The sequence below is a fragment of the Somniosus microcephalus genome, unplaced genomic scaffold (genome assembly GCF_052327205.1).
Source record: "Somniosus microcephalus isolate GS21.2 unplaced genomic scaffold, FLI_Smic_1.0 unresolved_chr6, whole genome shotgun sequence".
In the NCBI taxonomy this organism is placed as follows: Eukaryota; Metazoa; Chordata; class Chondrichthyes; order Squaliformes; family Somniosidae; genus Somniosus; species Somniosus microcephalus.
The window spans coordinates 4,041,771-4,113,859 of NW_028225184.1; the positions used below are offsets into that span (position 1 = coordinate 4,041,771).

The 72,089-nt window shown below is 45.6% G+C and overlaps 1 pseudogene; it reads left to right on the forward strand.

Moving 5' to 3' along the window:
* Window positions 1-21,819: 21,819 nt before the first annotated feature.
* On the forward strand, window positions 21,820-57,586 carry LOC147086922 (Fc receptor-like protein 5; annotated as a pseudogene).
* The last annotated feature ends 14,503 nt before the right edge of the window (window positions 57,587-72,089 follow it).

The window sequence follows — 72,089 nt, forward strand, 5'->3', positions numbered from 1 at the left end:
GGCCTTGATTCTGAATTGGGAAATACAATTATAGAAAAATGATCCAATTCATAAACTAAACCATTCAAATGCATTGTTGCATTTAATATATGCCTTTTGTGCCAAGTGGGAAGCAAGTGATGTCTGGGCTGTGCAGGTGTGTTTATGCACGGTTACACAGCAAGGCCTAGAAATTCAGTTGTTTGAGCCAGCCGCTAGCGCCTTAGGAGGAGGAGATGTGGGACGCTAGGCGGCTAGCGGCCGGGCGCAGCGTGATCTGCACCTCTCCCCAACTTCAGTAAAGATTTAGCGGTGGCGCAAACACTTTGCGCGTGCTCACCTGCGCGCGCAGATCCTGACGTCATTTCATCATGTAACGCCCTTTGTGCGCCCCGAACCGGAAATTCAGTGGCGCCACCCTTCTTTGCGCCTGGCGCCCCCAGCGACTGGTAGAGGGGAACGGTTCCCAGTCGCTGCGGGGCACGGGGGGCGCTATTTAAAGGGGACTCCTCCTGCAGTATAAGTGGCAGCCATTTTGTGCCAATCCCTCTGTGTGAGAGACGGATATTTGGAGAGAGACAAAGGCAGAGAGCTTTCTGCTTTGACTCAGCGCTTGCACAGGTACTTGTGGTGCCAGGGTCAAGGATGTCACTGAGCGGCTGCAGGGCATTCTGGAGGGGGAGGGAGAACAGCCAGTTGTCGTGGTCCACATTGGTACCAACGACATAGGTAAAAAGAGGGATGAGGTCCTGCAGCAAGAATTTAGGGAGCTAGGTGAAGGATTAAGGAGCAGGACCTCAAAGGTTGTAATCTCTGGATTACTCCCGGTGCCACGTGCTAGTAAGTATGGGAATAGGAAGATAGAACAGATGAATGCGTGGCTAAAGGGATGGTGCAAGGGGGAGGGCTTTAGTTTCCTGGATCACTGGGTCTGCTTCTGGGAAAGGTGGGACTTGTACAAGTCGGACGGTTTACACCTGAACTAGGGGGGAACCAATATCCTTGTGGGGAGGTTTGCTAGCACTGCTGGGGAGGGTTTAAACTAACTTGGCAGGGGGTTGGGGTACAGAGTGGAGCTATAGTAGGGGGTGATTTACGGCCAAATACAGAGGGAAAAACAAGTCAGCTGGGAAGGCAGAGCAAATATGTGAAGGCAAAAGAGAATATGGCAGGGCTGGAAGGCATTTATTTTAATGCAAGGAGTCTTGCAAATAAGGTGGATGAATTGAAGTTGTTGTTGAACACATGGGAGTACGATATTGTTGCTATCACGGAGACATGGTTGAGGGAGGGTCAGGACTGGCAGCTCAATATTCCGGGGTATAGAATCTTCAGGCGAGACAGAGGGGGGTGTAAAAGGGGAGGGGGTGTTGCAATATTAATTAAGGAGTCAATTACTGCTGTAAGGAGGGATGATATATTAGCGGGTTCCTCTAATGAGGCCATATGGGTAGAACTTAAAAACAAAAAGGGGGCAAGCACTTTGCTGGGAGTGTACTATAGGCCCCCAAACAGTCAGGGGGAGATAGAGGAACAGATATGTAGGCAAATCTCCGAGAAGTGCGAAAATAATAGGGTAATAATAGTGGGGGATTTCAACTTCCCCAATATAAATTAGGACAGTCAGAGTGTGAAAGGCTTAGAGGGTGCAGAATTCTTAAAGTGCATCCAGGAGAGCTTTTTGAGCCAACATGTAGAAAGTCCTACAAGAGAGGGGGCGGTACTGGACCTAATTCTGGGGAATGTAGCCGGGCAAGTGGTGGAAGTGTCAGTAGGAGAGCATTTTGGCGACAGTGACCATAATTCGGTGAGATTTAAGGTGGTCATGGAAAAAGACAAAGACGGCCCGGAAATAAGGGTTCTAAATTGGGGGAAGGCCGATTTTAATATGATAAGGCAGGATCTGGCCAAAGTGGACTGGGAGCAGCTGCTTATAGGAAAATCCACATCAAAACAGTGGGAGACTTTCAGAAGGGAAATAGAGAGAGTACAACGCCAACATGTTCCTGTAAAGGTCAAGGGTGGGACCAACAAGCAAAGGGAACCTTGGATGACAAGGGATATACAGAAATGCATTAGAAATAAGAGGGGGGCTTTTGGCAGTTACAAAAGACTAAAGACAGAAGAAGCCCTAGAGGAGTATAAAAAGTGCAGGGGCATACTTAAAAAAGAAGTTAGGAGGGCGAGGAGGGGCCATGAAATAACACTGGCGAGCAAAATAAAGGAAAATCCTAAGATGTTTTATAAGTATATTAAGGGCAAGAGGATAACCAGGGAAAGGGTAGGGCCCATTAGGGACCAAAGTGGCAATCTGTGTGTAGAGCCAGAGGATGTAGGCGGGGTTTTAAATGAATTTTTTGCATCTGTGTTCACTATGGAGAAAGACGATGCAGACATAGAAATCGGGCAAGGGGACTGTGACATACTCGAACATATTAGCATCGAGAGGGAGGAGGTGCTAGCGGTTTTAGCGGGCCAAAAAGTGGATCAATCCCCAGGCCCGGACGAGATGTATCCCAGGCTGCTGTGGGAGGCAAGGGAGGAGATTGCAGGGGCTCTGACACTAATTTTCAGAACCTCTCTGGCCACAGGGGATGTACCAGAGGACTGGAGAACAGCTAACGTAGTACCATTATTCAAGAAGGGTAGCAGGGATAAACCAGGGAATTACAGGCCAGTGAGTCTAACATCTGTGGTGGGGAAATTATTGGAAAAAATTCTGAGGGACAAAATTAATCTCCACTTGGAGAGGCAAGGATTAATCGGGGATAGTCAGCATGGCTTTGTCAAGGGTAAATCATGTCTAACAAATCTGATCGAATTTTTCGAGGGGGTGACTAGTGGGGTGGATGAGGGAAATGCTGTGGATGTGGTGTACATGGACTTCAGTAAAGCTTTTGACAAAGTCCCGCATAGGAGACTGGTCAAGAAGGTAAGAGCCCATGGGATCCAGGGTGCCTTGGCGCGTTGGATCCTAAACTGGCTGAGTGGCAGGAGGCAGAGGGTGATGGTCGAAGGTTGCTTTTGTGACTGGAAGCCTGTGTCCAGTGGGGTACCTCAGGGATCGGTGCTGGGTCCCTTATTGTTTGTGATCTACATAAATGATTTGGATGAAAATGTAAAAGGTATGATCAGTAAGTTCGCAGATGACACGAAAATTGGTGGGGTGGTAAATTGCGAGGAGGAAAGCCTCCGGCTACAGGATGATATAAACGGGTTGGTCAGATGGGCGGAAAAGTGGCAAATGGAATTTAACCCTGAAAAGTGCGAGGTGATGCATTTTGGACGGACAAATAAGGCAAGGGAATACACAATGAATGGTAGGACCCTAGGAAGTACAGAGGGTCAGAGGGACCTTGGTGTACATGTACATAGATCCCTGAAGGCAGCGGAGCAGGTAGATAAGGTGGTTAAAAAGGCATATGGGATACATGCCTTCATTAGCCGAGGCATAGAATATAAGAGCAGGGAGGTTATGATGGAGCTGTACAAAACGCTGGTGAGGCCACAGCTGGAGTACTGTGTGCAGTTCTGGATGTGATTGCTTTGGAGAGGGTGCAGAGAAGATTCACCAGGATGTTACCTGGGATGGAGCGCCTCAGCTATGAAGAGAGGCTGGACAGGCTGGAGTTGTTTTCCTTGGAGCAGAGAAGGCTGAGGGGGGACCTGATTGAGGTGTACAAAATAATGAGGGGCATAGATAGGGTAGATAAAGAGGAACTTTTCCCCTTAGTGGGGGGGTCAATAACAAGGGGGCATAGATTCAGGGTAAGGGGCAGGAGATTTAGAGGGGATTTGAGGAGGAACTTTTTCACCCAGAGGGTGGTTGGAATGTGAAACTCAATGCCTGAAAGGGTGGTGGAGGCAGGAACCCTCACAACATTCAAGAAGCATTTGGATGAGCACTTGAAATGCCATTGCATACAAGGCTATGGACCAAATGCTGGAAAATGGGATTAGACTGGACAGGGATGGATGGGCGGCGCAGACACGATGGGCCGAAGGGCCTCTTTCTGTGCTGTAAAAACTCTATGACTCTTTGCACTTGGATTTCACTTTCAGTGCCATAGCCTTGAGTCGCCACATATAATGGGGGCTGCAATGGGTGGAAACGTTTGCTTTCTGCATTGCATTCAAAGGGATCAGAGATGCCGTGAGAGAGTGCCAGTCATGGCCAGATGGAGATTGGCCAACAGGCGTCGGCACAGGAGGCCTTACCCAACCAGGGTATACCGCCAGCAGTTCTCATATCTGAGCATGTCTGAGGAGCAGTGTGTTCGGAGGATGCGATTCAGAAGGGAGGTGGTCACTGAGATCTGCCACCTGCTTCGCAGAGATCTGCAGCCACAGCTGAGGAGCAGGACGTCTCTGTCAGTGGCAGTGAAGGTGACGGTAGCTCTCAACTTCGATGCCACTGGCTCCTTCCAATCCGCTACTGGGGACATTGCCAACATCTCCCAGTTCGCGGTACATTGCTGCATCCGCCAGGTGAACAATGCCCTTTTCAGAAGGAGACGTCAGTACATCTCCATCCCCATGACCCTGGACAAGCAGCAAGAGCGTGCAATCGGCTTTGGAAGAATAGCGGGCTTCCCCATGGTTGAGGGCGTAGAACTGATGAACCAGCAATGGTCAGGCCTTGCTTCAGGGCTGCAGTGTGCTGGGCATGGGAGCCAAACAAGTCGACCCTTCCCCTTTAAGAGCTGACTGGCGCCAGCGTGTCTGCCTTCATTGAGCAACTCGCCGCTCCTGCGCTGCGCCCGTCCTCGGTGTTAGCGCCCCGGATCGGCGGCTTAGCGCCTAATGATAGTCGTGCATCGCCTGCTTTAGCGCAGCAGCAATCTCTTGGGGCAATGCAACTGAATATCGGCGAAGGTGGCGCGAAGTTGCGCCGGGCACAAACTTTAGCGGCCGCCCGGCTGTAGCGCCCCAAACGTGGCTATACTGAATTTCTAGGCCCATGTTCCTGCCTCTCCGCTCCAAATGCGCTTCTTTCAGCTCACGGTCTCATTCAGACATCCAACTGCCTGGCTTAACCTCCCCCTTCTAAACCCCATTACAGAAATAGCAGTATTTGGTGCTGAGTTGTGCTAAACCTTTATAAAGCACTGGTTAAGCCTCAACTGGAGAATTGTGTCCAATTCCGGGCGCCACACTTTAGGAACGATATCCAGGCCTTGGAGATTGTGAAGGGGAGATTTACTAGAATGGTTCCACGGGTGTGGGTCTTTGGTTGTGTTGAGAGACCAGAGACGCTGGGCTTGTTCTGCTTTGAGCAGAGAATGTTAAGAGGAGATTTAATAGATGAGTAAATAAGCATGAACTGTTTCCACTGGCAGAAGGTCCTGTAACCTGAGGATTGTTGGCAATAAAACCAGGAGAGAGATTAAACAATAAATGCGGAGCAGAAGGGATAGCTGCAGAACTGCTTTTTGAAGGGCAATAGTCTCCACAGTGCAGCTCTATATTTCACTGAGATGGTGAAAACTATTATGCTGAAGGAGGAAGTTAAGTCTAATATTTACAACCCAATGGTATTTCAATTCATTTTAAATCGAACCTTTTACAGTCAGTATAGTCACTTCCACAAATTCCACAACGTGGGAGCCCTCGACATGGAATGATGAGGAAAAGTGAATGTCAATAATTACAGAATTTTAATATATTTCTGGCAGCTCTACTTCACTTTCTTCCTTTAAGACGCTCCTTAAAAGCTACTTCTTCGGCCAACCTTTAGTTCATCTGCCCTAACATCTCCTTATATGGCTGGGTGCAAACATTGTTTTTTATAAACACTCCTGTGACGTGCCTTGGGACATTTTTTACATTAAAGGCGCTATATAAATATAAGTTGTTGTTGTTCTTGCTGACAGTGACTGAAAATGTTTATAAAGGAAACCCGTGGTTTCAGCTCAGCAACACTTCACCTCAGATAAACAGGATGTTAACAATAAGAAAAGTGTGTCAGAAAAAGAATATCTTCAAAAATATTGAATGAACATACATTGTTGCAGTCTTTCTGAAACATTGAAACCGCATAATTAATTAAATTTTCAAATACCACCACAATTAGAATAATAAAATGATAGATTCTGTCAGTACACAAGGAGGGTATTCGGCCCATCGTGCCTGTACCGGCTCTTATAAGTTGCTATCCAATTAGTCTCTCCCATCTGCTGTTTCTCCATAGCCTGCTTTTTATACTTTTCAAATATTTGTCCAGTTTCCTTTTGAAAGTCACAATTGGAGATGCAGCAACAGACTAATTCTCAGGCGTTTACTTATTAACACAATTGAAATTCAAGACGCTTAAAATATATGGAGAGGAAAAGGAATTGTCATTTCAGTAAAGAATGTGAAGAGAAGATCTGATGGAGGAGATCAAAATTATGATGGGTTTAGTTCAGGAAAAACGCAAAATATTGTTTCTACTGGTGGATGATGTGCAAAACTGGAGGACTGAAATACTACCCAACAGAAAAAAGGCAGCAGTTGTGATATTGTGTAATGCAGAGATGTATCAGCAGCTTGCTTCCCTTCAGAGAATCCATGATTTTCGGAAAAGAGAGACAAGCTATAGAAATAAAAGTGGGTAGATATTTGTGGAAATAAATATACCCGGTAGGGAAGAGGATGGGCTAAAATTTGATATTTAATGCAGCGAAGTGTGAAGTGATGCATTTTGGAAGGAATATGGAGGAATGGTAATATAACATAAATTCTCAAATTACACAGGCAAAGCACGAACAGAGCCTTGGTGGTTCACGTACACAATTCTCTGAAGGTTTACTTGGAGATTGAGGTGTAAATATGGAGCACAACGAGCATCTGGATAATTGTCTTTATTGAAGGACATAATTCTCCACCCACTCTGCAGATCTATATGCCAGTTATATGGACAACTCGAGCACACTGAAGGAGGAAATGGAATCTAAATTCTTGGAACCAAATGGTGTTTGAATTCAATGGATAGTGGTGCTTTTACAACGAATATATCTAACTCCTTCTTGAATATATTTCATGAATTGGCCTCAAATGCCTTGTGTGGTGGAGAATTCCACAGTTTCACCACTCTCTGGGTGAAGAAATTCCACCTCATATCAGTCCTAAATGGGTTACCCCGAATCCTTAGAATCTGACCCCTGGTTCTGGATTCCCCCGCCATCGGTAACATCCTTCCTGAATCTAGTCTGTCTCGTCCTTTTAGAATGTTATGTTTCAATGAGATCCCCTTTCATTATTCTAAACTATAGTGAATATAAGCCTAATCGACCCAATCTCTCCTCATACGTCATTCCTGCCATCCTAGGTATCAGTCTGGTGAATCTTCGCTGCACACTCTCCATGGAAAGAACATCCTTCCTCAGATACGGTGACTAATACTGCACACAAAACTCAAGGGCCTAGAAATTCATTAAGGCGCTGCCAGCTTTGCGGCCAGTTACCGCCTAAAGAGGGCTTCTGCGCCAAAAATGAGTTTGCGCTGATGTTCAGCGCAGCGGTATTGGCGGTGGTAGCCGTTAGCGCTGCGCCGGCACCGATGACGTCATCGGTGTGCGCAGTGCCCCGGTTCCGCCCCGAAACCGGCCTGATCCCCATATTTAGTAGCGGCCGCAAACAGCGACCAAAAAACGGGGCCGTGCTGTAGCCTTAGTGGGGCGCTTTAAAGGGGAAGGTGCGGCCGGCCGCTTTTTCGGCGGCCGCCTGCCCGCACCTCCTTCCCCAGCCTCCTCCACCCCACCCGCGGAATTGCCGGCTGCTTTCCGCGAACCCGGCACTTCTCCGTGGTGCCGGGCTTATTTGCGGGCACTCTCCAGCGGCGATCTCCCCATTGCAGGCAGCTCCCCCTTAAGAGAAGGAGGAGGCCTGCAGTACCGCAGCCTGCCATTCCGCAGCGGCTGGCGCAGCAGCGCCAAGAGCGCTGAAATTCAGTTTCAGCACCCCAAGCGGAGGCGGGCACACCCTGGTATAGCGCCCGGTTCTGATTTGGGGCGCTAACACTGAATATCTGATGATCGCTAATGGCTCCCCGCGCAGCGCTAATTTTTGGGCGCGAGCGAGCTGGCCGCCCCAAAGTGAATTTCTCGGCTAAGGTGTGGTCTCACCAAGGCCCTGTACAACTGCAGCAAGACATCTTGCTCTGTACTCGTATCCTCTCATTATGAAGGCCAACAAACCATTTGCCTTCTTAACCGCCTGCTGCACCTGCAGGCTTTCCTTCAGCGACTGGTGCACAAGGACACCCAGGTCTCGTTGCACGTCCCCCTTTTCCCAATCTATTGCCGTTCAGATAATAATCTGTCTTCCAGTTTTTGCCACTGAAGTGGATAACCTCATTATACTGCATTTGCCATGCATCCACCCAATTACCCAACCTGTCCAAATTATACTGGAGTTTCTCTGCATCCTCTTCACAGCACACATGGCCAGCCAGCTTTGGGTCATCTGCAAACTTGGAGATATTAAATCTAGTTCCCTCCTCTAGATCACTTATATACATAGATACATAGAAGATAGGAGCAGGAGTAGGCCATTCGGCCCTTCGTGCCTGCTCCGCCATTCAATGAGATCATGGCTGATCCTTTAATTCAGTATCCCGTCCCCGCCTTCTCTCCGTAACCCTTAACCCCTTTTGCCCGTAGAAATATATCTAATTCCCTCTTAAATATATTTAATGAGCTGGCGTACACTGCCCTCTGTGGCAATGAGTTCCACAGGTTCACCACTCTCTGAGTGAAGAAATTCCCCCTCATCTCTGTCCTAAATGGTTTAGCCCTTATCCTTAAATTATGTCCTCTAGTTCTGTTCTCACCCGCCAAGGGAAACATTCCTTCTGCATCCAGTCTGTCTAGACCTGTCAGAATTTTATACACTTCTATGAGGTCCCCTCTCAATCTTCTAAACTCCAGTGTGTACATCCCTAAACTACATAGTCTCTCCTCATAGGTCATTCCCGCCATTCCTGGTATCAGCCTGGTGAATCGCCGCTGCACCCCCTCCATGGCAAGAACATCCTTCCTCAGATGAGGCGACCAAAACTGTACACAGTACTCGAGGTGTGGTCTCACCAGTGCCCTGTACAGCTGCAGCAAGGTATCCCTGTTCCTGTATTCTAACCCTTTTGCTATGAAGGCCAGCATACCGTTTGCCTTCTTGACCGCCTGTTGCACCTGCATGCTCGCCTTCAGTGACTGGTGTACAAGAACACCCAGGTCTCTCTGTACTTCCCCCTCTCCCAATCTATTGCCATTTAAATAATAATTTGCCCTCCCGTTCCTGCACCCAAGGTGGATAACTTCGCACTTGTCCACATTATAGTGCATCTGCCATTTATCCGCCCAATCGCCCAGTCTGTCCAAATCGCTCTGGAGCTTCCTGGTCTCTTCCTCTGAGCCCACCCCCCCTCCTAGTTTAGTGTCGTCTGCAAATTTGGAAATGCTGCATCCGACTCCCTGATCCAGGTCATTAATGTAAATTGTGAACAGCTGGGGTCCTAGCAACGATCCCTGCATTATCCCACTGGTCATTTCCTGCCATTCGAAAAAGACCCGTTTATTACAAATATTTGCTTCCTGTCTGCCTACCATTTCTCTATCCAAGTCAGGACCTTGCCCCCAATCCCATGTGCCTTAACTGTACACGCTAATCTCTTATGCGGGACCATGGGCAGGGCAGCCTTCAGGAAGAGTTCATAGAGTGCATTAGGGACGGGTTCCTTGAACAGTGTATTACTGAACCAACAAGGGGGCAGGCAATCTTAGATCTGGTCCTGTGTAATTAGACAGGATTCATAAAAAATGTCCTAGTAAAGGACCCCTTGGAATGAGTGACCATAACATAGTTGAATTCCAAATTTAGTTGGAGGGTGAGAGAGTTGGATCTCAAACCAGTGTACTAAGCTTAAATAAAGGAGACTATGAAGGTATGAGAGCAGAGTTGACTAAAGTTGACTGGGAAAATAGATTAAGGTGTAAGCCGGTACATGAGCAGCGGTGTACATTCAAGGAGATATTTTACAAGTTTCAAGAAAAATATATTCCACTGAGGAAAAAGGGGCATAAAAGAAAAGATAGCCATCCGTGGCTAAGTAAAGTAATAAAGGATAGTATCCGACTGAAAACAAGGGCATATAAAGTAGCCAAATCTAGTGGGAGGATAGAAGATTGGGAAGCATTTAAAAGCCAGCAAAGAATAACTGAAAAATTAATTAAGAAAGGGAAGATAGTATATGAAAGTAAACTAGCAATAAATGTAAAAACAGATAGCAAGAGTTTCTACAGTTATTTAAAAAGGAAAAGGGAGGCTAAAGTGAATGTTGGTCCCTTAGAGGACGAGACCAGGAAATTCACAGTGGGGAACATGGAGATGGCAGAAACGCTGAACAAATATTTTGCATCAGTCTTTACAGTAGAGGACACTAAAAATATCCCAACACTGGGCAAACCGGGGGCTATGGGGGGGAGGAGCTAACCACAATTAAAATCACTAAGGAGATGGTACTCGGTAAGATAACGGGACTTAAGGAGAATAAATCCCCTGGACCTGATGGCTTACATCCTAGGGTCTTGAGAGAAGTAGCGGTAGGGATTGCGGATGCATTGGTCATAATTTTCCAAAACTCCCTGGATTCAGGAAAGGTCCCAGCAGATTGGAAAACTGCTAATGTAACGCCCTTATTTAAAAATGGAGGTAGACTAAAGGCTGGGAACTATAGACCAGTTAGCCTAACATCTGTGGTTGGTAAAATGTTGGAGTCCATTAATAAGGAAGCAGTAACAGGACATTTGGATAAGCATAATTTAATCGGACAGAGTCAGCATGGTTTTATGCAGGGGAAGTCATGTTTGACAAAGTTGCTCGAATTCTTTGAGGATGTAACAAGCAGGGTCGATAAAGGGGAACCAGTGGATGTGTTGTATTTTGGCTTCCAAAAGGCATTTGACAAGGAGCCACACAAAAGATTACTGCACAAGATAAAAAGTCACGGGATTGGGGGTAATATACTGGCATGGGTGGAAGATTGGCTATCTAATAGAAAACAGAGAGTTGGGATAAATGGTTCATTCTCGGGTTGGTAATCAGTAACTAGTGGTGTTCCGCAGGGGTCGGTGCTGGGTCCCCAACTCTTTACAATCTATATTAACAATTTGGAGGAGGGGACCAAGTGCAACATATCCAAGTTTGCCGACGATACAAAGATGGGAGCAAAAGCAGTGAGCGAGGAGGACATTAAAAACCTGCAAAAAGACATAGACAGGCTAAGTGACTGGGCAGAAATTTGGCAGATGGAATATAATGTTGGAAAGTTTGAGGTTATGCACTTTGGCAGAAAAAATCAAAGAGCAAGTTATTATGTAAATGGCGAGAAACTGCAAAGTGCTGCAGTACAAAGGGATCTGGGGGTCCTGGAGCATGAAACTCAGAAGGTTAGTATGCAGGTACAGCAGGTGATCAGGAAGGCCAACAGAATCTTGGCTTTTATTGCAAGGGGGTTGGAGTATAAAAGCAGGGAAGTCTTGCTTCAGATCTATAGGGTACTGGTGAGGCCACACCTGGAATATTGCGTGCAGTTTTGGTTTCCATATTTAAGAACAGATATACTTGCTCTCGAGGCAGTTCAGAGAAGGTTCACTCGGTTGATCCCGGAGATGAGGGGGTTGAATTATGAGGAAAGGTTGAGTAGGTTGGGCCTCTACTCATTGGAATTCAGAAGAATGAGAGGCGATCTTATCGAAACATATAAGATTGTGAGGGGGCTTGATTGGGTGGATGCGGGGAGGATGTTTCCACTGATGGGTGAGACTAGAACTGAGGGGCATAATCTTAGAATAAGGGGCTGCCCTTTCAAAACTGAGATGAGGAGAAACTTCTTCACTCAGAGCGTAGTAAATCTATGGGATTTGCTACCTCAGAGAGCGGTGGAAGCTGCAACATTAAATAAATTTAAAACGGAGATAGACAGTATCCTAGCTGATAAGAGAATTAGGGGTTATGGGGAGCGGGCAGGGAAGTGGACGTGAGTCTAGGTTCAGATCAGCCATGATCCTATTGAATGGCGAAGCAGGCCCGAGGGGCCGTATGGCCTACTCCTGCTCCTACTTATGTTATTATGTTCTTATCGAAAGCCTTCTGAAAGACCAAATACACCACATCCACTGGTTCTCCCTTATCTATTCTACCAATTACATCCACAAAAAATTCCAGTAGATTAGTCAAACATATTTACTTTTTGTAAATCCATGTTCAATTTGTCCGATTCCGTCATTGTTTTCAAAGTGCTCTGTATTACATCTTTAATAATGGACTTTAGCATTTTCCCCACTACCGATGTCACACTTACCGGTCTCTAATTCCCCGTTTTCACTCGACCAGTTTGTTTAAATAGTTGGGTTACATTAGCTATCCTCTAATCCATGGGAACTGCACAGAGTCTATCGAATTTTAGAAGATGACAAGCAATGCATCTAATATTTCTAGCGCCTCTTCCAAAAGTACCGTAGGATGTAGATTATCAGCCCCTGGGAATTTATCGGCCTTCAATCCCGTCAATTTCCCTCAAACCATTTCCCTACAAATACTGATTTCGTTCAATTCCTCCCTCTCATTAGACCCAATGTTCCCTGGCATCTCTGAGAGTTTATTTGTGTCCTCCGTTGTGAAGACAGAACCAATGTATGTATTTACTTGTTCTGACATTTCTTTGTTCCCCATTATAAATTACTCTGATTCTGACTGCAAAGGACCTACGCTTGACTTCACCAAACTTTTTCTCTTCAGATATCTATAGAAGCTTTTACAGTCAGTTTTTATGTTCCCTGCCAGCTTACCATCAGAATCTATTACCCCTTCTTAATTAATCCCTTTATCCTCCTTTGCTGAATCCTAAACTGCTCCCAAACCTCAGGTTTGCTGCTTTTTCTGGCCAAATTATATGTCATCTCCTTGGATCTTATGCTATTCCTAATTTCCCTTGTTAACCACGGTTGAGTCACATGCGATCTTTAACAATTTGCCATTGCGTATCCACCGTTAGCCCTTTAAGTAATGTTCCCCAATGCATCCTAGCCAACTCGTGCCTGATACCATCGTACTTTCCTTTGTTTAAATTCAGGACCCTAGTCTCTGAGTCAACCACTTCACTCCATTTTAATGAAGAATTCTATCATATTATGATCGTTCCTCCCCAAGGGGCCCTGCAAAACAAGATTGCTAATGAATCCTTTCTCATTACATAATAGCCAGTCTAAGATGGCCTGATCTCTAGTTGGTTCCTCGACATATTGTTCCAGGAAACCATCCCGTATACACTCTAGTTATTCCTTATCCTCAGTATTGCTACTAATTTGGTTAGCCCAATCTATATGTAGATTAAAGGCACCCATGATAACAGCTGTGCCCTTATTGCATGCGTCTCTATTTCCCGTTTTATGCCATCCCTAACCTCAGCATTACTGTTTGGGGGTCTGTGTGCAACTCACACAAACATAGAAACATAGGAACATAGAAGATAGGAGCAGGAATAGGCCATTTGGCCCCTCGAGCCTGCTCTTCCATTCAATGAGATCATGGCTGATCATCCAAATTCAGTACCCTGTCGCTACTTTCTCCCCAAAAACAGGATATATCATTACAGAAGAGAGAATTTCTTTGCACAGAAAGGAACACCTTTATACAACAGGTTTATCATTAGACAACAGGAAATTGATTACACAGGAGGAACCTCCTTTACACAGCGGGAAGCATCTTTATTCAAAAGGGAACAGCTTTACACAACCGGGAACATCTTTACACGACATAGAAAACGTTTACACAATAGGGAACACACTTCCACAACTGGGAACATCTTTGCATGGCAGAGAAAACCATTACACTGCACTGTACTGACAACAGGATATATCTTTACACAGCAGATAACATCTTCAAACAGGGAACATCTTTACACAACAGTGAACAGCTTTACTCGACAGAGGCCACCTTTACAAAACAGGGAACAACTTTACAAAACAGGATATTGATTACACATGAGGGATCTCCGTTACACAAAAGGAAGAATCTTTACTCAACAGCGAACAGTTTTACACAACAGAAAACATATTTACACAACAGAATATATATTAACATAGCAGAGAATATCTTTAAACAAGAGGGAACGTCTTTACACAGCAGAGAAAACCTTTACATAACAGAGAACATATCTACATAACAGAAAACACCTTTACACAAAAAGTCATAGCCATAGTCATAAAGTTACGCAGCACACAAAGAGGCCCTTCAGCACATCGTGTTCATGCCGGCCATCAATGCCTGTCTATTCTAACCCCATTTCCCAGCCCTTGGTCCATGGCCTTGTAAGCTATGGCGTTTCAAGCGTTCACCTGAATGTGTCTTGAATGTTGTGAGGGTTCCTGCCTCTACCATCCTATCCGGCAGTGAGTTCCAGTTTCCAACCACCCTCTGTGTAAAAAAGTACTTCCTCAAATACCCTCTAAATCTCCTGCCCCTTACTTTGAACCAATGCCCCCTGGTTATTGACCCCTCTAGTAAGGGGAAAATTTCATTCATAGCTACGTGATCTATGCCCTCATAATTTTGTACACCTCAATCGGGTCCCCCCTCAGCCTTCTCTGCTGTAAGGAGCACAACCCCAGCCTGCCCCACCTCTCTTCATAGCTGAAGCGCTCCAGCTCAATAAACATCCTGGCGAATCTCCTCTGCACTCTCTCCAGTGCAATTACGTCGCTCCTATAGTGTGGTGACCAGAATTGCACACAGTATTCCAGCTGTGACCGAACTAGCGTTTTGTACAGCTCCATCATAACCTCCCTGCTCTTATATTCTATGCCTCGGCTAATGAAGGCAAGTATCCCACATGCATTTTGAACCACCTTATATTCCTGTCCTGCTGCCTTCAGGGATCTATGTACATGCACACCAAGATCCCTCTGATACTCTGTCCTTCCTAGGACCCTACCATTCATTGTGTATTCCCTTGACTTGTTTGTCCTCCCCAAATGAATCACCTCACACTTTTCAGCTTTAAATTCCATTTGCCACTGTTCTGCCCATCAAACCATCCCGTCTATGTCCTGTAGCCTGAGGCTTCCCTCTTCGCTATTTACCACTCCACCAATTTTTGTGTCATCTACGAACTTACTGACCATATATCCTACATTCATATCAAAATCATTAATGTAAACTACAAACAGCAACGGACCCAGCACCGATACTTGTGGTACACCACTGGACACAGGCATCCAGTCACAAAAACAACCTTCGACCATCACCCTGTGCCTTCTGCCAGTAAGCCAATTTTGCATTCAATGTGCCAAATTGCGCTGGATCCCATGGGCTCTTACCTTCTGGACCATTCTCCCATGTGGGGCTTTGACAAAAGCCTTACTGAAGTCCATGTAGACTACATCAACTGCACTTCCCTCATCCACATACCTAGTCACCCCCTTGAAAAATTCGCACAATTTGGTCAGACATGATCTCCCCCTGATAAATCCATGCTGACTATCCCTGATTAATCCCTGCCTCTCCAAGTGGAAACTATTTCTGTCCCTCAGAATTTTTTCCAATAATTTCCCTACCACTGATGTTAGGCTCACTGGCCTGTCGTTGCCTGGTTTATCCCTTCTACCCTTCTTGAACAATGGTACTATGTTAGCTGTTCTCCAGTCCTCTGGCACCTCCCCTGTGGCCAGAGAGGTTCTGAACATTTGTGTCAGAGCACTGCAATCTCCTCCCTTGCCTCAGACAGCAGCTTGTGATACATCCCATCAGCCCCTGGGGAATTATCCACTTTGAAGCCCGCTAAAACCGCTAGTACCTCCTCCCTCGCAATACTAATTTGTTCAAGTATTTCACAATACCCCTGCCTGATTTCTATGCCTACATGACCCTTCTCCATAGTGAACACAGATGCAAAATATTCATTTGAAAACTCACCTACATCTGCTGCTCTAAACACAGATTGCCATTCTATATCAATGATTTGGATGAGGGGACAAAATGTTACATTTCCAAATTTGCTGATGATACAAAGCTAGATGGTAGTGTCAGTTGCGAAGAGGGTGTGAAGAGGCTTCAAGGGCATCTCGACGAGCTCAGTGAGTGGGTGCGAACATGTCAGATGGAAGATAATGTGGATAAATGTGAAGTTATCCACTTTGGTAGAAAAAACAGAAAGGCAGAGTATTTCCTAAATCGTGAAAAATTGGGAAATGCAGGTGCTCAAAGGGACCTGAGTGACCTTCAGTCACTGAAAGTGACCGTGCAGGTGCAGCAGCCATTAGAAACGCAAATGGGATGCTGGCCTTCATTACAAGAGGAATTGAGGACAGGAGTAAAGAAGCCCTACTCCAATTATATAGGGCCTTGGTGAGACCACACCTGGAGCACTTGGTACAATTTTGGTCTCCTTACCTAAGTGAGGATATACTTGTCATAGAGGGAGTGCAACGAAGGTTCACGAGATTGATTCCTGGGATGGCGGCACTGATGTGTGAGCAGAGATTGAGTAAACTAGGCCTGTACTTCACAGAACTTCACAGAAACCCCACAGTGCAGATAGAGGCCATTTCGGCCCATCGAGCCTGCACCGACACATATCCCACCCGATCCCCGTAACCCCTACACCAACACATATCCCACCCTATCCCCGTAACCCCACATATTTAATCCCCGTAACACTAAGTGTCAATTTATCATAGCCAATCAACCTAACCCGCACATCTTTGGGCTGTGGGAGGAAACCGGAGCACCCGGAGGAAACCCACGCAAACACGGGGAAAATGTGCAAACTCCACACAGACAGTCGCCCGAGGCTGGATTCGAACCCAGGTCCCTGGCGCTGTGAGGCAACAGTGCTAACCACTATGCCACCGTGCTGCCCCTCAGAAGGAGGAGGGGGAATCTCATGGAAGCATACAAAATTATTACAGAACTTGATAGGGTGGAGGCTGGGAGAATGTTTCCCTTGGCTTGGGAGTCCAGAACCAGGGGCCACAGCATCAGGATAACGGGCAAACCATTCAGGACTCAGATGAAAATACATTTCTTCACACAGAGGGTGGTAAATCTTTGGAATTCTCTACCCCAGAGGCTCAGTCATTGGATATATTCAAAACAGAAGTCGATAGATTTCTGACTAGTAAGCGAATCAAGGGATATGGCGATGGGGCTGGTGAATGGAGTTGAGGCAGAAGATCAGCCATGATCTCATTGAATGGCGGAGCAGGCTGGAACGGGCCGAATGGCCTACTCCTGTTCCTATTTCTTATGTTCTTAAGTGGATTGCATGCTCCTTGTTACTGACTGAGACTTGGCTCACAATGGCAACATCGTGAACCGTGCAGAAGCCTCTCGACATGCCGACACATTGCACCACCTTTCCCACCAAAGCCACTGTGACAGCACTGTGGCCCTAGTCATTAATTCTCATCCTAAACTCTTCCCTGATCTTCCGAAAGAATCAAGGGATCTTTACATTTCTTTGGTAGGCCAGAAAGAACCTCAGTTTAACATCTCATCCAGGGGATGTTATCTCCCACAGTACAGAACTTCCTCAGCGGTGCACTGGGATGTCGGCCTAGATTAGGAAGTCAAGTTTTAGGAATGGGGCTCGAAACCACTGTCGTCTGATTCAGGGACGAGAGACTGAGACCAATAAGCCTGGGTAAACACTTTTCTTTTATCACTGCACTGATTTTCGCATGTCACAAAGGGCGAGAATACTGGGATGCCTTCTGAATCGCTTTGACGTGTTATCCCAGTATTTCGTTGCAGCTTTAGCTGCCTAAAATCTGCGTTAGCGCCATCTGTCGGCGAGTAAATGCAGATCATCCATATCAATCGTTTTATCCCTCGCTGGCTGATAGAATCATAGAAACAGAAAATCTTACAGCACAGAAGGGGCCATTCGGCCGGTCGTGACTGTGCTGGCTCTTTGAGACAGCTTTCCAATTTATTCCCAATCCTCACCTTTTTTCCTCAATCGTGCAAATGTTTCCTCTTCAAGTTCATGTTCAACATTATTGAGAAAGTTCCGATGTAACATGCTCCCACCATCCTCTCCGGTTGGGTTTTACAGATGTTAAAGGTACTCTGTCTGAAAATATTCCTCCACCTTTCCCCTCTAGCTCGTTTGCAAAATAACTTAAATCTGTAAACGGTGTTTACTGACCCACTACACAGAGGGTCCCAACTGGTTCTATCAAAACCCTTCATAATTTTGAATATCTTTATTAGATCACCTTTTGCTTCCTCACTCTAGGAACATAGGAACAGCAGGAGGCCATTTAGCGCCTCGAGCCTAATCCGCCATTCAATGAGATCATTGCTGCTCTGTGACCTCATAGCCTGTGCCTCATATCCCTTAATACCTATGGTTAACAGAAAACTAACAATTCTAGATTTAAGAATAACTAGTGATCTAGCATCAACTGCTGTTTGTTTGAGAGTTCCGCACTTCTACCACCCTTTGTGTGTAGAACTGTTTCTTAACTTCACTCCTGACAGCCCTAACTCTCTTTTTAGGCTATGTGCACTAGTCCTAGACGCCCTAATCAGTGGAAATATTTTCTCTATATCTACCTGAACGGCTCCCCTTAATATCTTGAAAACTTGAATCAAATCAGCTGCTAATATTTTAAATTCCGGGCAATACAACGCTACTTTATGTAATGTCTCCTGGTGAATTAACCCTTGCAGTTCAGGTATCATTCTAACAAATCTACGCTGAACTCCCTCCAAAGGCAATACATCTTCCTAAGTTGTGGTGCCAAAACTGAACACAGTACTCCAGGTGTGGTGTAACCAGGGCTTTGTATAGCTGTAGCATGACCTCCAACCCCTTGTATTCTAGTCAACTTGAACTAAAGTCCAGCTTTCAATTAGCCTTTTTAATTGTTTTTTTAAGCTGTACCTGACATTTAATGGCCTATGTATATGGATACCTAATTTCTTTGGCCCTCCATTGTTATTAGCTTTTCACAATTTAGAAATTACTCTGATCTAAACATTTAAGGTCCAAAGTGGACGAGGCAGACTTGCTTGTATTGAAATAAATTTTTCAGTTTTGTCAATTCATTAATGCTCTTATTATAGCTTTGTATTTTTATGCTTCCATCTTCAGTGCTTACAATGCCGCCTTTTCTAGTTCAAAGGCGAACAATCCCAAAGTCTTCAATTCCTCCACATATCAAACGTCCCTCATCGATTGTAGCATCATTTTAATCCTCAGTTGAACACAATACAAGGCCTAGTTATCCTTCCTGAAGTGTGCGGCATAGAATTGTATACAGTACTCAAGCTGAGGCCTAAACAATGATTTATAAATGTTTAGCCTGACTTGCTTTTTTGTATTCAATGCTCCTATATACAAAGCCAAGTATCCCAAACGCTTGCTTAACCGTCTTAACTGCTTGCCCTGCAAACCTCAAAGATTTATGGATATGCAGATCTAGATCACTCTGCTCTTGCACCTCCTTCAAATAGAACTATTTCTATTATAAGGCCTATACACGTAGTTCATCACAAGTTGGATCGCTTCACACTGATCCACATTAAATTGTATCTGCTATGTACATGCCAATTTCATCAGCCTTTCTATGTGCTCCGGAATACAGCTACTATATTCCTCACTATTTATTAAGTTGCCAATTTTTTTTCATCTGCACACTTCGAAACTGTACTCTTTATAAGCAAGTCCATATAATTTATATCGAACAACAGGAACAATGGTAATAATAACGATCACTAGGGGACGCCATTGCATGCTATTCGCCAGTCAGGAAAAAAATTCATTCAAATTACTCTCAGCCTCCTATCGCTTAGTCAATGCCATCTCTAAGTTACTACCGCCCTTGTAATTTCATGTGCTTCTATTGACCGAATAAGGCTTTCATTTGGTATTTTATCACATTATTTTCTTGAAAGTCGATACATACAGCATCTACTGCACGATTTTCAACAGTACTCTCTGTTTCCTCATCAAGTAACTCATTCGGGTTAGTCAGGCACGATTTCTCTTTAACAAATCGTGTTGGCTGTCCCTTACTAACCCATGTTTCTCCAATTGAGATTTGATAGATCCTTGATAATGGTCTCCAGTAGTTTTCTCACTTCTAACGTAAAATTGATTGTTCTGTAGTTACCATTTTTATCCCTCTCCCCTAGCGGTGTAACACCTGCAGTGCTCCAGTTCACGAGCACCACTCCCATCTCCAAGGAGAATGAAAGAATGTAGTCACTGCTTCTGCAATCAGAAGCATGTTCCCCTCAGCAACTAGGATGTGCCCGATTTGAGTTGCGGAGCGAATCTCATTAAAAGGACACACAGAAGAAATAATGCACCACAAACTAATTAGCTCATACATCAAATTATTGCAGCAGTAGTTTCGCTGCTTTATATCAGTGCGAAGAGAATATTACGGTAATATCCTGTCATTACCTATAGTTCAGAAAATTTAACTCGCAGACTGACCCACGCTGTCTGGGTTCTTGCTCAGGGGAAATTAGCTGGAGTGTTAGTAATCTCAGAAAGGTGCATTGTAACATATCACATTAATTTCAGCCAATAGGAGAGGGCCCAAAATGTTCAACAGACAATGGGAGAAGAGGAGAATGTTTATACGCAGCGAATTGTGCTGATGTGGGCTGTACTGCCTGAAATGGCGGTGGAAGCAGATTCAATTGTAATTTTAAAAGGAATTGGATACACACTTGAAAAAGAAAGATTTGCAGGACTACGAGGAAATAGCAGGGGTGTGGGGAGAAGGTTAATTGGATCGCTCTGTGCAGGAGTTGGCAAAGGCAATATGGGTCGAATGGCCTCCTTCTGTGCTGTAATTTTCTATGTTATTTACAGATTTAATGTTGCACCGGATTTAATTGAGAACCGCTCAGTAGGGGTCTGATTGCAGAGAATTACAAAGAACGTGCAGCACAGGAACAGTCCATTCTACCCCAGTGCTCTCTGCCGGTGTCCCTGGTCCACATTTTAATCACCTCTTATGCCCCTGCCCCCACATCTCCCTCGGGTGTGCATCTTGCCTCGACTGAGAGGCAGCAATGCCAGCTCATTCAGACACTCCACGGGGCAGCGACTTCACATTCTCATCACTCCCTGTGTGAAGAAGTTCCTCGCAAATTATCATCTGAACCGACAAACAGCTTGCATTCGATCCCGAACCAACCTGGGAGATATTTCTGGTGCTAGATAGATTGGTAGCTCGGTGAGCCAATCATCAACACCGAGAGCTGAGGGGTTATAGAAACATCTTCTATCTCTCTCTTTCTCTTTCTCTCAAGCCCACTTTCCACGTTCTTCACGTTTTGGTCGCCCCTCCCATTTCTCTACACTTTCGCTCTCTCATTACCCATTGCAGCTCAGTTTTATACACTCACTTTCAAACATTTGAGAGGAGGCCCGACACTGGGGGAGGCGGGCCTGCGTGGGAGAGGCACCGGGAGCTGAGAGAAGGCGGAGCGGCCATAAAGGAACGTGGCAGGGGAGGCCTGGCACTGGAGGAATCGGATCTGTGTTGGAGCGGCAGTGGGACCTGAGAGGAAACATTCAAAAGAGTGATGTTAGGGTGAAAGAAGTGACGTCGGCAATAGGGAAGGAGCTGATTGGTGAGTAGCTGGTGAGTGGCTTATTTTGAAGCTTATTTCATTTTTTGAGCATCACCTTTTCTTTGTTTGTAGTCTTTTAGTCTTTCACTAAGGGACGTGGATTACTCTAAATACTTTAGCTAATTGATCTAATAGCTAGAGGCATGGCAGTGCAGCTTGATCCCGTAGAGCACCCATCCTGTGCCAGGTGGGAAGTCCTGGATGTGCAGGACCTGTCGCCAGCTGCAGAATCTCGAGCTTGGGCGGCTGGATTCACGGTGTAGCATCTACGTGGCTGAGAGTTCCGTGGATAGCACGTTTCGGGAGGTGTTCACCCCACAGCTTATTAGTGTGCAGGCAGAGAGCAAATTGGTGACGGCTAGACAGAAGTGGGGTACCAGTCAGGTGGTGCCAGAGTCCCCAGAGTGCATCGCGCTCTCCAACCAATATTCTGTTCTGAATAATGGTGAGGGTGATGGTTCCTCAGGAGAGTGCAGCCAGAGACAAGTACACAGCACCATGGCTCGTGCAGCTGCACAGGTGGGGAGGAAGAAGAGTTGAAGAGCAATAATGGTATGGGATTCGATAGCTAGGCGAGCAGATAGGCGTTTCTGCGGCTGCAACTGTGACTCCAGGATGGTAGGTTGCCTCCCTGGTGCCAGGGTCTAGGGTGACACTGAGCGGCTGTAGGACACTCTGAGGGGGCAGGGTGAACAGCCAGAGGTTCTTCTCCATTTTGGTACCAATGACCTCAACAGAAAGAGTGATGAGGCCCTGCAGGCAGAGTTTAGGGAGCTAGGAGAGAGATTTAAAAGCATTATCTCAAAGGTGGCAATTTCCGTAATACTCCTGTTGCCCCGTGCTGGTGAGTACAGGAATATGGGAATAGATGAATGAATGGCTGGAGAGATGGAGCGGTAGGGAGGGCTTTAGCGTCCTGAGAAATTGGGACCATTTCTGGAGAATGTGGGCCCTGTACAAGCTGGACAGATTAAACCTCAACACTGCCGGGAAGAATATTCCCGTCGGGAGGTTTGCTAGCGCTTATTGGGGAGGGTTTAAACCAGATTGGCAGGGGGCTGGGCACCAGCATATATGAACAGAAAAGAGGAAGAAAATGCATACAATTGTATGTGTGTTGCATAGTACTAGAGAAGATAGTACGAGAGGCGGTAAAAAAAAAACACATTAGATAGGAGTAGTGTAAGAAAGACTACTAAAAATTCAAAAATGTGTTTAGAAATCAAGTGCGTAAATGCACAATGTTTGGTCAATAAAGTTGGTGAGCTACAAGCACAATTAGCCGTGTGGCAATATGATGTTGTGATAAGAACGGAAACGTGGCTTAAAACGGTGAGGACTGTGCACATAGTATTCAAGTGTACAAGGAGTACAGAAAAAATAGGGAAGGAAAAAAGGGGGCGGGTGGTAGTGCTGTTTATGGAAGACATTGTGGCCTAGAAATTAGGTTTGCCTCCGCCAGGGCTTTTGCGCCCGAAACTTTGCGCCCGCGATAATTGCCGCTGCGCCCGCCAAAAATTCAGCTGCCCCGCGCCCAGACGGCTGCGGGCGCTAATGGAGGGTTTCAGTGCCTCGCTATGGGCGCTGAATGCAGGTTTGCGGCGCTAATCCCCCGCTGCGGCACCCGATGCGGTGCGGCAGGCTGGGGTACTGCAGGCCTCCTCCTTCTGTTAAGGAGGAGCTGCCTGCAGCCGACCGCTGACCGGTCGATTCGCCCGACAAATGAGCCCGGCACCTCGGAGAAGTGCCTGGCTCGCGGGCCACACACATCAGTGCCGCGGGGGGGTGGTGGAGGAGTCCGGGGAGGGAGGTGCGGGCAGGCGGCCGCCGGGAAAGCGGCCGGCCGCCGCTCCACCTTAATGCGCCGGCACTACGTGCTGCAACATCCCATTGAACAATCGTTGGTTGCGGCTGCCACGGGCGAGGCGGCCGCAACTGAATTTGGGCGTCCGGCCGCGTTACCACGGCAACCGGGACGCTGCGCACACCGATGGCGTCATCGGTGCCGGCGCAGCGCTACCAGCTAACGCCAATGGTAGGGCCCAACGCAATTTCGATCGCGGCTATAATTCCGGCGCAAGGCCCTCTAACGCCTCTAATTGGGCGCTAACCCCACCGAATTTCTTTGGAAAGTGAGAAAGTTCTTGAGGGACCAAGGACAGAATCCATTTGGCTACACTTTGTAGTGTATGGCCTAGAAATTCAGTGCCCTTAGCGCCGATTTTGCGGCGCTAGAGGGCCTAGCGCTGCAATTGGCGCCGGCGCCGAAATTGCCTGGGGCCCTTCCGCCGCGGTAGACCGGTAGCGCTGCGCCGGCACCGATGACATCATCGGTGTGCGCAGCGTCCCGGTTGCCATGCCGACGGGCCCCAGCGCCGAAATTCAGTTGCGGCCGCCTCGCCCGTGGCAGCCGCAACTAAGACTCTGGCAACAGAGTCTTACATGACTTTGCGCCGGCGCATTAAAGGCCCCGCGGCGGCCGGCCGCTTTCCCGCCGGCCGCCTGGCCGCAGCTCACTCCCCGGACTTCCCCCACCCCCCCCCCCGGAACAGAAGCAAGCCCGGCACTTGTCCGAGGTGCCGGGCTCATTTTTAAAATGATTATCGCGGGCCGCGGCCACGTGCAGGCAGCTCCTCCTTAAGGGAAGGAGGAGGCCTGCACTTCCCGAACCTGCCGCACCGCAGTGGGCGCCGCAGCGCCGGAATAGCGCCGAAATTCAGCGCATAGCGCCAGTTTTCAGGCGCTAACATCTTTCAGCAGCGCCGGCAGCCGTTTGGGCGCAGAAGTAGTGAATTTTGGGCCCGACCAGCGCGACTTAGCTCCGGCACTAACCTCCGGCGCTAAAGCCCTGGCTGCGCCAAAACTCAATTTCTAGGCCTATGTACCTTTAAGAGCCCCTGTGTACTATAATACCGGTAGGTGACCACTCGGGTATATAAGCCTGTATAGCGTCTTGTATCTTTTAGTTCACCTCCAGACTTTGTTCGGTAAACACCTGTTAAACCAACTCCTGCATTCCGTGTCTCCCTAACACACGGATACAACAGTGGCGACGAATTGGAAATGGACTTACCTGCAATTCGGCAGCACCTCAAGGAGATCGATTCCTCAGACGAAGGTTGAAGAAAAAAAACAAAAAACTGTGGTTTCACCAGCTAGCCGGGCTGGTGGCAGGTACTGCACTAATCCTTCCTGGGCGGCGGGCTGGGGCTCGATCGGGTGGCTCTGCAGCGGGGCCGAGCAGCGAGTCAGAAAGTGGAGGCAAACAGAGACGGAGGGTGGAGCACTCGGGAGACGGCCGGCGCTGCAAAGCAGGTCGGTGTTCGGACCAAGCAGAGGGACGGAAAAGTCCCAGAGAGTCCGGCAGGAACGAGTCTCCAACTATTAAAAATATCTGTGTAAATAAAAACCGCGGAGAACAGCGTTGTCAGCAGCGGCAGCGGCAGGAAAGCGCGGGAGGTGCCATTTTGTCTCAGCAGGGAAGAAAGGAAAGCGCGGGAGGTGCCATTTCTGATTTTCAGGATGCCTAAGACTGACAATATTACTGCTTTCGTTAGTAATATAGAGGATTGGACCACATATGTGGAAAGAGTGGAGGTATATTGCACAGCAAATGAAGTAGAGGATGATAAAAAGGCATCGGTACTTCTAAATCTGATGGGCGCAAGGACATACGGGCTGTTACGGAACTTAATCACTCCAGCCAAACCGATGGACAAGAATTTTAAGCAGATTGTTGATACCCTACAGGAGCACTTAAACCCAACACCGCTGCTGATAGCAGAACGATTCAAATTCTTCAGGAGGAATCAGCACAAGAATGAAAGTAACGCTGATTACCTCACCGAATTAAGAAAGCTGTCAAAGCACTGCCAATTCAGGGCAGGACTGGCAGATTCTCTGTGAGACAAATTCGTCTGCGGTCTCCTAAGTGAAGGAACACAGAAAAGGCTACTTTCTGAGGAAGATTTGACACTGGACAAGGCTTTCAGTGTGGCTGTATCATACGAAGCAGCAGCAAGAGGAGCTGCAGAGATACAGCAAAAGCCACAGGACTTCGGCACCCATGAAATGACACGGGGTTTCGAGAGATGTTATCGCTGCGGCAGATCCACCCATGACCAGAGGGACTGCTGGTTCACGGACAAAGCATGCAGGCAATGCGGAAAGATGGGTCACATTGCACGTGTATGCCGATCTGGAAACAAAAAATCCACTGACAGAAAAAAAATCAATAAGGAAAAGTACAGAAAGGTACAAATGATGACGGACAGTAGCTCCGAAGACCAGAAGAGCGATAGTGACTCCGGAAACAAGAGACTAAGCTGTCTCAAATTACATAATGTAATTGCCAAAGAAGATTACCAGACCATTTGGGTTACCCTCACGAAAGCGGGGTCCCCAGTTAAAATGGAGCTAGATACAGGATCAGCTCTGACCGTCATAAGTCGACGGGATTACGAGCGGCTATTTCCACATATACCTTTGAAAGACACATCCATTATCTTGAAGACATATACGGGGCAGCAAGTATACCCCAGAGGGAAAATAAGGGTGCCTGTTGTATACAACGGCAAGGAAATACAGAAGTTGTATTTATACGTTCTGCAAGAGGGTGGTCAACTGCTGTTGGGACGTGAATGGATCAGGAAGATACGTTTAGACTGGCACTCCATTCAGGCCCTGACGGTGATCAGTAAGAAAAAAAATGATGATGACGTCATACCTGAACGATTAAAAGACATCTTGGCCAACACCAAAGAAGTGTTTCAACAGGAACTAGGAACCTTAAAAGGCATCACCGCCTAGGCAGGTGCTCACTAGGCTGAGAGAACGGGGCCTACAAGCAAATCGCCCCAAGTGCGAACTTTTCCAGAAACAAATATCATATTGTGGCCATATAATTAACGAAGAAGGGTTGCATAAGTCAGCTGAAAAAATTGAAGCGGTCATAAAAGCCCCAGCACCTGAAAATGTCTCACAATTAAGGTCGTTCCTGGGATTGATAAATTACTATCATAAATTTTTACCGAACTTGTCAACTGTTCTGCACCCTCTTAACGCACTGCTACAAACGGGAGTAGTTTGGAAATGGAGCGAAGATTGTAAACGTGCCTTCCATAAATGCAAAGGCTTCATCACGCCCAAGGAAGTGTTGGCTCATTACAACCCATCACTGCCAATCAGACTGGCATGCGATGCATCCCCTTATGGCGTAGGAGCGGTATTATTGCATAGATTCCCTGATGGCTCGGAGCGGCCGATAGCTTTTGCGTCACGCTCATTGAACTCAGCTGAGCATAACTATGCCCAGATCGACAGGGAAGCACTCAGCCTGGTGTGGGGAGTGAAGAAATTCAACCATTACCTACACGGACAAAAATTTACCTTGTTGACTGACCATCAACCCCTCATCTCCATATTCAACCCTAAAAAGGGCGTTCCCATTATGACAGCGCAAAGTCTACAGAGGAGGTCCCTTTTCCTAGGGGCACACCAATATGACATAGAATACAAAGGATCAAAACAGCATAGGAATGCCGACGGTTTATCGTGCCTACCGTTGCCAACGGTAGAAGAGGCCCCCCCAGTGGAGATGTTGCACTCAACCATAGTGGAGTGTCTACCAGTAACAAATTCTACCATTGAAAAGGAAACGAGAAATGACCCGACTCTCTCACGAGTCTACGATTTAACGGTGAAGGGATGGCCAGCACATGGCGAACCACTGTTGCCAGCATTCTCGCAAAGAAGAGAACAGCTGTCAGTGTGCCGAGGAACCTTGATGTGTGGATCCAGAGTGGTGATTCCACCCAAACTCCAGGATAAAGTGCTAAAGGAGCTTCACGAGGGGCATCTGGGTGGAGTGAAAATGAAGAAGCTAGCCAGAGCGTTTGTGTGGTGGCCAGGTATCGATGGAGACATCGAAGAAATGACCAAGAGCTGTCTAGGATGCCAGAAGGTCCAAAACGCCCCACCACAAGCCCCTCTACATCCATGGGAGTGGCCCTCATCTCCATGGCAAAGGGTACATATCGACTTTGCTGGTCCATTTATGGACTCAATGTTCCTAATAGCGGTGGATGCACACTCCAAGTGGCCGGAGGTAATAAAAATGTCCTCCACCACCACGGAAAAAACCATCACAGTATTAAGGACCATATTTGCCAGGAATCGGCTGCCTGAACAGATCTGTTCTGATAATGGACCGCAATTTGTGTCCGAAGAATTCAGGAAGTTCTTAAAAAACAATGGGGTTAAACACTACACGTCCGCCCCATACCATCCCGCCACCAATGGATTAGCTGAAAGGTTTGTCCAGACCTTCAAGAAGGCCATAAAGGCCATGGGTAATGAAGACATAAATCTACAACATAAGGTAGATAACTTCTTGTTTGCGTACAGGAATGCAACACATGTGGTTACAAACCAAACTCCCGCCATGATGTTTTTCAATAGAAGACTAAGATGCCGGCTGGATTTGATCAAGCCAAACATCAGAAGGGACGTAGAGAACCGGCAATTTCAAGGCATGAATGAAAGGCCAACTAGAACCTTCCAGATTGGTCAACAAGTTTTGGCCCGGGACTACCGTACCGAGAAATGGCAGCCTGGAACTATTTGCACACGACTAGGACCGCTGATGTATACCGTGGACATTGGAGAAAGCAGAATAAGGCGCCATGCTGACCAGATCATAGAGTCATCCGAAAAGGGACAACCTACACCACAACTCTATACGCCTAATGATGAAGCAGAGATACCCATAGTATCTACCTCCGATCCGGTGATACTGGAACCAGATGAACCCGACACTGGCATTCAAGCCGAATCGACCTTGCCAAAAGAACCTACTACACCACCAAAAACTACTACACCACGAGGCGTTATCCGGACCGAGTCAGGAAGCCTCCAGAGAGACTGACTTATAATTGATTAGAGTCATAGAGTCATAGAGTTTTACAGCACAGAAAGAGGCCCTTCGGCCCATCGTGTCTGCGCCGCCCATCCATCCCTGTCCAGTCTAATCCCATTTTCCAGCATTTGGTCCATAGCCTTGTATGCAATGGCATTTCAAGTGCTCATCCAAATGCTTCTTGAATGTTGTGAGGGTTCCTGCCTCTACCACCCTTTTAGGCACTGAGTTCCACATTCCAACCACCCTCTGGGTGAATAAGTTCCTCCTCAAATCCCCTCTAAATCTCCTGCCCCTTACCCTGAATCTATGCCCCCTTGTTATTGACCCCCCTACTAAGGGGAAAAGTTCCTCTTTGTCTACCCTATCTATGCCCCTCATCATTTTGTACACCTCAATCAGGTCCCCCCTCAGCCTTCTGTGCTCCAAGGAAAACAACCCCAGCCTGTTTAGTCTTTCTTCATAGCTGAGGCGCTCCATCCCAGGTAACATCCTGGTGAATCTTCTCTGCACCCTCTCCAAAGCAATCACATCCTTCCTATAGTGAGGTGACCAGAATTGCACACAGTACTCCAGCTGTGGCCTCACCAGCGTTTTGTACAGCTCCATCATAACCTCCCTGCTCTTATATTCTATGCCTCGGCTAATGAAGGCAAGTATCCCATATGCCTTCTTAACCACCTTATCCACCTGTTCCGCTGCCTTCAGGGATCTATGTACATGTACACCAAGGTCCCTCTGACCCTCTGTACTTCCTAGGGTCCTACCACTGATTGAGTATTCCCTTGCCTTATTTGTCCATCCAAAATGCATCACCTCGCACTTTTCAGGGTTAAATTCCATTTGCCACTTTTCCGCCCATCTGACCAACCCGTTTATATCGTCCTGTAGCCTGAGGCTTTCCTCCTCGCAATTTACCACCCCACCAATTTTTGTGTCATCTGCGAACTTACTGATCATACCTTTTACATTCTCATCCAAATCATCTATGTAGATCACAAACAACAAGGGACCCAGCACCGATCCCTGAGGTAACCCACTGGACACAGGCTTCCAGTCACAAAAGCAACCTTCGACCATCACCCTCTGCCTCCTGCCACTCAGCCAGTTTAGGATCCAATGCGCCAAGGCACCCTGGATCCCATGGGCTCTTATCTTCTTGACCAGTCTCCTATGCGGGACTTTGTCAAAAGCTTTACTGAAGTCCATGTAAACCACATTCACAGCATTTCCCTCATCCACCCCCCTAGTCACCCCCTCGAAAAATTCAATCAGATTTGTCAGACATGATTTACCCTTGACAAAGCCATGCTGACTATCCCCGATTAATCCTTGCCTCTCCAAGTGGAGACTAATTTTGTCTCTCAGAATTTTTTCCAATAATTTCCCTACCACAGATGTTCGGCTCACTGGCCTGTAATTCCCTGGTTTATCCCTGCTACCCTTCTTGTATAATGGTACTACATTAGCTGTCCTCCAGTCCTCTGGTACATCCCCTGTGGCCAGAGAGGTTCTGATAATTTGTGTCAGAGCCCCTGCAATCTCCTCCTTTGCCTCCCACAGCAGCCTGGGATACATCTCGTCCGGGCCTGGGGATTTATCCACTTTTTGGCCTGCTAAAACCGCTAGCACCTCCTCCCTCTCGATGCTAATATGTTCAAGTATGTCACAGTCCCCTTGCCCGATTTCTATGTCTGCATCGTCTTTCTCCAGAGTGAACACAGATGCATAAAATTCATTTAAAACCCCGCCTACATCATCTGGCTCTACACACAGATTGCCACTTTGGTCCCTAATGGGCCCTACCCTTTCCCTGGTTATCCTCTTGCCCTTAATATACTTATAAAACATCTTAGGATTTTCCTTTATTTTGCTCGCCAGTGTTATTTCATGGCCCCTCCTCGCCCTCCTAATTTCTTTTTTAAGTATGCCCCTGCACTTTTTACACTCCTCTAGGGCTTTTTCCGTCTTTAGTCTTTTGTAACTGCCAAAAGCCCCCCTTTTATTTCTAATGCATTTTTGCATATCCCTTGTCATCCAAGGTTCCCTTTGCTTGTTGGTCCCACCCTTGACCTTTACAGGAACATGTTGGCGTTGTACTCTCTCTATTTCCCTTCTGAAAGTCTCCCACTGTTTTGATGTGGATTTTCCTATAAGTAGCTGCTCCCAGTCCACTTTGGCCAGATCCTGCCTTACCATATTAAAATCGGCCTTCCCCCAATTTAGAACCCTTATTTCCGGGCCGTCTTTGTCTTTTTCCATGACCACCTTAAATCTCACCGAATTATGGTCACTGCCGCCAAAATGCTCTCCTACTGACACTTCCACCACTTGCCCGGCTACATTCCCCAGAATTAGGTCCAGTACCGCCCCCTCTCTTGTAGGACTTTCTACATGTTGGCTCAAAAAGCTCTCCTGGATGCACTTTAAGAATTCTGCACCCTCTAAGCCTTTCACACTCTGACTATCCCAATTAATATTGGGAAAGTTGAAATCCCCCACTATTATTACCCTATTATTTTCGCACTTTTCTGAGATTTGCCTACATATCTGTTCTGCTATCTCCCCCTGACTGTTTGGGGGCCTATAGTACACTCCCAGCAAAGTGCTTGCCCCCTTTTTGTTTTTAAGTTCTACCCATATGGCCTCATTAGAGGAACCCGCTAATATATCATCCCTCCTTACAGCAGTAATTGACTCCTTAATTAATATTGCAACACCCCCTCCCCTTTTACACCCCCCTCTGTCTCGCCTGAAGATTCTATACCCCGGAATATTGAGCTGCCAGTCCTGACCCTCCCTCAACCATGTCTCCGTGATAGCAACAATATCATACTCCCATGTGTTCAACAACAACTTCAGTTCATCCACCTTATTTGCAAGACTCCTTGCATTAAAATAAATGCCTTCCAGCCCTGCCATATTCCATTTTTGCCTTCACATATTTGCTCTGCCTTCCCAGCTGACTTGTTTTTTCCTCTGTATTTGGCTGTAAATCACCCCCTACTATAGCTCCACTCTGTACCCCATCCCCCTGCCAAGTTAGTTTAAACCCCTCCCAGCAGTGCTAGCAAACCTCCCCGCAAGGATATTGGTTCCCCTCTGGTTCAGGTGTAAACCGTCCGACTTGTACAAGTCCCACCTTTCCCAGAAGCAGACCCAGTGATCCAGGAAACTAAAGCCCTCCCCACTGCACCATCCCTTTAGCCATGCATTCATCTGTTCTATCTTCCTATTCCTATACCCACTAGCACGTGGCACCGGGAGTAATCCAGAGATTACAACCTTTGAGGTCCTGCTCTTTAATCCTTCACCTAGCTCCCTAAATTCTTGCTGCAGGACCTCATCCCTCTTTTTACCTATGTCGTTGGTACCAATGTGGACCACGACCTCTGGCTGTTCACCCTCCCCCTCCAGAATGCCCTGCAGCTGCTCAGTGATATCCTTGACCCTGGCACCAGGGGGGCAACAAACCATTCTGGATTCACGTCTATGGCCACAGAAACGCCTGTCTGTTCCCCTTACTATAGAATCCCCTACCACTATTGCTCTCCCACTCTTTATCCCCCCTTCCTGGGCAGCAGGAGCACCCCCAGTGCCAGGAAGTTGGCTGCTGCTGCCTTCCCCTGGTGAGTCATCCCCCTCAACAGTATCCAAAGCGGTATACTTGTTTGAGAGGGGAATGGTCACAGGGGTCTCCTGCACTACCTGCCTGCTTCTATTGCTCCGCCTGGTGGTCACCCATTTCCTGTCTTCCTGTGCAGCCCTTCCCTGCGGTGTGACCAACTCACTAAACGTGCTATCCACGACCCTCTCAGCATCGTGAATGCTCAACAACCCATCCACCCGCAGCTCCAGCGCCTCAATGCGGTCTGCTAGTAGCTGCAGATGGATGCATCTCCGGCACACGTGGTCATCAGGGGCACCGGGGTCCCTGAATTCCCACATAGAGCAAGAGGAGCATATCACGGGGCTGGGCTCACCTGGCATGACCTTCCCTTTAATTAATTTAAATTAATTTACTATCACCAATTAAAAATATCTCTAAGGCGCTTGTATAGTCTACCAACAGCCCCTGCTACACCAGAAAAGACCCTAGTAACTATAAACTACAGAGTTAAAGTTCAAAAAAGAGAAATACTCACCAACCAATCACTTACCTGCTCCCTGGTGACGTCACACTCTGATTACTTTTTACCTCTCTCCTCTGCTGTTGATTTGGTCCCGCCTCTGCTGAATCCGCCGGTTTTATGTGCCGCCGGTCGCGCTGCTGCTCTCCCACAGGTCCAAGCTCTCTGACCTCGCCTCTGCTGAACCCGCCGGTTTTATGTGCCGCCGGTCGCGCTGCTGCTCTCCCACAGGTCCAAGCTCTCTGACCTCGCCTCTGCTGAACCCGCCGGTTTTATGTGCCGCCGGTCGCGCTGCTGCTCTCCCACAGGTCCAAGCTCTCTGACCTCGCCTCTGCTGAACCCGACGGTTTTATGTGCCGCCGGTCGCGCTGCTGCTCTCCCACAGGTCCAAGCTCTCTGACCTCGCCTCTGCTGAACCCGACGGTTTTATGTGCCGCCGGTCGCGCTGCTGCTCTCCCACAGGTCCAAGCTCTCTGACCTCGCCTCTGCTGAACCCGACGGTTTTATGTGCCGCCGGTCGCGCTGCTGCTCTCCCACAGGTCCAAGCTCTCTGACCTCGCCTCTGCTGAACCCGACGGTTTTAAGTGCCGCCGGTCGCGCTGCTGCTCTCCCACAGGTCCAAGCTCTCTGACCTCGCCTCTGCTGAATCCGCCGGTTTTATGTGCCGCCGGTCGCGCTGCTGCTCTCCCACAGGTCCAAGCTCTCTGACCTCGCCTCTGCTGAATCCGCCGGTTTTATGTGCCGCTGGTCGCGCTGCTGCTCTCCCACAGGTCCAAGCTCTCTGACCTCGCCTCTGCTGAATCCGCCGGTTTTATGTGCCGCCGGTCGCGCTGCTGCTCTCCCACAGGTCCAAGCTCTCTGACCTCGCCTCTGCTGAATCCGCCGGTTTTAAGTGCCGCCGGTCGCGCTGCTGCTCTCCCACAGGTCCAAGCCCTCTGACCTCACCTCTGCTGAATCCGCCGGTTTTAAGTGCCGCCGGTCGCGCTGCTGCTCTCCCACAGGTCCAAGCTCTCTGACCTCGCCTCTGCTGAATCCGCCGATTAACTGCAGCAAATGTGTAGATTATTGTTCTTGTAAACATGTTAATTAATGATTACTTAAAATGTTATGTACTAATTATCTAAAAGGGGAGGAATTGTAGTGTATGTACCTTTAAGAGCCCCTGTGTACTGTAATACCGGTAGTGCCCACTCAGGTATATAAGCCTGTATAGCATCTTGTATCTTTTAGTTCACCTCCAGACTTTGTTCAGTAAACACCTGTTAAACCAACTCCTGCATTCCGTGTCTCCATTAACACACGGATACAACACACTTGAGGAGCAAAATTGTATGATCAAGCTTTTGCGGGTATTCTATAGGCCTCTAAAAAGCGAGAGCGAGATAGAGGAGCAAATCTGCAGGGAAATCGCAGAGAGGTGCAAGAGCTATAGTGTGGTGATATTGGGGGACCTTAATTAGCCAAATCTCGATTGCGATAATTCTAGGGTAAAGGGAGAGGAGGGGGATGAATATCTGAAATGTGTTCAGGAGAATTTCCTTGACCAGTATGTTCTTGGGCCAACTAGGAAGGAGGTATTGCTGGATTTGGTGCTGGGGATTGAGGTGGACCAGGTAGACCAATGTCTGTTGGAGAACACTTGGAGCGACTAATCATTGAATCATAAAACTTACATTAGCGATGCAGAGCTGCAATGACCAATCTAGAGTGGAACTTTGAATCTGGAATAGGGCTATTTTCAATGGGATGCGAAAGGATCTAGTCAAGGTAACATAGAACCAAAGACTGACAGGAAAAACAGTAATGGAACAATTGGTGATATTTAAGTAGAAGATGTTACAAGTACAGGCCAGGTAAATTCCAACAAGAGGGAAGGGTGAGGGAAGCAAAGCAAGGGTATCATGGATAATGAGGGAGATAGAAAAGATGCCGGAACATAAAAGACGGTGTATGATGCATGTCAGGTGTTTTCTTCACGAGAGAACCGGACAAAAATACATGCAGTTCAGAGGCGAAGTGAAGCTGGAAATAAGATTGGCAAAGAGAGAACTGAGAGTTGAATATCAGTTAACATAAAAAGGAACCCAACCCTTTTTTACCGGCATGTAAATAGTAAGAAGGAAGTAAGAGGCAGGGTGGCGCCTATTATAGACAAAGATGGTGATATGTGCTTAGGGGCGCAGGAAAAGGCTAGAATATTCAATGAGTACTTTTTATTGGCGTTTTATAAGGCGATGGATGCTGACAAAGTATCGACAGCAGTGGAAAAGTTAGAAGCAATGGAAAGAGTGGAATTTGATTGACACAATTTACTAGAATAGCTGGGTATGCATCGAGTGGATAAATTGTCTGGTGCAGATGGATTGCATCCCAGATTGCTAAGGGAATTGGGGGAGTATGTAGCGCAAGGGCTTGCCATAATTTTCCAACCTTCCCTAGATTCGGAGGACGTGCCTGAAGATTGGAAATTGTCAACGTGACACCATTGTTCAAGAAAGGTTGGAAGGACAATCCTAGTAACTACAGGCCGGTCAGTTTAACATCAGTTGTGGGTGACGTTTTAGAAACAATACTCAATGAAAAAATTAAAGGGCACTTGGAAAGGTTTAAGCTAATTAAGGTGAGCCAACGCAGATTTTTAAAATGCAGATCATGTTTGACTATTCTAATTGAATTTCTGATGAAGTAATAGCGCGGATCAATGATGGGAATGCAACGAATGTTGTCTACATGGATTTTAGGAAGTCACTTGACAAAGTATCACATCGAAGGCTGTTTAACAACATTGAGGCTCACGGAAGAGGTGGGTCAGTGGCAGCTTGGATAAGGAATTGGCTTAAGGATAAATAACAGCGAATTGTGGTAAATGGCTGTTTTTCAGACGGGAGGATGGTAGACAGTTGTGATCCTCAAGGGCCAGTGCTGGGGCAACTGCCTTTCTGATATATATATATATAAATGACCTGAATATTGCAATACAAAGTTGAATTTCTCTAAATTTGCTGATTTCACCAAACTTGAGGATGATACTGATCGACTGCAACAGCACATAGAAACTCTAGCAGAATGTGCTGACAAATGGCAGATGGAATTTAATAAAGAGAAGTGTGGTTGTGATGCATTTTGCCGGAAGGTACAGGGAGAGGTGATCTACACTTAATTGTACAGTTTTGAAGAATGTGCTGGTCCGAGGGACCTGAGAGTTAATGTGCATTGGTCCCTGAAGGTGGCAGGACACACTGCGAGAGTGGTGCGCAAAGCACATGGTCTCTAGGGTTTTATAAATAGAGGTACTGAGTGGAAAAGTAGAGATGTTGTGCTGCACCTTTATAAAGCGCTGGTTAGGCCACAACTGGAGTAATGCGTCCTGTTCTAGTCACCACAGTTTTTTGGGGGATGTACAAGGACTCTGGGACACAGATTTGATGTTTTGGCAAGCAATACGTGGGTATGTGATGGAAAGACGTTTTTATGCAGCGAGTGGTGAGGGCCTGGAACTAGCTGCTGACGGATTTGGTGGTAGCGGAGACACTCAGGCCTAGAAATTCAGTAAGGCGCTGCCAGCTTTGCGGCCAGTTACCGCCTAAAGAGGGCTTCTGCGCCAATACAGGAGTTTGCGCTGATATTCAGCGCAGTGGTAATGGCGGCGGTAGCCATTAGCGCTGCGCCGGCACTGATGACGTCATCGGTGTGCGCAGTGCCCCAGTTCTGCCCCGATACCGGCCCGATCCCCATATTTAGTTGCGGCCGCCTCTTCCGCAGCGGCCGCAAACAGCGACCAGAAAACGGGGCCGTACTGTAGCCTTAGTGGGGCGCTTTAAGGTGGAGGTGCGGCTGGCCGCTTTTTTGGCGGCCGCCTGCCCGCACCTCCTTCCCCGGCCTCCTCCACCCCCCCCGCGGCATTGCCAGCTGCTTTCCACGAACCCGGCACTTCTCCGTGCTGCCGGGCTCATTTGCCGGCACTATCCAGCGGTGATCTCCCCGTTGCAGGCACCTCCCCCTTAAGAGAAGGAGGAGGCCTGCAGTACCGCAGCCTGCCGCTCCGCAGCGGGTGGTGCAGCGGCGCCTAGAGCGCTGAAATTCAGTTTCAGCGCCCCAAGCGGGGGCGGGCACACCCTGGAATAGTGCCCGGTTCCAACTTGGGGTGCAAAAACTGAATATCTGACAGTCGCAACTGGCTCCGTGCCCAGCGCTAACTTTTGGGCGCTAGCCAGCTGGCGGGGCCATAGTGAATTTCTAGGCCTCAATGTTTTCTAGGTGAGTGTGGATAGGCACTTGAGGGAACTAAACTTGCAGGGCTAAGGGGATAGAGCAGGGGAATGGGACTGACTAGATTGCTCTACAGACAGCCGGCATAGAATCGATGGGCCGACTGGCCTCCTTCTGCGCCGTTATGACTCTGTGGCCTAGAAATTCAGTGGCCTGCGCCACCAGTTTGCGCCCAAAGAGGGCTTTTGCGCCACTGTGCAAACCTACCGCGATATTTAGCGGTGCGCTAATGGCGGCGTTAGCCAGTAGCGCTGCGCCGCCACCGATGACAGCATCGGTGTGCGCAGCGCCCCGCTATCGCCCCGCTGGCCATGTTTGGTTGCTGCCGCCTCCCCCGCGCCGGCCGCAAACAGCGACCGGTACACGGGGCCTACCTGTGCCGGTAGTGGGGCGAGTTAAGGTGGAGGTGCGGCCGGCCGCTTTTTCGGCGGCCGCCTGCCCGCACCTCCTTCCCCGGCCTCCTACACCTCCCCCCCCCCCCCCCCGCGGCATTGCCGGCTGTTTCCAGAGAGCCCGGCACTTCTCCTTGGTGCCGGGCTCATTTGCCGGCACTCGCGAGCGGGGATCGCGCTGTTGCAGGCACCTCCCCCTTAAGAATGAGAGGAAGGCCTGCAGTACCACAGGCTGCCGTGCCGCAGTGGGTGGCGCTGCGGCACTTTACACGCCGATATTCAGTTTCAGCGTCCCAAGCGGGGCGCCGAAACCCTAGTTTAGCGGCCGGCTTCCACTTGGGGCGCTGAAACTGAATTTCCCGCTGGCGCAAGTGGCTCCGCGCGCAGCGGTAATTCCGGCGCCCAGGCGAGCTGGGCGCCCCTAACTGAATTTCTAGGCCTATGCCTCTATGACTCTGTCTCATTAACCTTCCGCCCCCGCTCTCTTTTTTCTACCACATCCAGTCTCGCTGATTTCCTCCAGTTCCATTGCTCAATGACTCTCGCGCTATCCTTTTCACTTTGATTCTCTTTCACTCCAATTATTGGAATGGGCCTTTGGCGTAGCGGTAGCATCCCCACCGCTAGGCTAGAAGGCGTAAGGTTTCGAACCCCGCTCCAGACAATCCCCGCAAGTGGAGTCGGAGCTCCGGTTCTAAATTCTGCGTTGACATTCCAGCGGGATACTTGCGTGTGTGGGTGGTCCCCCCTCTCGTATCGGTTGTGGGAGCCCGTAAAACTCTCCAGCCATAGGACTATCAACCCTAATGGCTGGTACGAGGATGGTTACGGTCACGGAAGGAGCATTAACGCAGCCAGAAATCCTTCCACCACTTCATACAGTTCCCCAAAGGGAACAGTGTGAAGACACGTACGACGACTCCAATTACTCATATTCACTTTCTATCGTGTCCTCTCTTCATCATGTTTTGCGGTTCCTTTATCACGTTCATTTTTCGAAAACCTCTCTGGATGCTATCTCTTTGTCTCCCTCTCTCACACTGTCTCTGTCCCTATCTCTCCCCCTCTTTTGGTATGTTTTATTTCTATCCAGCACATAACATTGTCTAACAGCGCTGTTCCTTATAACACCGGTAGTTTGAAGTGGAGAGACTGCATAAGGTGGGATTATACCCTTAGAGCAGAAAGCAGTAAGGGGCGAATCAATGGATGTGTTATTATGAGGGGCACCGATAGACTTAAAAAAGTAACTGTTATCAAAAGGAAACATATTTAAGATAATTGGTAAAAGAACTTGGCAGGAAATAAAGATACTTGGTTTACACAGCGTGTTGTTATGATCTGGAATGCACTGCCTAAGGTCGTGGCGGAAACAGATTGAATATTAAATTCCAAATGGAATTGGATAAATGCCTTAAAAAGGGAATACATGCATGGCTGTGGATACAGAGCAACGGGTGAGACAAATTGCAAATCTCTTTCAAAGAGATTTTTGTTGGCCCACTGTTTCAGATGCGAATCCGTTGAGTTTAACGGAGACACCCATCATTTTTAATCGCATTTTCAACTCGGCGAAATATAGCAGAATTTGTGATTGCAAAGTAAGCATTTTCCTTGTTCTGCTTGTATCCCTGAGTCAAATTTCTGGCCCAACATCTGACTTTGGAAAGAGAACCACAGCTGATTTATTTTCTATGGCTCTGATATTAGATTTCCTACATTACAGCTGTGATTCCAATTCAAAAATATTTCATTGGCTGTGAACTGTTATGGGAAATTTTGAATTCCTGAAAGGTGCTAAAATATGAAAGCATATACTGTTTGTTTTAAAAATCGAATCGCGAATTCTTCTTTTGTGGAATCTCTGTCCCCGACGCAAACACTTCCCTCCAGCACTGTGCAATTGAATTATCTACCTTTTACTGTACATGAAAATCCACAGTTCCATCTCTAATTGTACTTTCCATTTCTTATACCACCGATCCACTAACACTTCCTGTCATATCGTTTGAACAACCGACTGGGGTGTATGTAGCAGGAGAGACGGTCAATATTACCTGCACCGTGAATGGAGCTTATCGCGATAAAACCTTCTACTTATATGTAAATGGTCGACAGCTGGTCTCTGGTGAAACCGCTGCAAAGTACAAGATTGTAACAATCCGCATTACCCGTTCTGACCACGGGGGGCGGCTCCAATGCCGATATGAAATGTCCTTGAGCAGTAGGTGGTTATTTTAACAGCTGAGCGAGGCTTTGACGCTGAATATAGTAAGTGAATGACAGTGGACAGCCTTTGTTAATATATCTATTCAATGCACTTGGTATTTTCAACAAGCCATGTTTTATTCACTTCAACAATATTGAACGTTTAATATTGGGAGAGAGAAGTAAAACCGAATGATCTTTGAACTCATTGCTCAAAGCTTTAGAGTATCCCAGTAACAATGGTCCGTGAATTCACCCGACGTGCATCGACTGCCAGCCGTAGCATTACTGAGATATCGCGGGTGAAATTTGTATCAGGCGGTAGAGCAAAACAGGCAAAAAAGACAATCGGAAGCCTGTTTTTCCGATTTTCGTTTCCATTTGTTTATATCCGATCCCATTGGGGGCAGTTTTTATCTCTACTCGCTCAGCAGAAACCTGACCAGTGGCCAGTTAAATTTTATTGGATTTTTCCAGCTCACAGCTCATGGTGAGACTTGGTGGGTAATTATCACCAAATACACCAAGCGGGAAAGAGCTGGTTTCAGGCCGGCCTCCTGTTTTACACTCCGCCAGATTTTACCCTCCATTGACTTTAGTGCAGTGTAAAATCGGGTCGGCTGATCGCTTCACAACCTGTCGGAATTTACTTTCATTTGAATTCGAGGGGAGTAAAATAGTCCGGTGGTGAAAAGCAGGCGAAGGACCTGCACGCGCCCGGCGGGTTCATGGTTTTAACATTAATGTGTTTCCTTGTTATCCTCACTGATCACTCTCACAACCCGTCAATTTCTCTTAACCGTCAGAATAAAGTATTTGTGAGCGGGGAGATGGTCAGAGTTACCTGTGGAGCCCGGTCTCCATATTTGGGGAGCATGTTCTATTTGTACAGAGGAGGCAAAAATGAACCAATCAAAATGGACACAACCAGTTCATGGGAATCCGCGGTCACCTTTGACATCGCGGACCTTGTGCAGACCGGGTCAGAAGGTTACTCCTGTGTGTATAGGGAAACAGTGTTAGAGCGGCCAATTAATTCAGAGCGAAGGGATACATTGGAGGTAACGGTATCATTGCTTGTCTCTCACATAAAGAAAATAAACAAGAATGAAATGTATCTCCTGCGGTATCACAAGACAGGAGAAAACAAGTCCGCTGCCGGTTTTGTTCCCCGCCTGATTTCGTTTACCACTTCAGTGGGCCATATATTCCGATGACTACAGGTGTGTACAAGCTGTGTACACACCCGTAGGGACATCGGAAATGCCGGTTTCACGCACTCAGCATGCATTGAAAACCGGTATTTCCGATCTTCAGGAATGATCTTGACAGTTCGGACGCCTGCCCTCGAGAAGAGCCTCTGCGGGCGGATAGTTCCGCTTTCTGGAGAACCTCCACCCGCTGAAAGCCCTTAGAAATCTTACACCTGGTAAAAGCAGGAGTAAGGCCTGTGTTTACCAGCATAAGAGTGGAAAAAAGTAAAAAAGAAGTTTTCACTCATTTATAATTTTAAAATACTTTTGAAAAAAGGCAGGTTTATTTTTAGCCCCGTAAAAAACTTCAATTATTTTTTTCAAAAAAATTAAACTTTGTTTAAAATGTTTAATTTATTATAATTTCAACTCATTTTAATAACGTGATTTTTAAAAATAATGTTTTACTGTTCATTTGAAATGAGCTCCGTTGATATATTTGACAGGTCTATCTGTCAAGTGTATGAAGGGGGATTCCCTTCTCCTATTGGCTCCCCATGGGCCTCCTGATCCCAGGGACGCTTGCGATCTGAATGCGCCTCTTGCATACCTGGGCCCTGCGCAGTTCGAGTTTGGAGAGGCCCAGTAGCGGAGGTAACGCATCTCGGAAGCCCTGAGTTAACCCGTAGATTATTCCAGATAGGGCTCCTCCGCACGCAGGAAGCCTCCGATCGGAAAATACGGGCCATTAATGTCTGTCAAATCGAATCGAAACCACCTGCTTCAAGGACTGCCTATGACATTTTTTATCCCCTACATATTTGAACTATCAAAGTTTAGTGCCACAATGACAGCAGGGCGCCAGGTATTTAACTCCACTGAATGTAGCGTCAGCCATAAAAGCACTCCAGACTGACTGCCCTTGACACAGTGCAGGTTTTTCTGTCAGAGAACAGAATCTGCATGCTGAGACTCTCAAAATGATTCTGTTATGCAGGATATTTAATCTAATTACATTGTGGGTTTCCATATCTCTCTCTGCATTGCATCTCGGCAGAACTTCACAAACTCGAAACCTGGGCTACATTAGCAGCACTGGGCATTTCAAAGCAACCATTTCCTTATGCAGCTCGTATTCCAGAGTGAAATCTCGGGCCTAAAACCAGACTTTGGACAGAGAACTCGAGATGATTTTGGTTCTTCGGCTCCGCCATTTGATTTCCTACATTAGAACAGCGACTACACTTTAAAAGTAGTACATTGGCTTTAAAGGGCTTTGAGAAGTCCGGAGGTCATGAAAGAGTTATGTAAATGCAACTATTTCTTTGTTTCTTTGTAATCAAATCCCAAACTCCCCTTTTGTAGAATCTCTCTATCTGATGTGAAACGGCGTTTCAACACCGCACAATCATCATTGAGTTCCCAACCTTAGACTTAGCATGAAAATCGGCAGAACCATTTCTCATTGTACTTTCTATTTATTTTTCCACAGATCCGCTAACAACGCCAGTGATATCTCTTCATCAACCGACTGGGGTGTATGTAGTAGGAGAGACGGTCACCGTTACCTGCAGCGTCACCGGAGATTATCAAAAGAAAACCTTCTACTTTTACAAAGATAATGCTTGGCTTTATTCCGAGCAAATCATCACAGAGAACAACATTAGAACATTTGCGGTTACCAGTAAAGACCAAGGAGGGAGATACCAGTGCCGATATAGAACCTCTGTCAATGGAAGTTGGTTAGAATCCCATCGCAGCGAGTCTGTGACGGTCACTGTAGCAGGTGATTGACAGAGACAGAGGATATTTGTTTTTTTAATCACTCTTAGTATTTGTATAAAATCATGCTTTAATCACTGTAACAAAATGAATGGTTTAATGTTAGGAGGGAGGAAGATAACCGAATGGATTTTGATCTTATTGCTTAAATCTAGACAGGATCCCTGTATCACTGGCCGATGGAGTTCAATGTGGGAAAGTGTGAGGGCAGTTACTTTGTACCTTAAGAATAGATCAGTGTATTTTCTAAATGGCGAGAAGTTAGGAGCTGTGGATGAGCAGCGAGATGTACATGTCCGTGGCTGCAGTGTGTACCATCTACAAGGTGCACTGCAGCAACTCGCCAAGGCTTCTTCGGCAGCAACTCTCAATCCCGCGGCCTCCTCCACCTAGAATGACATGGACAACAGGCGCATGGGGACATCATCACCTCCACGTTTCACTCCACGTCACACACCTTCTTGACTTGGGGATATATCGCTGCTCCTTCATCGGCGGTATTTCCTGAGGTCATGAATGGCGCTATGGAAATGCTAGCCTTTCTTTGTTTCTTTGTAATCAAATCCCGAAATCCCCTTTTGTGAAATCTCTGTCTCCGATGTGAAACTGCGCTTCATCACTGCACAATCACCATTGGGTTCCCAATCCTGCACTGCACATGAAATTCCGCAGATACATTTCTCATTCTACTTTCTATTTATTTTACCACAGATCCGCTAACACCGCCAGTGTTATCCCTTGACCAACCAACTGGGGTGTATGTTATAGGAGAGACGGTCACCTTTAGCTGCACCGTGACTGAAGATTATCGTGATAAAACCTTCTACTTTTACAAAGATAATCAATGGCTGTACACCGCACAAATCATCACCAAGGACAACTTTAGAACATTCCTGGTTAGCAGTGAAGGCCAAGGAGGGCAGTACCAGTGCGGATATTTAACCTCCGTCAACAGAAGGTGGTTAGAATCTCATCGCAGCAACTCTGTGATGATTTCTGTAGCAGGTGAGTGAAAGGGAGGTTTTTGTATGTTTTTTCAAGCTTTTGATATTTTTATGAAATCATGCTTTAAACAGTGTAAAAAAATGAATGGTTTCATATTAGGAGAGAGGAAGATAACCGAACTGGTTTTGTTCCTATTGCTCAACTCTAGACAGGATCCCTGTAACACTGAGCTCATTATTCACCCGCTGTGAATCTATTATGGGCAAAGGGTGTTACTGGAGATACGAGGGTGAAAAGCATCACGGGCGGTAGCGCAAAACTGGCGAAAGTGAATCGGTCTCCAATTTCGCACCCGCCCGATTTCTGATTCCATTGTAGGCAATGGGAGCTAAAATCCGGCGATGTGTAAAACAGGCTATCGATGAGCCATCGCCTGTTTTAGGTCAATGTACAAGACGAATTTATGCCCCATTCCATCAGAATTTTGTGAATTTAACACCGATGAAAAACATGAGCTCGCAGCCCGCGGAGGGTGATTTTATCCACATCATCCAGGCGGGAGAGAGGCGGAGAGGGATCGGCCTCCCGTTTCAACTACGCCCAATTATATCCTCCATTGACTGAATGGAGGGTAATATCGTGCTACATTACAATTGCTCCTAAAACAGGAGCTCGCAGCCCGCGGATGGTAAAATTATCCACATCATCCAGGTGGGAGGGAGGCGGATATGGATCGGCCTCCCATTTCAACTATGCCCAATTATACCCTCCATTGTCTTGAATGGACTGTAAAATCGAGCTTGTTTACAATTGCTCCTGTAACTCAGTACTGAGGGAATGCTTTGTTAGGGAGCTGAGAGACTCGGTAATTTGCGATGTGAAAACCAGGCCTTCTGACAGGGGAACTGCAAATTGTCTGTTATCTTCAAACAATCTATGTCCCTGATTTCCAATTTTACTCCCTAAATGTCTGGAACTAAAACAGCGAAATGGTGAATATCAAATGGCTTCATCCGGCGGAGTTTTAACTCCACTGAGTGTATAGTCAGCTCAACAGGCATTGTCAGACTGGCTGGTCTTGTCAGATTACAGATTCTTAGTCAGATAACCGAATCTGCAGAACGAGATTTTCAAAATCATCCTGATATGCGAAATATTTTATCTTAAGTACATTGTAGGTTTCCATGCCTCTAATGGATTGCATTTCGACTGCAAATCGCAAATCCGCGACCTCCATCATCAGAAAGGAAGCTGGCAGTAGTTGCATGGGAACAACATCATCTCCTAGTTCCACTTTCAAATCGCCCACCATCCTGCCATGGAAATATATCTGGTGATCATTCCTCGTCGCTGGGTCAAAGTTCTGGAAGTCGGTATCGAACAGCATTGTGGGAGCACAAGTTGGTTCAAGAAGTTGGCCGACCGCCATCTTCTCAGTGGCAACTGGAGTTGGGAAATGAATGCCGGCCTTGCCAGCGACGCCCACAACCTACAGCCCAGCAAAACTAAACTCCTTTATATGAAATGCAAATCCCCACGGTTTATGGGAGTTGTTCACTGCTATTAATCAGGTTATGGCTCGAATAAGTTTCCTAGAAATGTAAATTTCAAACTAACACCATCCACTTCTTCTCCTGATATCACAGAGGGACATTTCAGTGATGAGACCAGGTTTTGGAACTAGTTCCCCAGGTATATTTCCTGTCCCACTTCTATTTGAAACCATCTTTGTAGAAATTGAATCGCCGATGCAAACACTTGCCCAGAAATTCCGGTCGGGGGCTTCCCGCGGCTGCAAGCCCCCGACATGCACTTACCTAGCGGGCCGGCCGTTGAGCTGTGGGCCCGCGTGGGATTCCGATCCTGGGCCTGCTCCAACTGCCGGCGCGCAGTGCTTGCGTATCCCAGGGGCACAGTTAGTTCGATGCGTCCCCTGGGATCACGTGCGCCAAGGAGAGCCAATGCTAGCAGGGAATGCTTCATTCATAAGTTTGACAGGAAGAGCTGTCAAACCTATAAATACTATAAGCCCCAAAACATCATTAAAACTTCAAATACATTTTTAAAAGAATCAAATTTTTAAAATAACTATAAATTACATGAAATAACTATTTTAAACAATCATTTAAATTTTTGAAAACATTATTACATTTTCTAACGGGGCTAAAAATAAACATACCTTTCTTTGAAGTGTTTAAAAATAATAAATCTGTGGAGAAAATGATTTAATGTTAATTAATTCACCACTTACCTTGTTAAAAGTAGGCCTTGAGCCTGCTTTTTAAAAGTGTAACTGCTGAAGACTTACCCTCCCAGAGAAACCTGGAAAAAAAATCGTAAGTTTGATGCGCACACGCTCCCTCTCCAGCGCATGCGTTGGACCTCTCAACCCCTTCTTTCAGGGGAACGGAAGTGCCGGTTTCCCACGCATGCTCAGTGCATGCACGAAACCAGCACTTCTGTTGGGCCTACACGTGAGTACCCCATGCGTACTCACCCGTGGAGACCCGAATTTCTGGGCCATTTACTTTTAACTCGTCACAATCGTTATTGAGTTACCAAACTTTCATGGCACAAGAAAATGCAGAACCCCATTTCTGTTGTTCTTTCCATTTATTTTACCACAGATCGGCTCACCCCGCCAGGGATATCACTTGATCAACTGACTGGAGTATACACAAAGGGAGAGACAGCAACCATTGCCTGCACAGTGAACAGAGAGTATCGCGGTCAAATTTACTTTTACACAGGTACTCAACGTCTGAACACTCCTCAAATCGTCACAAAGGACAATCTTGGAACATTCCTGATTACCGGCACAAACCAAGGAGGGCGGTACCAATGCCTACATAGAATCTCCGTCAATAGCAGGTGGTTATGGTCCCCGATCAGTGACGCAGTGGTGGTCACTAAAGCAGGTCAGTGAAGAGGAATACAGACTGTTAATATTTCTATTCAACGATATTGGTATTTTACCAATAAATCTAACTAGTTTCAATGATCAGTGTTTATATATCACACGGAGGCTCATGGCGGTCAGCCCCTTACAGTGCCTTTGAACAATGGGTAAAGAGTCGGCATTTACGATTGTGGAAAGGGAGCATTATTGCCTTTATTTTAATTCATTTATGGGATCTGGGCGTCGCTGGCAAGGCCAGCATTTATTGTCCATCCCGAGTTGCCCATGAGAAGGTGGAGGTGCACCTCATTCTTGAACCGCAGCAGTCCGTGTGGTGAAGGTACGACCACAGTGCTGTTAATGAGGGTGTACCAGGATTTTGAACCAGCAACGATGAAGGATCAGCGATATACTTCTAAGTCAGGATGGTGTGTAACTTGGAGGGGAACTTAGAGGTGGTGGTGTTTCCTTGTCCCTGCTAATCTTGTCCTTCTAGGGGGAAGAGTCCACGGGTTAGGGAGATGCTTCTGAAGAAGCTTTGGCCAGATGCTGCAGTGCATCCTGTAGATGGTACACACTGCAGCCACGGTACGCTGGTGGTGGAGGGATTGAATGCTTAAGGATGTGGATGAAGGGCCAATCAAACGGGCTGCATTGTCCAGGATGGTGTCGAGCTTCTTCTGGGTTGTTGCAGTTGCAGACATCCAGGCAAGTGGAGAGTATTCCATCAGACTCCTTACTTGAGCCTTGTAGATGGTGGAAAGGCTTTGGAGAGTCAAGAGGTCAGACACTTGACTCAGAATACCCAGCCTCTGACCTGCTCTTGCTTCCACTGTATTTATGTGGCTGTCCAGTTAAGTTTCTGTTCAATGGTGACCCCTAGGCTGTTGATGGTGGGGGACTCGGCGATGCAAATGGAGTTGAATGTCAAGGGGAGGTGGTTAGACTGGCGCTTGTTGGAGATAGTCATTGCCTTGATCTACTGTGGCAAGAATGTTACCTGGCACTTAACAGACCAAGCCTGAACGTCGTCCAGGTCATGGAATGATTGACCATGACATGGTTGAATACCATATTCAATTAGAGGGTGAGAAGGTTGGATCTCAAACAAGCGAGCTAAGCTTGAACAAAGGAGCCTATGAAGGTATGAGAGCGGAATTGAGTAGAGTGGATTGGGAAAATAGATTAATGGGTAAGACGATACATGATCAGTGGTGTATATTTAAGGAGTTATTTTACAACTTCCAAAAAATATATATTCCACTGAGAAGAAAAGGGTGTAAAAGAAAAGACAGCCATCCGTGGCTAAGTAAAGAAATTAAGGATAGTATTCGAATAAAAACAAGGGCATATAAGGTAGCCAAATCTAGTGGGAGGATAGAGAATTGGGAAAACTTTAAAAGACAGCAAAAAATAACAAAAAGATTGATTAAGAAAGGGAAGATAGATTATGAAAGTAAATTAGCAAAAAATATAAAAACAGATAGTAAGAGTTTTTATAGTTATATGAAAGGAAAAAGAGTGGCTAAAGTAAATGTTGGTCACTTAGAGGATGAGACCGGGAAATTAATGGTGGGAAACATGGAGGTGGCAAAAACACTGAATGAATATTTTGTATCAGTCTTTACAGTAGAGGACACTAAGAATATCCCAACACTGGACCAACAGGGGGCTATAGGGGGGGAGGAGCTAAACATGATCAAAATCACGAAGGAAGTGGTACTCGGTAAAATAATGGGACTCAAGGCGGATAAATCACCTGGACCTGATGGCTTACATCCTAGGGTCTTGAGGGAAGTGGCGGTAGGGATTGTGGATGCATTGGTAATCATTTTCCAAAACTCCATGGACTCAGCAAAGGTCCCGGCAGACTGGAAAACTGCTAATGTAACACCCTTATTTTAAAAGGGCAGTAGACAGAAGGCTGGAAACTATAGACCGGTTAGCCTAACAGCTGTGGTAGGTAAAATTTTGGAGTCCATTATTAAGGAGACAGTAACAGGATATTTGGATTATCATAATTTAATAGGACAAAGTCAGCATGGTTTTATGAAGGGGAAGTCATGTTTGACAAATTTGCTGGAGTTCTTTGAGGAAGTAACATATAGAGTGGATAAAGGGGAGCCAGTGGACGTAGTGTATTTAGACTTCCAAAAGGCATTTGACAAGGTGCCACACAAAAGATTATTGCTTAAGATAAAAAATCACGGGATTGGGGGTAATATTCTGGCATGGATAGAGGATTGGCTATCTAACAGAAGGCAGAGAGTTGGGATCAATTGTTCATTCTCAGACTGGCAATCAGTAATTAGTGGTGTTCCGCAGGGGTCAGTGCTGGGTCCCCAACTCATTACAATCTATATTAACGATTTGGAGGAGGGGACCGAGTGTAACATATCAAAGTTTGCACATGATACTAAGATGGGAGGGAAAGTACTGAGTGAGGAGGACATAAAAAACCTGCAAGGGGACATAGACAGGCTAAGTAAGTCGGCAGAGTTTTGGCAGATGGAATACAATACTGGAAAGTGTGAGGTTATGCACTTTGGCAGGAAAAATCGTAGAGCAAGTTATTATCTTAATGGCAAGAAACTGGAAAGTACTGAAGTACAAAGGGATCTGGGGGTCCTGGTGCACGAAACTCAAAAGGTTAGTATGCAGGTGCAGCAAGTGATTAAGAAGGCCAATGGAATGTTGGCTTTCATTGCTAGGGTGATAGAATATAAAAATAGGGAGGTATTGCTTCAGTTGTACAAGGTATTGGTGAGACCGCACCTGGAATACTGCATACAGTTTTGGTGTCCATACTTAAGAAAAGACATACTTGCTCTCGAGTCAGTACAAAGAAGGTTCACTCGGTTAATCCCGGGTATGAGGGGATGGACATATGAGGAGAGGTTGAGTAGATTGAGACTCTACTCATTGGAGTTTAGAAGAATGAGAGGCGATCTTATTGAAACAAATAAGATTGTGAAGGGGTTGGATCGGGTGGATGCGGGGAGGATGTTCCCGATGATGGGTGAAACTAGAACTAGGGGGCATAGTCTTAGAATAAGGGGCTGCTTTCAAAATTGAGATGAGGAGGAGCTACTTCACTCAGAGGGTGGCAGATCTATGGAATATGTTGCCCCAAAAAGCTGTAGAAGCTACATCATTACATAAATTTAAAACAGAAATAGACAGTTTCCTAGAAGTAAAGGGAATTAAGGGTTATGGGGAGCGGGCAGGAATTTGGACATGAGTCTAGGTTCGGATCGGACATGGCCCTGTGGGTAGCGGAGCGGGCCCAGGGGCCGTGTAGCCTGATCCTGCACCTATTTCGTGTGTCTAATTCTGTTAGATTCAGGAGATGGTTCTGTGATAGTAGATTGGCGGTTAGGATCAGATCAGCCATGATCTCATTGAATGGCGGAGCAGGCTCGAGGGGCTGATTGGCCTACTCCTGCTTCTATTTCTTATGTTCTTATGTTCTTATGAATGGAACAGAACACTGCAGTCATCATCGAACATCAACATTTCAGACATTATGTTGGAGGGAAGTTCATTGAACAAGCAGCTGAAGATGGTTGGGCAGGGGACACAGCCCTGACGAACTCCTGCAGCGATGTCCTGGGGCTGTGATGATTGAACTTCAATCCCCACAACCATCTTCCATTAAGCTATGTATGACTGTTGCCAGTGGAGTGTTTCCCCCTTATTCCCATTGACTTCAGTATTACTAGGTCTCATTGATGCCAGACTCGGTGAAATGCTGCCTTGATTTCAAGGGCAGTCACACTCACTTCAACTCTGGAATTCAGCTCCTTTATCCATGTTTGGACCAAGGCTGTAATGAGATCGGGAGCCGAGTGGTCTTGGCGGACCCCACACTGGGCATCAGTGAGCGATATATCATATAGTATGACATAGAATTTACCCACAGTAACAGACATAGAAACATAGAATATAGGAGCAGGAGTAGGCCATTCGGCCCCTCGAGCCCGCTCCGACATTCAATGCGATCATGGCTGATCATTCAATTCAGTACCCGGTCCCTGCTTTCTCCCCATATCCCGTGATTCCTTTAGCCTTAAGAAATATATTCAATTCCTTCTTGAACATATTTAATGAATTGGCCTCTACTGCCTCCTGTTGTAGAGAATTCCACAGGTTCGCCACTCTCTGGGTGAAGAAATTCCTCCTCCTTTCTGTCCTAAATGGCCTACCCCTTATCCTTAGAATGTGACCCCTGGTTCTGGACTCACCGACCATCGGGAACTTCCTTCCTGCATCTAGTCTGTCCAGTCCTGTCAGAATTTTATAAATTTCAATGAGATCACCTCTCATTCTTCTAAACTCCAGCGAGTACAAGCCCAATCGACCCAATCTCCCCTCATACATCATTCCTGCCATCCCAGGTATCAGCCTGGTGATTCTTCGTTGAACTCCTTCCATGGCAAGAACATCCTTCCTCAGATAAGGCGACCAAAACTGCACACAATACTCAAGATGTGGTCCCACCAAGGCCCTGTATTACTGCAGCAAGACATCCTTGTTCCTTTACTCAAACCATCTCGCTACAAAGGCCAACATACCATTTGCCTTCTTAACCGCCTGCTGCACCTGCATGCTTACCTTCAGCAGGTGGTGCACAAGGGCACCCAAGTCTCGTTGCACTTCCCCTTCTCCCAATTTATTGCCATTCAGATAATTATCAGCTTTCCTGTTTTTGCCACCAAAGTGGATAACCTCACATTTATCCACGTTATATTGCATCTGCCACGCTTTTGCCCAATCACCCAACCTGTTCAAATCATCCTGGAGTTTCTCGGCATCCTCCTAACAGCACACATGCCCACCCAGCTTTGTGTCATCTGCAAATTTGGAGATATTACATCTAGTTCCCTTGTCTAGATCATTAATATATATTGTGAATAGCTGGGGTCCAAGGACCGATCCCTGCAGTACCCCACTATTCACTACTTGCTACTCAGAAAAAGACCCGTTTATTCCAACAATTCGGCCCAGCTGGTGTAAGCCGGAATTTCAGCTCCACATGAGCCTGCTACCACATTACATCAGCTCATCCTTTCTGCATATTCTTCCATTACCTTCTCCCTCGTGTGTGTAACGAGCGACCCCTTAAATGTAGCCAAACTAGCCGCCTCAACCACTCCAAGTGGTAGCGAGATCCACATTATCGCAACCATCTGGGATGTATTAGTGACTATCTGATATTCATGGCTCCCAGATTAGGATTCCCACAAAAGTGGAAACATTTTCCCTGAGTCTCCCCAATCAAAAACTTTCGTAACCTTGAAGATCTCCATCAGGTCACCCGTCAGCCTTCTATTTTATAGTGAAAAGAACCCCAACCTGTTCAACATTTCCTGATAGTTTTAACCTCTGTGTTCTGGATCATCCTTGTAAATCATAGTTTCACCTTCTCCTGCGTCTCTATATCATTTTTATAATATGGAGTCCAGAACTGTGCACAATACTCCACGTGTGGTCCATAAAATCTTGTGCAGGCTGTGGAGTCTTAATACAGGATCTATGTTCCTGGTTTCCAATTTCCCCCCACATGTCTGACCCATCAGGGTGTATCGATTAATACCACAAACCAATGAGGGCGTTACCAACGCCAATATAGAACCTCCTTCAATAGCAGGTGGTTAGAATTGATGGTCACTTTAGCTGGTGAGTGAAAGGGAGCAGAGATTTTAATATGCATATTCAATGCTCTTGGTATGTAGAGAAAATCAGCCGTATTTCAGTAACATTGTTTAATACTCACAGAGAGTGTCACTGCGCTCAACTCTTGTCTGTAACCAGTAATTCTGAACTCACAGGCTGACACTTTCCTGTCAGCGACACCATTAATCAGAGAATCACAGAGCACAGAAGGAGGCCATTTGGTCCATCCTGCCTGTGCCGGCACTGAAAGAACTGTCCAAATAGTCCATTTGCCTTAGCTTTGAAATCATTCCTAACGTGTGATGCCCCTTATTGGACATAATACTCCAGCTGGAACCTAAGCAGTGACGTATAAATGTTTAGCATAACGTCCTTACTTTTATACTCTGTACCTCTATTCATTGAGCTTTTTAGCAGCCTTCTCAATCATTCCCGCCACCTTCAAAGACTTGTTTACGTAGACGATGTGTCTCTTGCTTACTCCATCCCGTTTAAAATTATACATTGTAGTTTACATTGTCTCTCCTCATTCTTCCTACCAAAATTCTTAAATTCACACTACTCTGTGTTAAATTTAATCTGCAATGATTCACCCATGTTTCAACAGCCTGTGTGTGCCCAGCTCATGTGTTTTACTATCATCCACACTGCTCACTATATTTACCAGTTCTGTAAGAACTGCAAACATTTTAAATTATGCTCCGCATACCCATGACCAGGCCAATAATATTTTCGATCCAAAAAGTAAGTCGTTATTGCATTGTGAATAGATTGTCAATATTTGTTCCATTCGCACTACAGGTCTACCCAAACCAAATCCGTCAATGGATTCCAGTGTTGCTGTGAAGGGTGGAGAAGTCACCTTTAACTATACTATCTCCCAGGACCTTCGTGGCTTCACATTTTACTTATACAGGCACGGAAAAAAGAATTACTCGGTTGTCCAGCCTGCTGCTGCATGGAGCAATTCTGTCACCTTCACCATCAGGAATATAGATCACGTCCAAGGAGGATATTACATCTGTCTGTATAAGGAGAATGTGGAGGGGAAACAGCTAACATCGGCACTGAGTGACCCGGTACAACTAATTGTAAGAGGTCAGTGAGATTCACACAGTCTCTGTGTTTATTTCTTTTCCATTTAGCTGGTTTATGTACCGATTGCAGAAGGAATGAATGAATAAATGAATGATTGAATAACTGAATGAATCAATCAATCACTGAATGAATGAAGGAATGACTAAAACAGTTTTAAAAAAGCAATCGCTCAATGAAACAGCTAATGAATCAAACAAACAGTCACACATGACAACGTTGCCACTACTTTCAGCCACGTCCAACGTTATGATCTGTTACAGGATTGAAAGAATTTCTCTCATCCTGTTGTTGTGATTGTCCCTGTAACACACCGGGCTGTGGTTTGTCCTTTACATTTGATGGTTCTTCCTAATTTGCTTGAGGGCCGTCTATTAACTCGTTGTAAAATGTAAGTGACAGTGAACTGCTGAACCACTGTGTAAAATTCAGACTTACGAGATTTGGGGAAATTGTATATGAATTTAATTTGGTAACTGTTGTTGCAATTCTTCTTGGAATATTTCACCGTAAAATAGGATAAAATTATCCAGTTAACACAGAAAACTTTGATGGAGATGTAACAGCTGTTAAACATGTTTAATATTACCGCCAGGCAAACACAGACTTTGTGTTGTTTCTCGCTCTCGCTGTCTGCACTATATGATCCCTAACTCAGAGCCCTCTAGTGCAAATGCGATTACCTTCAACATTTAACGCTAGCTTCTTCATATGCATGTTTCAATCATATTGACAGCCTAACTCATAGTATCTAAAATGTAATGGTTAACTAAAGCACGGCCTGCCTTGCCTTATAACGATCAGTTTATTTCCATTGCAGAAAGAGAGAGACGGACAAACTCACGCACTCACACGCACACACATACAAACACAGACTCAAAATCACTTAGATACACACACACTCACAATCACACACAGAAAACCACTCAGACACTCACACACACACAAAAACTCACACACGTGCACACTCGCAAACAGACACTCACACACACTCAGACACACATTCAGACTCACACACATGCAAACACAGTATCACTCACAGATATCATCACACAAACACTCACACACACAATCAAAAGCACTCAAACACACTCACCCACAGACACACAATCACACACACAAACAAAGCAGCATTTGACCGAATTTGGCATCGAGGAGCCCGAGTAAAATTGAAGACAACGGGAATCTGGTGGAAAACTCTGCACTGGCTAGATTTATACCTAGCAAAAGTGATGCTGTTTGTGGTGGTTGAAGGTTTATCATCATATTCCCAGGACATCGCTGCCAGAGTTCCTCAGGGCACTGTCCTCGGCCCAACAATCTTCAGCTGCTTCTTTAATGGCCTTTCCTCCATCATAAGGTCAAAAGTGGGGAAGTTCGCTGAGGACTGCACAGTGTTTAGTGTATTTGGTAACTCCTCAGACAATTAGCCAGTCCATGCCCGCAAGAAACAAGACCTAGAGGACATTCAGGCTTGGGCTGATAAGAGGCAGGTAACACTCGCGCCACAGAAGTGCCAGACAATTATAATTTCCAACAAGCGAGCCTCTAACCACCACCCCTTGACATTCAACGGCATTAGCATCGCTGAACTCCCCACCATCAACATCCTGGGGGTCACCCTTAACCAGAATCTTAACTGGACCAGCCACATAAATAATGTGGCAACAAGAGCAGGTCAGAGGCTGGGTATTCTGCGGCGACTGTCGCACATTCTGACTCCCCAATGCCTTTCCAGCATCTACAAAGCACAAGTCAAGAGTGTGATGGAACACTATTCAATTGCCTGCATTAGTGCAGTTCTAACAGCAATCAAAAAGTTCGACACCATCCAAGGCAAAGCAGCCCGCTTTATTGGCACCTCATCCACCACCTCAATTATTCACGCCATCCACCACTGGCGCACAGTGGCTGCAGTGTGTACAATCTGCAAGATGCACTGAAACAACTCAGCAGGGCTTCATCAGAAGCAGCTCCCAAACCCGCGAACTCTAACACCTAGAAGGACAGGGGCAGCAGGCGCATGGGAACACCACCAATTCCAGTTCCTCTCCAAGCCACACACAATTCTGACTTGCAATTTTATCGCCATTCCTTCATCATCGCTGGATCAAAATCCTGGAACTCCCTCCGTAACAGCACTGTGGGACTACCATCACTAATCGAACTGCAGTGGTTAAAGAAGGCGGCTCACCACCACCTTCTCTGGGGCATCTAGGGATGGGCAATAAGTGTTGGCCTTGCCAGAACGTCAACATTCCATGAACGAAAAAACACTCACGCACACAAACACACATACTCACACACTCAAACACATACACTCACAAACTCACACACTCACACACACACACTCTCACACATGCACACACACACACTCACACACACACACACTCACACACACACACTCATAAACACACACACATACACATATACTCACAAACACACACACTCACACACATACACACAGACTCACTCATACACACAAACACTCAAACACACTCACACACTCACACATTCACACACACACACACTCACACACACACTCACACACACACCCATACACTCAAACACATACACACAGACTCACACTCACACACACACTCATATACTCACAAACACACACACTCACACAAACACTCACACACATACACACAGACTCACCCTCAAACACACACTCACACACACACTCACACACATACACACACACACTCTCACACACACACACTCACACATTCAGACACATAAACACACACATGCACACACACTCATACATACACACACACACTCTCTCACACAAACACACTCACAAACTCAACCACACACACACATAAACACACACACACACATATACTCTCAAACACACATACTCACACACACACTCACACACATACATACAGACTCACACTCACACAGACACTCACACACATATACACGCAAACTCTCCCTCACACACACACTCACACTGACACACCCACACACACATTCACACACACACACGCTCACACACACACACACATACAGAGAGACTCACACTCACACACACTCACCCACATAAGCACACACACACTCATATACTCACAAACACACACACTCACACACATACACACAAACTCACACACACACACACACACTCACACACATACACACACACCCATACATACACACACACTCTCATACACACACATATGCTCATTGGCACTGACACACACTCACTCACAATATTCCGCTCTATCCATACTGTATTCCGCTTGAGATTCCCTTTTATCAGGTGTAGTAGTGAAGTTCAATAAACCCGCAGTTTTGAGAATCTAGCTTACCTCATCCCCTGATTACACTGCACCCTGATGGGTGCCACTGATGATATTCTGCTGCAAATATCCGCCAACCATGTTCGAAAGTCTGTCACTCTGTACATGGACATGTATTTAAATATTAACAATTCGTTAAAACAAACAATTAACGAGTGAATCGAGTTTAAAGGCCAGCGGCTGTTGCCGGTAGAAATCTGCAGATTCCAATAATTCATATATCGGCAGTGACAACAACAACAAAAATTTGTATTGGTATAGCGCCTTTAACTATATAAAACGTCCCAAGACGCGTCACAGGAGCAATTATCAAAAAATGATACCCAGCCCTATAGGGAAAAATTAGGGCAGATGACCAGATGCTTGGTCAAAGAGGTGGGTTTTAAAGAGCGTCGTAAAATGAGGAAACAGATGTAGAAATTCTGGAGGTTTAGGGAGGGAATGCCAATACTTAGGGCCCAGGCAACTGAAGGCACTGTCGCCAACGGGGCAGCGAATAAAATCGGGGATGTGAAAGATGTCAGAATTGGAGGAGCGCAGAGAACTCGCAGGTTTGTAGGGCTGGAGGAGTTTATACAGATAGAGAGTGGTCGAGGCCCATGGAAGGACTTGAAAACAAGAACGAGCCTTTTAACATCACGGCGTTGTTTGAACGGGAACAAATGGAAATCAGCTACCACAGGCATGAACGGGGATAGTGCGAGTTAGGATACGGGCAGCAGAGATTTGGATGAGCTCGAGTTTATTCAGGGTAAAACACACAGTGAAATGAAGAATGGATTAAAGTCATCCCAGAGTGAGACTGTCTCTGATAATTAATGCTGAATGAGGATATCACGATGGTTCCGTACTTGCCAGGCGAATGTTAGATATGATTACAGAGTGACTCTGTATTTGTGTCCTCAGTGGAAACGGGAGAATTACCCATTGACATTTTCTCTTTCTGTCATCTTCTAGGATCTTACTTAACATCTTATTCAATCACAATTCGTTTGTGTCTCGCTGCATTTATCCTATTTGGGACTCTGATTATCCTGGGAGAAGAGTGCAAACCGATAAAGGCAAACAAACATCGTGACGGTACATTTGAAGAATATTGATTCCCTGCAATATTTCATGTTGTAATAAAGTCAGAAAGGAAGAGATTTTGATTTTCACATTGCGCTGTAAATAAGTATTAATGTCCGCATTATTAAATGTCGACATTACAATAAAAGTTAGTACCAATGCTGAAAATCAAGGGCCTTACAATGTTCCTCTTACGCACAAAATGTGCAAATTACTTCCTCACTCTTTGACAGTGCATGAGACATGGCGATAAAGACAACAAGGAGGTGACGGTTGCCGGGAACCTATCAAAAAGTGGCGGAATTGTAAATAACTAGCGAATTGAATGCATTTAGATTCGACATTTGCAAATTCCTCTCAATTGTTTGCACCGATTATATCTGAAACAAGATATGCATCAGTTTATTGATATTTACCCAGTTGTAATTGCCAGTTGCGACAGAAATCTGAGAGTTACAATTCAGACCCGTTGCCAAAAATTAGAATGTTACAACTATTTGCAAAATTATGCTCAAGTAATTTCAACCCTTTTAAAAATCTGGAACTCCAGTCACTCAAAAAGCACCGTTTAAAAGTTAATAATCACTTCACCACGCAAAAACTGTCAACACAGACAAATTCATTGTTAGGATTACCATCAGCCCATTCTCCCAATACAAAGACTTGTCTAAAATTCTACCATTAACTACAACCAATGGAGTTAATCCATTATAATCCAATTAATTACTAAGTGACTCTGGTAGTAGTAGCAAGGAGAACATACTGTATCTGAGAGTGTCAGTTAAATACATGCCGAAATCAGTAATTTTCCATGCTTTAGACATAAGCTCGGAAATTGCCTGACTTGGGCCAAGTTCAGGTGATGAATACGGTTGTTACACATTCAATGTTGAGACCTGGTTGAAAAGAGGAATCTGGCTCCACAGCGCCACCGAAGGGCCGGACTCCACTACTGCATGATTAATAGTAAATGCTCTCAGAGTCGATTTCTGCTGTAAATATAAGAGGGTGCCCAGAAATCATTACAGCCGTAAGTTGTACAGGAAACCCACGCACACTCAAATGTGTTTTAATAACGGTAGTAAATGATTAGTGGCGTTGCCGTTAATCAATTGTTGAACATTCGTTGTTCAACAAATTTATGAAATGGCGATGAAGTCGGTAGAGGGCATTTAAAATTTATTATAGAGCGAAACCTCGTGGCTAGGAACTGTAATTTACTCATGACAGCTGACTTCACAAAATTGAATCGGAAATGTTGAAATGTTAATTTGCCACAGCAAATGTTCACATAAAACACCGACAGAAAATTATGCTAACTGGAAATACGTTCTGTGCCCCAGAACTGTGCACCCGAATAACATGCAATGATATGGCCGATTCGTGTGATGAATATATCAGTGACAGTCCATCTCTTCCGTGAGCAGCCTTGTTGATACCCACTTGCTTTATCTTCTGGTAGGTGATGTTAGTGCCGGAATACATTCTGTCGAAGGGTGCGATGAAGAGACTGATGTGTAAAGAGAAGGTATTTAAGATGCCATATACATGTGACATTATTTCCGGATCAGAGTTCGACAGTACACCGAATCGCAACCACTTGATTTTAATTTCAATCGTGGATACAGGAAATGTACATATCTCTTTCTATCAATGGTTTTTGTCCTGTTTGTGTGAGATAGATAGACAAAGAGTTTCATTCTCTCTTATGATCCACATCCATAACGATAACATTAGCTTTTAAGCCATTAACTTTTGGAATTGCGCAATGCAGTTAATTGTTGCAGTGTACCTGTCTTATGGATGTGATATTGCGTGTCTAGTTTTGTAGACGGTTGCCCTGTCCCTAGAGTTCGTGGAACTGAGCCTGTATTTAAGCTTTCTTGAGCATTACTTCTTTCAAATTGTAACTCATCTTCATTTGCATATTTTTTCAAGAGAAATTAGAGTTGGCCAAATCAAATCGGTGAATTATGTGGCAGTTGTTCTTGCAGACAGAGAGACTGTTACATAGAGAGATAAATAAATAGAGAGAGATAGACAGAGAGACAGGCAGTCAGGCAGACAGGTGCACAGACAGACAGACATAAATGAATGAGTGAACGAATGACCTGGGCAGGTGAATACTCTCCAGTTATCCGGTGACGCTTCTCACGTGTAATTACATTTATGGTGAGAAACCTTACCTCATTAAACGTTGGAAATTCATTATGTGCAGATCCATCGAACCCACTTGTTGCATTGGTAGGTTAAAATATGACTTAGCGCAATTTCGTGCTGTTGTATAAGGAAATTCTTTGCACAAATCTTCATGTTCAGTGCCCCCATTTACTTATTGTATCTCTGCCACTTTTTGTACATTCTGCATGAAGATCACGTTTGCTAACTGTTGGCAAGGAAGGGTCCGAGAGTCACAATTTAACTTTGTAATATTTCACAGTGACAACAAAAATGTTTAATTTGTGTCTCCTGGTCAAACTGTTAATTAATGATTCAATTCAGTGTTAAGCAAACAATATTTTTCTTACACATCCAATCAGCTCACTGTCTGTACTAGCTATAATGGTTTGTGAAAGGAAACTGCGCTAATTTCACGAGGAATGCAATGTGCGTTATTTATTAGTCATATGAATATAAGCTCTCTTCATCTGCAGTGAAAGATTAACAGTTCTAACAATTGTTCAACTAATTCAACAATAAAATAGCAACTGGATGTGTCGGTAAATCAAACTACACAGAAACAGTAAACCTTAAACTAACTGACTACTGGACTTTGCAATCAGCGACATAAATCACTGTATTTTCTTTGGTCTTCAGTGTCGGGTTCCAGCTGAAGACTTAATACAATGTTTGTGCAGACCCATACTTAAAGAGATTACCGCACATGTAGAGATGTAGGGGTGCGGCGCTTAGCGAAAGATATTCATAAGAACATAAAAATATAAGCAATTGGAGTCCCGTCGAGCCTGCTCCACCATTAATAAGATCACCGGTGATCTTTTACCTCAGCTCTACCTTCTCGCCCTATCTGCATATCTCTTGCTTCCCATAATATCCATAAGTCTATCGATCACTGTCTTGAATATGCTGAGCGGTTGAGCATCCACAGCCTGACGATTCACAAACGTTTGTGTGAAAGAAACTCCTCATCTCAGTGCTAAGCCCCTTTTTCTGAGAATGTGACCCATTTTCTAGACTCCCCAGAAGAAACATCCTCCCAGCATGTACCCTACTAATCCCGTTAAGAATTCAGAACAGAGAGAAGAAATTTCAATAAATCTCTTCTAATACAGTGTCACTCACCCAGCCATATTGATTGCGAGCACTCGCCAATTCTTTCAGAGGTTATCTGTAACCAGGGAAAGCCCAGAGCCAAATCTGCTCTCCTCTACTATCTGTGCTCGGCTACAATTTAACTTCCACTTTCTTCAACAGAGGACATCTGTTCCCCAACAGTAACTTGTGATCTCGAGAATTTATAATTGTACCACTATCGAACACCTCTTCATCATCACAATCAGATACAGCACAGTTATGAATGCTGGTGCCCAAGCAATGCGAAGCAGATCCTGAATTTGGTGATTATCTCGCGCAAGCGTCACCTAATGAACGATACTTTGCCTGCAACGGTAAAGGGTCACCTTTAGTTCAGAAGTTCAGTGAACTCCTTCTTGGGCAGGTATACTGCCAGACGACATATAAGGGATTCACTCGTTCTGTGAATGTTACCATTCCTTTACTCTCCAGACGCGGTCCCATTAGATCATTTTCTGCTACAAATGGAGGAAGAAATATCAAACTCAGCCTCTTTTGCTAAACGTTCCTGTTCCTTCTAAAAATAAATGTCGGTGAACTTGATGTATCCAAGAAGGAATGCTGGGTCTTGGTGCAATCGCGCTGGATTCTGAGTGAAGTTTATAATTGCACTTATTTAACTGTACTCTACTAACCACACAGCTTTCCTTTAGGGAAGTGTGAGCTCCCAGTCACAGTCTGACATGGTTCTGCAGGGCTGCGGAGAGGGAAAGATGTTTAAGGAGCAGAGCTGTACAGATTCTCTTCCACATCTTCATTCACATATTCCAAATGAACATCATGGGTTTCGGAAAAAATTCTAAAATTGTCGAATCATTTCATCGGAGGCCAGAAGGTTTCATTTCAGTTCTTCTCCACTGAGGAGAGTTGGAAGGCAGGAATTCTACTTTTGCACAGTTCATTCGTTTTCTGCTTCTGAAGTTCAGTCAATATATTTTTGAAGTTGGTCCTGTTTTTATGATGCTCCAAAGTTATTGATCTAATAGAGAGAGCAGACAATCTCCTCAGAGGTCGACAGCAGCACTGCTCCCAGTAACTGGTTGGAGACTTTGATATTCTCAGCCTACATCAGGGCAGTGGTGAAGGGGTACGGCACTGTCGGAGGGGCCTTCTTTCAGAACACACATTAAACCCAGGCCCTCTCTGCCCTCCCACATTATACTCCATCTGCGATAATTCTGCGCACTCACTTAACCTATCTATATCCTTTTGCACACTCTTTGTGTCCTCCTGACAACTTGCTTACCCAACTGTTTTTTTGTCATCAGCAAATTTGGCTACAGTACACTTGGTTCCATCATCCATGTCATTAATATAGATTGCTAATAGTTGACGCCCCTGCACTGTTTCCTGTGGCACCCCACAAGTTAGTTTGCCAATCTGAAAATTATCCATTTATCCCAACTCTCCGTTTTCTGTTAGATTACCAATCCTCTATTCCTCTATTCTTGCTAATATATTACACACAACCAAGTGAGCTCTTATCTGGTTCAGTAACCTTTTATGTTGCAACTTGTCGAATGCCTTCTGGAAATCCAATTACGCTATATCTACTGGCTGCCACTTGATCCACTCTGCTCGTTACATCCTCAATGAACTCTACTAAACACGATTTCCCTTTGTTAAAACATGTTGACTCTGCTTGATTGCATTCTAGTATTATAAATGCCCTGCTACTACTTCCTTAATAATGGATTCCAGAAATTTCCCAATGACAGATATTTGGCTAACTGGCCTATAGTTTCCCGATTTCTCTCTCGCAGCTTTCTTGAATAGGCGATTTACATTTGCCGTTTTGCAATCCGCTGGGTCCTTTCCAGAATCTAGGGAATTTTGGAAGATTATATCCAATGCATTCACTATCTCTGCAGCCACTTCTTTTCGATCCTAGGATGCAGACCATAAGGTCCAAGGAATTATCAGCCTTCAGTCCCATTAGTTTGCATGGTACTTGTCTCTAGTGATAGTGAACATTTTAATTTCCTAACTCACTGTTGCCCCGTGATTATCTACTATTATTGGGATGCTTTTAGTGTCGCCTACTGTGAATAAAAATAAAAATGTTTGTTGAAAGTCTCTGCCATTACCTTGTTTCCCATTATTAATTCTCAATCTCATCCACTAAGGGACCAGCGTTTACTTTAGCTACTCTCTTCCCTTTTTTATACTTGGAGAAGCTTCAACTCTCTGTTTCTATATTTGTTGCTAGTTTACTCTCATTATCTATTCAATCCCTCCTTAATTTTTTTATTCATTCTTTGCTGGTTTCTAAAAAAATCCTAATATTCTGGCCTACCACTAATCTTCGCAACATTGTGTGCCTTTTCTTTCAATTCGGTACCATGCTGAACTTCTTTAGATAGACACGGGTGTTTGGTGCTTTTCGTAGAGAATATACCTTTGTTGAGAGTTATGAAATATTTCCTTAAATGTCTACCACTGCTTATCTACCGTATTACATTTTAATGTATTTTCCCAGGCTATTTCATGCCTTTGTAAATGCATTTCACTAAGGTAAAGACACTAGTTTCAGAACCCTGTTTCTCACCCTCAAACTTAATATGAAATTCTATCAGGATATGATCACTCTTTCCTAGAGGATACATTACGATTAGATCATTAATTAAAATTAGTCTCATTAGACATTACCAGACCTATGATAGCCTGTTCCATGGTTGGTTCCACAACGTATTTTTCTAGGAAAGCGACCCGAATACATTCTATGAACTCGTCCTTAAAGCTACCTTTGCTAGTTTGATTTCCACAATGTATATGAACCGTAAAATCGCCCATGTTTATTGCAGTAGATTTCTTACAGGCCCCCATTATTTCTAGATTAATAAGCTGTCCTATTGTATAGCTGCTGTTAGGGGGCCTGCAGACTTCACCCACCTGTGAATTATGTCGCTTACTATTACTTACCTCTACCCAAACCGATTCTACGCCTTGCTATTCCAAGCCAAGATCATTTCTGACTATAGTACTGATCTCATCCTTTATCAGCAGAGCTGCCACACCTACTATTCCTTGCTGCCTATCCTTCCAGAAAGTGGCCCCATTGTCAGGTGTTGATTAGTGGATGTCCACTGAGGACACTGTCAGTGTCCATGTTTATACCCTCTGCAATCGGACACACAGCGCCTGACTCAGACATGGAACATGCCTATTCCACCGAAGGACACAATCTATAGGAGTTGCCCTTAGACTACTGTTCCGGGGTAAGTCTTCTCCTTATTACAGGATAGGGGAAAGAATTGAAAAATTAAAATTAAAATGTTAGGCTTCTGTATGCTAATGCAGAATTTAAGCTGGTGAGGTTTGAGGATTCCAAGAGGCGTTTAATTCCCCTAAATATTGATTTGTTGTTTCTATAACGTGCTGGTATATTTGTGGCACATTAGAGAATGTAGGCTGTGTGGAAAGGACAATTGAGCATGGTTTAAAATTGGTTGGCATTCGCGATGAGCCCGATTCCTTCTACGGGATAATACCATGAACATTTAGCATAACTTCTTTACTTTTCTTCTCTATTCCTTTATTGAGAAAGCCAAGCATCCCATATGCTTTTCAACAGCCCTCTGATCCTGTCCTACCACCTTCAAAGATCTGTACACATGCACCTCCCGGTCTCTGTGTTCGTGCACCCATTTAAAATTGTACTATTTCGTTCATATTGCCTCTCCTTATTCATCATACCAAAATATATCACATCACATTTCTCTGCATTAAACTACGTCTGCCATGTGTTTTCCTATCAGACGATCAGAGAGTCAGCACCCACAACAACGGCTGGCAACGCATTTCAGAGGCTTACTGCTCTCTGGGAAAAGTACCACCGCCTAAATTCCAATCTATTCCTCTCTCTGTGTCAGGTTGAAAATAAAGTCATGTTATATTAATCGGATTGGAGCACAGGAGCAGATGGGAGGTGTCGTTCAACTGGCAAGTTTGGAAGGGCGAATCGGAAAGCGGCTACGAGATGGTGGTTGTGAGAGTGGCAGCAAGGAGGGCATGGTCGGTAGATTGTAACAAATGGAAGGAACAAATATGTAAAAATTGTGGAATCTCTTATTAGGTGAACAAACAGCGGGTGTGGAGACATGTGTGTGAATGGCCTCAGGTCAGTTGGTTGACAGAGTTCGTACTGTCCAAGTGCTGAGTTCAGGAGTCTAATTGACAAGAGGCATTTGTACAACTAGTTTCTGCCTGTCAATAGGAACTGAAGAGCAATTATTGCATAGAATGTTTAAGAAGTGATACAGATATTCAGTAAAACTGTCCAGCTTACATGCTTTAAATCTTTTGGTGAAGAGATGAGTTATAAACGCCGCAATATCTGTAACATCTGTCCAGCACTTTAGACCGCTGGGCCACACTATTACATAGACACGCTTTGGGTCTGGAACTATTGACAGCTGATTGAAATTTGGCTTTGTATTGGAAAAGAAGAGTAACAAAGGAAATCAAAGTCGTAGACTGCAAACTCTCTTCTGATATTCCAAGCCACTAGATCAGAAGAAAATACTTATTCACAGGGCAACAGCAATAAGTAGATACCAACAAAAAATGCTGGAAAAACTCAGCAGGACAGGCAGCATCCGTGGAGAGAAAATAGAGTCAACGTTTCGGGGCAAACCCTTTGTCAAGACAGGAAAAGCACAGGAAATGAAATAGATTAAGAGGCCAGGCTGGGAGAGAGCAAAAGAGAAGTGAAGAGACATTAAGAGGTACTCAAAACGAGACGAGATGGTGACAGGACAAGTGGAGACAAAAGACGTTTCTAGATTAGGTGTGAAATGTGCTGCCAGAATGGGACACAGCTGCCATGTGGGAGAGGAAACAAAGGGGGGGGAAGGGCCAAAAGAAAGGTGTGGATAAAAAATAAGTAAAAATATAATAGGGGCCGAGGTTATGATCTGAAATTGTTGAACTCCATATTGAGTCCAGAAGGCTGTAAAGTGCCTAATCAGAAGATGAGGTGCTGTTCCTCGAGCTTACGCTGAGCTTCCGTGGAACAATGTAAGAGCCCGAGTACAGTGAGGTCTGAGTGATTAGAAATTTACACCTCTAGCTTTTGGCTGAAAACAAGATTGCAAGGGCTGCTTGCTTCTCCATCGCGGTGCCAGTGACCAGAAGAAGTCATCCACTCACAAACAGCGGCAGATGTATTCTCCAACCACATTCTCTGACAGGCACGTGGCCGTATAAAGGGAAAAAAGCTGCACACGAGAGGGAAGGCGATTTGAATCCCGCGAGTAGTGTCGAATTGCCTCAATTTAGCCGAATGCCATATGAAGCAGCAATTTGAATCAGACACTACACTTCGTTTCAGTCTCAAAACGTTAAGTGATCACACACTGCAAACCGCACGCAGATACAAAAGCGCAAGGCCCGCGCGGGCTACTGAACCGCATTCAAACACAGTAACCAAATCAGCTCATGTCCAAGAATTTGTGATTAGTAATTAATACCTCTAGCATTTACATAGACACATAGAATATAGAAGCAGGAGTAGGGCATTCGGCCCCTCGAGCCTGCTCCGCCATTCAATGACGTCATGGCTGATCATCCAAATTCAGTACCCTGTCCCTGCCTTCTCCCCATATCCCTTGATCCCTTTAGCCTTAAGAAATATATCGAACTCCTTCTTGAATATATTTAATGAATTGGCCTCCACTGCCTTCTGTGGTAGAGAATTCCACAGGTTCACCACTCTCTGGGTGAAGAAATTTCTCCTCATCTCTGTCCTAAATGGCCTACCCCTTATCTTTAGACTGTGACCCCTGGTTCTGGACTCCCCCGCCATCGGGAACATCCTTCCTGCATCTAGTCTGTCTAGTCCTGTTACAATTTTATAAGTTTCAATGAGATCCTCTCTCATTCATCTAAGCTCCAACGAGTATAAGCCCAATCGACCCAATCTCTCCTCATACATCATTCCTGCCATCCCAGGTATCAGCCTGGTGAATCATCACTGCACTCCCTCCATGGCAAGAACATCCTTCCTCAGATAAGGCGACCAAAACTGCACACAATACTCAAGATGTGGTCTCACAAAGGCCCTGTACAACTGCAGCAAGACATCCTTGCTCCTGTACTCAAACCCTCTCGCTACGAAGGCCAACATACCATTTGCCTTCTTAACTGCCTACTAATTCTGTCATCTAGATCCTTAATATATATTGTGAATAGCTGGGGTCCAAGGACCAATCCCTGCGGTACCCCACTAGTCACTGCCTGCCACTCAGAAAAAAAACACGTTTATTCCAACTCTTTGCTTTCTGTCTGCCAACCAGTTCTCTATCCAAGTCAATTCATTGCCCCCAATCCCTTAAATTTACACGCTAATCTCTTATGCTGGACATTTTCGAAAGCCTTTTGAATGTCCAAATACACCACATCCACTGGTTCTCCCTTATCTATTTTACCAGTTACATCCTCAAAAAATTCCAGGAGATTAGTCAAGCACGATTTACCTTTTGTAAATCCATTTTGAATTTGTCCGATTCTGTCACTGTTTTCCATGTGCTCTGCTATTACATCTTTTATAATGGACTCTAGCATTTTCCCCACTACCGATGTCAGGCTTTCCGGTCTGTAAGTCCCCGTTTTGTCTCTACCACCTTTTTTGAATAGTGGGGTAACATTAGCTACCCCCCAATCTATGGGTACCATTCCAGGTTCTATCGAATGTTGGAAGATGATCAGCAAAGCATCTACTATTTCTAGGACCACTTCCTTAAGTACCCTAGGATGTAGATTATCAGGCCCTGGGGATTTATCGGCCTTCAATCCCGTCAATGTCACGAACACCATTTCTCTACAAATACTGATTTATTTCAGTTCTTCCCATTCATTAGACCTTATGTTCTCCGACATCTCTGGGAGGTTATTTGTGTCCTCCTTTGTGAAGACAGAACCAAAATATGTATTTAATTGGACTGCCATTTCATTGTTCCCCATTATAAATTCCCCTGATTCTGACTGCAAGGGACCTACGCTTGACTTCACAATCTTTTTCTCTTCACATATCCATAAAAGCATTTACTGCCAGTATTTATGTTCCCTGAAAGCTTACTCTCATATTCTATTCTCCCCCTCTTAATTAATCCCTTTGACCTCATTTGCTGAATCCTAAACTGCTCCCAATCCTCATGTTTGCTGCTTTTTCTGGCCAATGTATATGTCCTCTCCTTGGATCTTATGCTATCCCTAATTTCCCTTGGTAACCACGGTTGAGTCACCTTTTTTGTTTTATTTCTATGCCAAACAGGAATGCACATATTCTGTTGTTCATCCATGCGATCTTTAAATGTTTGCCATTGCCTATCCACCGTCAGCACTTTAAGTAATGTTCCCCAATCCATCCTTGCCAACTCGCGCCTCATACCATCGCAGTTTCCTTTAATTAATTTCAGGTCTCTAGTCTCTGAGTCAACTCTTCACTCTCCATCTTACTGAAGAATTCTATCATATTAGGATCGCTCCTCCCCAAGGGGCCTCGCACAACAACATTGCTAATTAATCCTTTCTCATTACATAATACCCAGTCTAAGATGGCCTGACCTCTAGTTGGTTCCTCGACATATTGGTCCAGGAAACCATCCCGTATACACTCTAGGAATTCCTCCTCCACAGTATTGTTACTAATTTGGTTAGCCCAATCTATCTGTAGATTAAAGTCACCCATGATAACTGCTGTGCCCTTATTGCATGCGTCTCTGATTTCCCTTTTAGTGCCATCCCCAACATCAGCATTACTGTTTGGAGGTCTGTATACAACTCCCACTAACGTATCCTGCCCCTTAGTATTTCTCAGCTCTGCCCATACAGATTCCACATCATCAGAGCTAATATCCTTCCTTACTATTGTGTTAATCTCCTATTTAACCAGCAATGCTACCCCACCTCCTTTACTTTTTTGCCTGTCTTTCCTGAATGTTGAATACCCCTGGTGTCGATTTCCCAGACTTGGCCATCCTGGAGCCATGTCTCCATAATTCCAGTTACATCATATCTGTTTACGTCTATTTGCACAGATAATTCATCCACATTATTAGGAATGCTCCTTGCATTAAGACGCAAAACCTTCAGGCTTGTTTTCTTAGAACTTGTAGTCCTTTTGGAATTATTAATTACTGCAGCCCTGTTTGATTTACTCCCTTGATTTCTCTGCCTTCCACTTTTGATTTTCTCCTTTATGTCTTTTGATTCTATCCTTGCTTCACTTACCTCTGTCTCCTGGCACAGGTTCCAAACCCCTGCCATTTTAGTTTAAGCCCTCCACAACATAACTAGCAAACACTCACCCTAGGGCATCTATCGTGGTCAGACCCAGGAGCAAACCGACATGTTTGCACTGGTCCCACCTCCCCCAGAACCGGTTCCACTCTCCCAGGAATGTGAATCCCTCCCCCTTGCACCATTCCACTAGCCACGTATTCATCTGAAATATCCTTCTATTTCGACTCTGATTAGAACGTGGCACTGGTAGCAATCCGGAGATTACTACCTTTGAAGTCCTATTTTTTAATTTACCTCCTAACTTCTGTTTGTTTGGTCAGGTTGTGGTCTGTGGGTCAGTTTCTGTGTGTTCGGTCAGTTTGTGTTCAGTATGTCAGTTACTGTGTGTTCGGTCTGGTTGTGGTCAGTGTGACAGTTTCTATGTTTGCAGACAGGTTTTGGTCAGTGGGTCAGATTCTGTGTGTTCGGTCAGGTTGTGGTCAGTGGGTCAGTTTCTGTGTATTCGGTCTCGCTGTGGTCAGTGGGTCAGTTTCTGTGTGTTCGTCAGCGTGGGGTCTGTGGGTCAGTTTCTATGTGTTCGAGCAGGTTCTGGTCAGTGTGTCAGTTTCTGTGTTTTCGGTCAGGTTGTGGTCAGTGGGTCAGTTTCTGTCAGTTTGGTCAGGTTGTAGCCAGTGTGACAGTTTCTGTGTGTTCATTCAGCTTGTGGTCAGTGGGTCTGTTTCTGTGTGATCCATCAGTTTGTTTTCAGTGGGACAGTCCCTGTGTGTTCGATCAGCTTCTGGTCAGCGGTTCAGTTTCTGTGTGTTCGGTCTGCTTGTGGTCAGTGGGTCAGTTTCTGTGTGTTCGGTCTGCTTGTGGTCTGTGGGTCAGTTTCTGTGCATTCGATCAGGTTGTGTTCAGTATGTCAGTTACTGTGTGCTCAGTCTTATTGTGTTCAATGGGTCAGTTGCTGTGTTTTCAGATAGGTTTTGTTCAGTGGATCAGTTTCTGTGTGAACGGTAAGGTTGTGTTCAATGGGTCAGTTTCTGTGTTTCCGGTCAGCTTGTGGTCAATGGGTCAGTTTCTGAGTGTTCGGCTATGTTGTGGGCAATGGTCAGTTTCTGAGTGTTCGGTCAGGTTGTTGTCATTGGGTCAGTTTCTGTGTGTTCGGTCAGGTTGTGGTCAGTGAGTCAGTTATTGTGTGCTTGGTCAGGTTGTGGTCAGTGGGTCATTTACCGTGTGTTCGGTCAGATTGTGGTCAGTTTGTCAGTTTCTGTGTGTTCGGTGAGATTGTGGTCAGTAGGTCAGTTTCCGTGTGTTTGGTCAAGTTGTTGTCATTGGGTCAGCTTCTGTGTGTTCGGTCATGTTGTGATCAGTGGGTCAGTTACTGTGTGCTCGGTCATGATGTGGTCAGTCGGTCAGTTTCTGTGTTTTCGTTCAGTTTCTGTGTGTTCGGTGAGGATGTTTTCTGTGGGTCAGTTTCTGTGTTTTCTGTCAGGTTGTGGTCAGTGGGTCAGTTTCTGTGTTTTCGGTCAGCTTGTGGTCAATGGGTCAGTTTCTGAGTGTTCGGCTATGTTGTGGCCAATGGGTCAGTTTCTGAGTGTTCGGTCAGGTTGTTGTCATTGGGTCAGTTTCTGTGTGTTCTGTCAGGTTGTGGTCAGTGGGTCAGTTTCTGTGTGTTCAGTCAAGTTGTGGTCATTGGGAAAGTTTCTGTGTGATTGGTCAGGTTGTGGTCAGTGGGTCAGTTTCTGTCTTTTTGATCAGTGTTCGGTCAGCAGGTCAGTTTCTGGGTGTTCGTTCAGGTTGTGTTCCGTGGGTCAGTTACTCTGTGCTCAGTCTGGTTGTATTCAGTGGGTCAGTTACTGTGTGTTCGATCTAGTTGTGTTCAGTGGGTCAGTTTCTGTGTTTTCGGCCTGGCTGTGGTCAGTGGGTCAGTTTCTGTGTGTTCGGTCAGGTTGTGTTCAGTGGGTCAGTTTTTGTGTTTTCGGTCAGGTTGTGGTCAGTGGGTCATTTTCTGTGTGTTCAGAGAGGTTGTGGTCAGTGGGTCAGTTTCTGTGTGTTTAGTCAAGTTGTGGTCAGTGGGTCAGTTTCCATGTGTTCGGTCAGGTTGTGTTCAGTGTGTCAGTTTCTATGTGTTCGGTCTGGTTGTGGTCAGTGGGTCAGTTTCTGTGTGTTCGATCAGATTCTGTGTGTTCAGTGAGGATGTTGTCTGTGGGTCATTTTCTGTATTTTCTGTCAGGTTGTGGTCAGTGGGTCAATTTCTGTGTCTTCGGACAGCTTGTGGTCAATGGCTCAGTTTCTGTGTGTTTGGCTATGTTGTGGCCAGTGGGTCAGTTTCGGAGTGTTCGGTCAATTTGTGGTCAGTGTGTCAGTTTCTTTTTGATCGGTCAACTTGTGTTCAGTGGGACAGTTTCTGTGTGTTCTGTGAGCTTTTGGTCAGTAGGTCAGTTTCTGTGTGTTCAGTCAAGTTGTGGTCAGTGGGTCAGTTTCTGTCTGCTTGTTGGGTTTTGGTCACTGGGTCAGTTTCTGTCTTTTTGATCAGTGTTCGTTCAGAAGGTCAGTTTCAGCATGTTCATTCAGGTTGTGTTCAGTGGGTCAGTCTCTGTGCGTTCGGTCAGGTTGTGGTCAGTGGTTCAGTTTCTGTGGGTTCGGACAAATTGTGGTCAGTGGTTCAGTTTCTGGTGTTTGATCAGGTTGTGGTCAGTGGGTCAGCTTCTGTGTGTTCAGTCAGGTTGTGGTAAGTGGGTCAGTTCCTGTGTGTTCTTTCAGCTTGTGGTCAATGGGTCAGTTTCTGGGTGTTCGGTCAGGTTGTGATCAGTGGTTCTGTTTCTGTGTGTTCGGTCAGGTTGTGGTCAGTGGGTCAGTTTCTGTGTTTTCGGTCAGGTTGTGGAAAGTGGGTCAGTTCCTGTTTGTTCAGTCACCTTGTGGTCAATGGGTCAGTTTCTGTGTGTTCGGTCAGGTTGTGGTCAGTGGGTCAATTTCTGTGTCTTCGGACAGCTTGTGGTCAATGGCTCAGTTTCTGTGTGTTTGGCTATGTTGTGGCCAGTGGGTC